The following is a 54,548-nucleotide window of genomic DNA, read 5'->3' on the forward strand; positions in this document are numbered from 1 at the left end:
GCTAGGACAGAAACCACAGAATTACTGTCACTGCAGGAGCAAGGTCAGAAATCTCAACAGGAACGATAAGTGGCTGAGCACCTGTGCCAGTGTGAGCAGAGCTGATGTTGGAACTCTCCATTACAGAGCATTCCCCATGCAGTCTGGGAAGCTGAGAAAATATGCAGGGGTAGCAACGAAAGCATGAAAGAAATAAGAAGAGGTGTCAAGGTCAAGGGCAACACACTACCATTCCGAGGACAAAGATGACTGCTTTTTGACTTAACATTTTAGAATCATACGCCTTCTATTGCAAAGGAAACCATCCTGCATACTCCACACAGGTAAGACCTTCTTAGGCCACAAATTGTCCATTGGTGTCTGTAGAGAAATTCTGCTGTTTTAGCTGTAAACTTTGTCTTAGTCAATTTAATTTTGAGCAAAATTCACCTAAGACCCCATCCTGTGATGTCTGTTCTGATGTCTCTCCTACCAAACAGACTAACCCATATCTGTTATATATTTATTTTTGAAATCCTTTTCAGTTGGGAATCTTCAATTCAGTGTTCTGGAACTTTTCCACTAACATTGTGTTTACATTTGATTGTCTCATAACGTTCTCCTTACATGCTTCAGGTAAGAACTGATTGCCATAAAGTTGTCTCACAATATTTCTTGCTTAATAAAAAAAAAAATCCTACAAAATACATTTTTCTTTGAAACTTTATAACAAGTTAGTTAACAGCAGGTTAGTGACAGAGTGGTCCTTATGCCTTCATGGAGTGGAAAGGTTATTCAAGTTTTTGGCAACACTGGTCAGCAACCTGTTTGCCATATGACTAAACACAAGGCTCCTAGTGTTATGCTACCCCATGCCAGATCTCTGGATGACTCTGGAAGATGCCTTCCAACACCCCTTGGATGATCTGAACATTGATGCCTTGCCTCCATTTACCCTGATCCAAGTTAGCTCCACACCAAGTGTTTGCTTGATCTGCTTGCTTTCTGGTCGAGCCACCCAGAGAGATTCCTCTGTGGCCCTTTCTCCTTTTTTGCCCACTCATGCAAAGGCATTGATCACTTGGTACATACCTTCCAGCTACATGCTTGGAGGTAATCCAACAGCTCCTGCAAGAGAGAGAGAGAGAGGCAGGCAGGTAGGCTTATCTGGTTGGACTGCACAGATTTCAGTATGCCTCTGAAGCAGCTCATGTAACTTACTAGGAAAAGGGCCATCTTTTATGACTGATATTGTAGGAGTCTCCTCTCACCAGTCAGATGTACTGTTCAGCAGATTGCAAACTTCCTTATCTACCTTTGTTGAAACGAGCGCTTCTCAGTTTCTGCTGTGAAAGTATCACTTTACCTTAGACCAGAGACCAGACTTCAGACTGAAAGGCATGGATATCTCCGCTTTGGTGAAGTTACCCAGGTTCATGAGGACTTTTAACAGTATTGTCCTTCTCAGGAGCTTTGGTCTATGGAGTGGGATGTCTCTCTTGTCCCACCCATAGCCTAATTTAGGCACCTTAGGAGGCATTGAATAATATCTAACACTCAAGACTTATCTCCTTGCTAGCCTTAGCCTTGACGAAGCATATTGGCAAATTACATGACCTTTCTTATCTCGTCTGGTACTAGGAGATTTGGATTCTCATTCTCATTCCTTCCTTAGTCTGAAAAAAAAAACCCAGAACCCACTTGGTTCCTCACAAGATAATACAAGCACTTTTGGGTTCCCTGCTGGTGGGTCCTTGTTGTTTGTGATCTAGAAGAGAAGAATTTATCCCCTGTTTGAGTAGTGAGGTACTACAGTACCTCAGGAAGATCTGACCTCTTAGGCCAGTCTTGGTTCCTCTGTTAGTACTGTACTGGCAAGTGCAAGCTGTCCAGAAATACCCCTTCTTTCTGGCTTGGTGCCTTAACTAAACACACTTACAATTCTTCCAGTGAAGTAGACGATCATACAGTTCAGGCAAGAGCTTACAAAAGCTGGCATGGGATGATCCCTTGCAGTTCAGAGTAACTTTCAGTAGCACAGGTAATGAGGGCAGGTTTCTGGAGGTAGACTTGGTTTGAGTGACAGGCTTCTCTTCCTTCCTCCATGATGTCCTTGTAGGGGGAATAGTGTCATCAGTGCACCTCACATGGTGGTGTGTAGGCATTACTTAAGGTTCTTTGCAGCATCCCTTTTGACTGCTGGCTGCAACTCCTTTCATTCCTTTTACTGTACCTCTGTTCATACTCTCTTTCTTTCATCTTACTTTCCACCCTCTCCTAACAATTGTTTCATAGTGCAACTGTGAGATTTTCCTCCTGTTACAGCTTGAAAACCTTTTTACTCTCAATCTTCATTGTGCTATATATGATGTCATAGGCCCCAGTACTTGGCCTTTGGCTTAAATTTTATATTCCATTCATCCCCCTATGATGTAGTAGCTTGGGCTGATCATGTTCTGGTTTGGGCACAGATGCAGGTAAGCTACTAAGTACCCAGTCTTAAGCTTTGACTTGTAACATGTGACTATAACTTTCTTTCAGGTGTGGGGAGGAGGGTTAGAGTTATGCTTTGAACCCATCGGTGTTATTGTCCGGGTTTTGGATACCCTTCAACTTGCATCATCTCTTGTAGGGATCATGCTTGGTTCTCCAAGGTTTTCTGTGAGCAAGATTTCAACTCAGGGTCATGGCTCTGTTATTAAGGATACAGGAGTAAGTGCTTCCGCACTCTTATTGTGAATGGGAATATGACATTTCAGGGTGGAGATTCAAGTTTCCAGTCAGTTGAGAGACTACTTTCCAACTATGGAGGTTTTTCCTACGTAAAAGGTGATAGTTTGTAATCCTGTAGTAACAAATAAAAAAATTTTAATTTGTATTTTTCCCAGGTATACAGACCAGAGCCTTTTGTCATAATCTCGCCAAAACCAACCCACTTAGTCCATAATGCAAAGGCAAAAGTGCTCGGTGATGGCAGGCAACAGGAATTTCCTCTCCCAACACCAGCCAACCATCTTGCCAAAACATTTTTCAACAACCCATTCCAGCTGAAGGTGAAGGTTACAGTACTGTACCTCCAATTAGAGGCTCATTTGTATACTTAGGAAAAATACAAATTACTTAGAAATTTACTTTCTTATACAAATATCTCCAATGCTATCATGTCTTGTATAGTAGAAGGAATTCTCATATTGTATGCTATTAAGGACTTAATATATATTTTCAGTCAAGATTTTTCCTGCAGAATTATTGTTTTGTATTTTCATTTGAATTATCAGTTTACTGAATCACTTTATTACAGGCAATCCCCGCTTAATGGTGGCATTGGTTAACGGTGTTTTGCTGTTTGGGCGCTTGGCCAGCAACATTGTTAATTGGATTTTCGATGCTGATATCCGGTTAACAGTGCTGTTAAGCGGGGTTTGTGGTGCTATTATTGCTGAATTTTGGTTAGCGGTGATTTTTGGTTAGCAGCACTCGGCTCAGGGACAGAACCCCGCCGTTGACCTGGGACTGCCTGTAATACTTTACTTAGCATGTATTATTCACCATGCTACTACTGTATTTTCAATATTTCAGCTAGCCACCATTTTGTATGTACTGTACATTCTTTTGATGGGTCACTAAAACCCCTTACTTTGCACTTTCAGTTTTATGAGTTTTGTATTATAAATGAGTTTTGTATTATAAGTAGTACCAACAGACTGTAAAATCTTGCTTGATGGTTTTGAACACAATTGATGCATTTTGATGTTCCATAATTCCACTATGTTGCTTTGTCACTTAATCCACAGTATGTATATATAGGGTGGTTGTGGTCCATTTTTTTTTCATGTCTGACTTCCAGCATTATTATTATTATTCTATTATAAAGAATTGCAGTATCAGCGGAATTGATTTTATACAAGGTCTTTTAAATTCTCCCATTTTTCTTCAATGTTGATATCTGCTAAGAGCTGGCCAATGTACATAATCTGGATAAGGGGAGAGGCAGGAGTTCTGAATACAGTCGACCCCTGCCTATTCTCGGTTCCGGATTCGCCAACTCACCTACTCACGGATTTCTCCATGGAACATATATACACACTATTCACAGAAAATTCATCTATTCGTGGTATTTTTCACAAATTACTGTATATTCGGGTAAATGCAGGTGGAAGTTTAACATAGCATGATATACCCATAGTTTCAGGTTGTAGGCATACAGTTACCAAATTCTTGACGGGGAATCTGTAGAAGTTTTCTAAGGATGTCAACGTTTCTGCCATCTCGTTGCTATCCTTAGGTTGGGATGGGTTTTTTCTGGTTAGAATGGGTTCATCAGTCAGTATACAAAGGTTCCCCGATCCCTGGTGGGAGGGGAGCTGAATTCTGATTGGTTGATGGGGGATTGGTGGCCCTGAGTGAAGCATTCTTCCAGACATTGATGGTTGCACTTTGTCTTTGCGTGCAGATGGAGACGGTATGAATGATGGTGCTAAGAGGGTCACTGACATCAGATGCCGTTTCTGGTATCCTCGGAGAAGTTGCTCAAGAACCTCTTCACATCTTGCCCAGATTGTGATAAGCTGAGAGAAGTCACATCTAACCAAGCAGCAGGCAAAGTACCTAGACATGCTGACTGGCACAGCAGGAGCAGCAAAGTTTTTCTGTCAGACTCTCATATCGTCAAGCTCAGGATCATCCTCAGTTACCTGTTGTCCTTCAAAAAGCTCTTGCCTCAGGTGCCTTCACCACCACCAGCTTCATTAGCAAGTAATGCAGCATTGTTGAACACAGATGACCCTTCTTCTCACCTTCTGCCCTCGAGCCAAGAGAAGACCTTGTTTGGTGGCTGGATGACAAGAACCTCCTAATGGAAGTTCCTTTGGACTCACTGCCTCCTGATGATCTTTGCTCTGTGTTGACAGGGAATGATTTTCATCAGTACATCAACATTTTTAAATTTGCGCAGCACTACTATCTCTGCAAGCATTTTGAGATGTGATGTGTTACTCCAAAATGTTCGTGCGCAACAACATGACCATAGCGGCATGCCAACAAGCAGGGGCAGATGGTCTCCCTTCAATTGTCAGCTGGTGAAGCAGATGCACGAATAGATGGTTCACCACGATGTCGAGCTGTCAGCCAAGTACATTCCAGGCAGGCTGAATGTTTTGGCAGACCAGCCCAGCTGCCAGAGATACAGTGTGTGGTGAGTGCTTCCTACATAATCATGTGGCAAAAGGCTCTAGTTTTGAGGAACATAACAGTGATTAATATATGTTCATCTCACTGCTAAACAGGAAGCTCCTGGTGTTCTGCTCTCCAATTTCAGACACCTGGGATACTTTGGAGGATGCCCTCAAGTACCCCTGGCACAATTGAAGATGTTTACACCTTTCCTCCAGTTAGTCTTATTTGCTAAAATGATCAGAACGACCCTTACCTCCTCATTGTCTCCATGTTGATTGGTATCCTCATCCTGATTTGCTAGTTCTTTTGGTAGGTATCCAGAGAGATCACCATGCAGCCCTTTCTTTATGAGCCACACAGTCCGAGGTACTACTAGTCAGACCAGGCCTTCCTTCATGGTTGGCAGTTTTCCAGTAGTTCCTGCATGCGAGAGATTTTTCTTGCAGGACTGCAAAGATTTCCAGCTGCCTTCAATGGTCCTTTGCTAATGTAGTCAGGGGAAGTGGGCCATCTCCAACTGACAGTGTAGATGGGGAAAGGGGTCTCCAGTCAAAGCTTCTGTTCAGTGGATAGCATAGTTCATTAACCTTTGTCAACACAAGCTTCCCTTAGTCCTTACAGTGAAAGGCTATACAGCAGTTCTATGCCATGAGCCAGGTATTCCAAAAGAAAAGTGTAGTCTCTCTCCAATGACAGATTTGTCCATCCTCATCATGAAGTTCAAACATTTGCCCACCTTAGAAGCTTTGGCCTTCAGAGTAGGATGTGACTTGTCCTCTGCAGCCTTACTTATGCATCATATGAGCCCTTGGGGGGAACCTCAGATCAAGGTCTCACTCTCAAGACTTGTTTTTCTGCTAGCCCTAGCCTTGGTGAGGCATGCTGTCCAACACTCAGAGCTCTCAATCTCTCTTGTCAGTTGGTTGTTGGTCCAGATGAGATGGTTTTGTACCAGGTGCCATCTAAGGAGAACCTGACCTCATAGGCAAAGTGTTGGCATCTGTTAGATTGTGAAGTGATGAGGCTGATATACAGGTTGTCTTGGGTGAGAATGTCCAGTTCAGGCAATAGCTCACGAAGTCTGGGGTAAGAGGCCCATCCATAGCCTTCATTTTCAAAGAGGATTTCTGGTAAATTTATGGCTTGTGACTTCATCTCAAGTAAACACGACATCATTCTCACACCACTGAATCAGAATACATATACAGATAAAGTTAGCATTGTAAACAAACTGCATAATAACCAAGTATTTCTTTATTGTCAACATAATTAAAATTAACAACCTAGAAGTAAAAATAAATTTTTCCCACAGCAGACGTTTTAGCCTGATATGTACTAAAGATGATATATGACAATGAGCTTTCCTACAGTCTTCTTCAATTGTCAATAAATTTACAATGTTTAATTCCCCAGTCAATGACAAAAGACTAAACCCCCCCCCCAACAATAGAGCAGATTTTACAACAGATATTTATAGATTTATGCATACAGACTAGAATTGTAAAATTTCCCGGGGCAATTTTTTTTTTCTGTTCTGTTACATTCAACAACCTAGGTTTAGGAAAAGGGTATCTCAAAGAGTAACAAAATAAAACTTGATATCTTAGTCATGCATTCAAGTACAGAATTTTGTTGCATACAAAAGTACTTGAGCAGTTTGAGAGATTTCATATTGGTAGTTACCATAATTAGCCAGTTTTATTCTTAAAGTAATATTTGATGTACTTGAAGGTTACATGACTGAGTTAAAAAATTTCTCTAATACAGTACTCACCTTTGTAATATGGCAAAAAGAATACAGTGTCTTTAGTACGATAGAGTATTCCAAATGTACAAGGTAACACAGACTGAAGAACTACCTGGATTGTTTTACATTGCCTTCAGGATTTTATCGTAAATAATATCACTCCTGCCTTCAGGATTTTATCGTACTCATATCACTCCTGTAGATAAGTTAAGTCAGTGGTTACATATAAAGTAATTTAGGAATTTTTGTGCTGTAATCAATAAGTAAAATAATTTGATGAAAGATCCAGATTAAGATCCCATGATAAGTACATCAGTAGGCTGATAATAGAGAATCTGTCATACAATGTATTATTCTTAGGATTACCCCAAACACCCATATTAACTAAGTACCTAAAATTCATGAATACTTCCAATTGAGTGTTAAAATACTATATATATATATATTGTATTTTCACAGCCTGTAATGGTTATCTTACATGCTAAAATAATTGACATTTGTTTATAATTGCAAACATTTTTTTAATTTCTGCTTTTTTTTTAAGTCTTTTAATAAAAACTGCATTTTTGTGCAGGACAAGTACAGTACTTCACTGAACTTACAAGAAAATGCAAGTTCTTTACTCGAGTTGGCCTTATGCCAGCACAGGCTCTTGGTATTGGGCAGCCCATAAAATGCATGTTCAGTTAGCATTTTCCTTTCATGGTACCATACAGACACCCAAGAAGAAAAGCATATTTTAATAACTAAATTTCAGTGGAAGATGTAAATCTAAATTTCACACTGCACCATAATGCAATGTTGACCCTTCAACCCATTCATGGAGTGGAATCTTACGAGGACTATAAATAAGAATAACCAACCAAATACATTACCTCAGTGGCTTGATTAAACTCCTTAATTATTAAGGTTAAACTGACATTGCAAACTAGACAACAAGGAAATAATTTAACTGTAACCATACAATATCTGATCATATACCACACTTAATTTCCATCCACTATCTTGATCCTTCATGGCAATATGATTGAAAAATCTGGTCCAGCCTTTTCTGTTTCCTGTCAACCCAACCTTTGATTCCACACAGTCTTTGCTCTCTACACTACATATATAGTAATGTAGATTTTTGCCAGTTCATTTTCTAAAGAAACACAGCTTTGATAAAAATTTCTCTTGGGCAAATTGTTAATACCCTCAATATAGTATATAACCAGTTGTGACAAAAAGTTTCATCAGGCACTGTACTTACTGTAAACCTGTAATTCAGATAATACAGTAACAAATATATTTTAAAAACATTGATGATGGCACGATAACCTTAGAAAATTCAACATATGTACTTGGATAATGTTATAACCTGTCTTCAATGATCATCAAAACCAGGCATAGGGAACTTCAAGCTAAATTCATTGACAGTTTTTTGTAGGTCTTTGAGCTTTCCACTAATTTCTGGATCATTAACTAAAGTGGCTTTGAAGTCAGCTAGTTTCTTTCCAGACTTTGCAGTAGCCTCTAAAGCAATAGCACAGGCTTTGTCAAGAAGTTCAACAACATACACAAAATCTTGATTCATGAAGTTACGTGATGTCAGAGCTGGAGTACCTGAAATTAATGAGATAGACATAAAATTCAAGTTCAGTGTTAAAACTATCTTGGTACTTTTACAGTACAGTTCCTTTACTTTCTGAATCTCATTCAAATTCCATTTTTCTTAATCTCAATGTCATTCATTTCCATATGATCTAATAAATACATGTATACAAGACATACCTCGGTTAAACAAAAATTAATGTATGGGAAAACCACACCTCCACCCCCAAGTCCAAGATGTCTGGGGATGGACAGTTTTATGGAAACTGAATGGAATACAGAATGTGGCTTTAAGGTCTAAATTCATGTATTGCTCAAAGGGAAATTGAAAGCAGAAAGGTTTGAAAGGTGTAAGAGGAGGAAAACCTCACAGTTGCACTATGAAACAATTGTTAGGAAAGAGTGGATAGCAAGATGGAAGAAAGAGAATAAGAACAGAGGTACAGTAAAAGGAATGAAAGGGGTTGCAACTAAGGACGGAAGGGACCCTGCAAAGAACCTTAAGCAAAGCCTACAGTGCACTGCCCCCTATGGTGATGGAAACTGAAGCATTGTTTTTTCAATGTGACTAAAACTTGAATAATCAGAGTATTTTATCTAGAATGGAGTTCAACAAAAGACTTACCTAATCTCAAGCCCCCAGGATTTAGAGCACTCTTGTCACCAGGAACAGAATTCTTGTTAACTGTGATGTTGCAGGCATTGCAAACTGTTTCAACTCGGGCACCATCCAGTCCTTTGGGTCGTAAATCTACTAACACTAAATGGTTGTCAGTTCCTCCTGAGAATGAGAGCAATCATTTTTTAAAATCCAAAACTGACACAAATTCTTGAGTACTCTCACTGTTATGTAAATGTACAGATTCCCTGCACTGTTGTGAAAATAGTAACCTAGAGAGAGAGCGCAGAAAGTTCCAGCCAAGCCAGTAACTCAAACCAGAAGACAATTTCTGTACTTACAGTGCTTAGTTTTAAAATTATATGTAATATATGAACAAAAGTATGAAACTGGACAATATAGCCTGGCACTGGGACAGGGAAGACCATTCAGTGATGTCATGGCAATTAGAAATGACTGTATGATAAATCTAATAATAAACAAAAACATGCATATTACTGTATTCACACAATCATAAGTTAAAAAGGTAATTTAGAAGTGCATATTACTGTATTCACACAATCATACATTAAAAAGGTCATTTAGAAATAAATTTCAATGTTCTTTAAAATAAATAAATTTCATAAATTTTCAATGTTCTTTAAAATAAATAAATTTCACTGTTCTTAAAAATATGAATGTCTTAAAGCCATAATAAGCACAAGTGAAATTTCTTCTTAAATCTCAGCAACAGATTTATGGCAGAGACTCTCCTGCTGCTTATAAATCCTAAACAGCACACTAGAATGTGATCAACTGATAGTACTCGCTGTCACAGTGAGCACATTGGTTCACTACTGCCATCTAAAGTATCTTTTGTAAGGAGGATACACTGGAAACAACTTCAACCTTTTCGTTGGCACTGAAACTTGTAGGCCAGGGGCTAATCTAATTTAGTTCTTTTTTCTCATCATTAGCAAGGTGAGGGACATCCACCTCTTTTCCCACTTCCTCAAATGACCTAACTGGTCTCTTCGCATCAGAGTGGGGAACACTTTACATTGTCTGCTAATTCATTATCACCGATTCTCACGTGAGAGGGAATCCAGCGAAATGAACAGTTTTGTCCCCAAAAGAAGTGTGAAAGAACCATTCTTGGGCAATTTCAAGTAAAGGTTGGTAAAACTGAGTCAGTATATGACAAAAGCATTTTGTTACCATTTAAAACTAGTTCCAAAGCCTTAACTCATGCTTTCAACTCTGTGGTATATTCATCAGAATAGTCAAATAATTCAGCTCAATTCATCCTTGTGAATTACAGCACATTCACCACCATTCTCTTGACTTTGAACAGTGGAACTGTGTACTTCACAGGGTACTTGTTTTTTTGCCTCTTGTGCTAGTTTTTCTACTTGGTTCTTCTAATGGAAGCAATGATTCTTCAACTGCAAACTCACTACTATTGTAAGAGCTCGTGTTGGAAGTTAGGCTAATTACCTGTCATTTTTTTCTGGAACTGGACTTCTTATGGCTATATCTTCCTTGCGGGGTACGCTCGTTTGATCATCTCACTAGTCAGAGAAATGACAATTTGGACACCGTTTCTCAGCCATCTCAAAGCTGAAAAAGTCGTTAGCATTGGGCTGTAGGTCCAGTCTTTAAGGAGGCAAAATAAGTCATTGGAGTCACAGGACAATAAAAGTGGAATGATCAGTCTCACTGATCAACTTCGAAACGTACTGTAAAATGGCGAAAGGCATAAGCCTCCAGATGTAAAAGGATACTAAAGATGTCTTGCTTGTTCAAGGGTGAGAGAAGTCAGAGCAGAACAGTGCCAAGTCAAGAAAAGAAGGACTATGATCAAACTTCTAAAGAGGTTAAACAAATTTCTGGAAGTCAAGGTGCCAAGATCAATTGTCCTTATCTCCTGACTTTATCGATTAAACTGTTTGTAGTTACATCCTTCTTTCTTGGGATGTGTCTGGTTGGCCACTGTACTGAGTGTTCTACTGTCTACTAGTGTACCTGCACTGCAACAGAGTAGATGAAAGGACACTAGGCCCTTTGTTGACCATGGCACTGCCGTGGTGTCATAGCTATCACCCTGAGGAGTGTCTATCTTTGGATCTTGAGACTATTGAAAGCCTAAAAAGAACTGTCTTCAAGTATCAAGAAAGAAAGTGTAGGAGACTGCCACCCTGGTCATTGCTTTGAAGAATGAAAAACCTCAGGAAGAGGATAGTGTAACCATGGCACAACCTTGGAGTGCCTATTCAGACCCTGAGACTCCTGAAACTGTCTTAAGATCCTCATAACATTCTCTCCCTCTTGGGTTGTGAATCAACTGGTAATTGCAGCAGCAGCAGCAGCAGCAGCTACTGCTTACATCTCCCACCTCTTCCACCCCTCACAGAGGTAGTGTGACTACACGGCGCTCCTAGACACCATTTCTTGGCTGAGTCGGAACGAAAAACAAGGTTATTTTATTATTAAAGAATTCATAATCGAAAACTATTTTTCTTTGCAATGTTTTATCTTTTATATAAACCCATCAATCTTACTCCTTTTCCCTCTCTCTTCAGGTGAAATTTGGTATATGGTCATAAACACTAGCAGGGTATCTGCCAGCATCTTGGAGCTCGCTAAGCCTGTGCACATTGTTTTCTTTGAAATGTTTTGCTTTTTGCACCTGGATGTATTCCACACAAAAAGGATATTTCACGACTACTGTAATACGTTTGTATAAAAACTAGTTTTATTGTAAAAAAAATTTTTTTTAATTACATGTATTTGGAACTTTCTTCATAAGATAGCATTTAATAATATGATACTCATTGTCTATCTATATCTAGAATGGATTAAATTCAGAAATGAAATAGAAATTGGATTAAAAAACAGGCAAAAAAAATAGCATTCAAACACTTCACTCTGTGGCAAATGCTCTGCACAAGCAGCCATTATTTCATCTGGCTTCAGGATTTATTATATATAGCCTGGAGCAACGTCCACAAAACGTGGACCAACCACTGTGACGTAGTAGTTGAAAGGCATGGTAGAATTATGTCTGTCATAAGTTAAAATCACAGCCATTTACTGAATGAAAAAGAGAACACATGAGAGCTTAGTTTCTTTAATGCAAGACCATTTTAATCACCAATGTTACACCTTACGAAATGTAACTTCAACAAAGTGTTAAGCATTTATGTGGGAACATATCAACAAAGGTCACATAGAAATTATGTTTGATGTGAAAATAACGTGAAACACGAGTCACAGAGATGTTTGAGATATACTTGGTGACAAATAATGAAGGGTAAGCCAGCTCAAGTGGGTTGCAGGGATAGCCCCTAGACTGGGTGCTTAGTAACACCCCATCCATTTGAGACTCCTAGCGGAAAGAATTTTTCAATTACATTTAACTAACTGGACTTTGTAAACATTTAAGTAAGTAATCAACCCTTCATGTGTTCCAAATAAAATATATCAAAATTAAAGTAAAACCAATTTATTCTGATCTTACCTGAAACCAGCACAAAGTCACGTTTTAGAAGTTCTTCTGCCATAGTTTTACAGTTACTCATAACCTTCTCTTGATACGCCCGAAATTCTGGGGTTTGAGCCTGCAATAAGAAAGAAATCTTAGCAGGGGGAAGAGGTAAACAGTGATGATGATAACTGAGGGATATCACAAATATTATCTAGTATGTGAACAATTTAATCCTCTAGTGTTCTCTATAAAATATTTGACACTTTTTTTTTATTCAGTGAAGTGAACTCATGACCTCAACAATGCAAATTGCCTGTAGTCTTGAGTACAGCAGCAAGTCCTGATCTTTAATGGGAAGGAAATTCCCGATATTATTACAGACAATACTCTCTAGAAAATAAAGGCAACAATTCTATAAAAGGTATTCCCTGGAATCATGGAAGATATTTCTTCTCTGCCCAAACTTTTTTAAGTCATGATCTTTAATGGGAAGTAATTCTAAGGTATTCTCTTACCTGTCTCAGAGCAACAGCAACAGAAGCAATAGCATGATTATGGGGTCCACCCTGGAGTCCAGGGAAGAGAGCTTGGTTTATGCGTTGTTCTAGGTCATATTTTATTTCTTTTCCAGTCTTCTTGTTGATGGATTTAACTCCTCGTCGGAAAAATATTAAACCAGACCTGTAATAAATCAACTTACATTCAGTGCATTTATAGTTCTGAAGCATTTTAATAATCATTAATGTCTAATATTCAAGACTGACTGTACACACAGAAGCTAACAACTTTTACTTAACATCATTAAGAGTGTGCTGTAGCTGGAAATTAATTCTGATGATGCTAGTACATTACTGATAATTTTTAAGCAAGTAAACACATTTCAACGCTATTAATTTAAGTAACATCATCATTCCAACTCTCTTTCAGTAACATCATCATTGCAACTCTCTTTCTCTATGTTGATGATATGGTTACCTTGGGCCCCTCAGTGTCTTGTGGGTGGTGGTGGTGACAACATGGCAGTAGTCAAACGGTGAAGGAATCAAATCTGCTGCAACCAGACCTGAGATATGAGCCATGTCTGCCAGAAGTACTGCATTAACTTCATCTGATATCTGGACAAAACAGAAACTAAACTTCTAAAAGTTAATTCAAAATATAGGACCACCTTTCTTCACTAACTACTTTCAATTAACAGTATCCACTCCTCAATGGTTTTGCATTTACATGAAATCATTACTCTGGCAAAACCATTCCCTTTAATACTCCTTGACACACAGAGACCTAAAAAGAGTAAGTCTTTCTCTCTTCTACTCCAAAGCAGCGTCATTATTCTGACAGGCTCTCGAGTAGAAGAGAGAAAGAATTAACTATGACTGACCAAAGCCAACCAATGCAAGGTTAATACAAAATCCAGCTGCTCTATTGTGATATTTTTCAATTCTTTGCTAAAGGTTAGGGGTATTGGTTTAAATGTTAGTGTTTTAAAGGAACAAAAGTTATCAGCGTATTATGTGAGCATCTTTTAATTAGATGCTCAAATCCTTTTTTGTACACGAAGAAAAAGGACACTGAGAACAGTAAAATATAAAACAGATTCAGTTTTCAATTATCTTGAAAGCACTTCTGTAAAATTTCTTGAAAGCACTGATGTGAAATTTCATGTCTAAAAAATCACTTACCTCTCTCATTCTCTTGTAATCTATGAGTCTGGCATATGCACTAGCACCAGCAATTATCATGCGTGGTCTAAACAGGCGAGCATGTTCATACAATTTGTCATAATCTATCTGTCCAGTCTTTGGATTTAGTCTATACGGCATCGATTCAAAATATATTGAAGTTGCTGATATTCTCTTGGTGTCTGTCATGAAGCCATGAGTTAAACTGAAATAGATTTCAAGAAATTTAGGGAACCGGAACCAACTCATACTTAAGAAATTACAATACTATAAGAATCTAAATCACAGTTTTACTAAACAATAAAAACATGACAATCAAATCATAGATTTATATACATCCAAAATTAGAATCATCACATTAAGGCACATTACATAAATTAAGAGCTTCACTGCTATGCTAGTTACATCAACCTAATTGCTCTTGCCATCTTTTTCTTGAAAATTTACGATCATAACCTTAGAACTAGCCAGACGCTTTGGAATGAAAGTATTGCCAGGACCCACGGCAGGCAAAATGAGGACAAATTTATTAATATAAGAGTAAACCCATAACTTAACAAGGCCATTTTGTTGGCCATGAAATGTTCCAAAGACAAACCTTCTCTCAGAAAGAAAGGCACCTAAGCATTCTTCTTCCACACAACCAAATTTTCATATTCTTGTAACATCTGACCTGACCTGGTGTGCTCTAGTGTTCGCTGAAAGCACTGTTGTACTCTGGTTGTAGCACTGGAGGACAGAGGAATTTATGGACTATATATTTTTTGTAGGATTTTATAATCAGGTTGTGTTGTGGTTTTCAATATTTATGTGTATTTTTCAAAATGCAAATTTTCTTTGCGATAAATGATTCACAAAATATGTAGGCTAGTCACCTTAATGATTGTTTGTGCAATAATTTTTCATTAGCCTTAGTTCATCAATTCTGTTCCCAAGTTAGGGTGTTTCTGTCACTTATATTTCATATTTTGTACTTAGCTTTCTTTTCAGTGGTGATACTTACACACTGATACTGAATTTACGGTGAAAAGCTTGAAATAATTTATTAATAATCTTAATACTTTGATAATATAAAGGGTAAACCTTGCAATGCTCGTACGACAACTATTACCAGACTCTAGCCTAACCTTCCCTATTCTTTACTGGTGGAATGGTCCAAGCATTATGTTAGAAGTAAAGATACAGAGGACATTATATGGGAAATCCCACTTCTGCTCTGTGTTATCTTGTTATCACAACTCTCTCTCTCTCTAATAGGTGAGTAACTGCTGCTTTACTAGCAAACATACCAGTTGGCAGCCCTCCTATAATCAAAACATAGAAAAGGTTCTATAGCCTCAACAGACACTTGTAAAGAGAAGGTCACCCCACTATTAAAGCAGCAGTCCTCAGGAAAAAGCTAGGATAAGCCAGTGATCGCATGGCTTTGTTTGTAGACATGTTTTTGGATGAACAAATAGTAAGATAAAAATACAAAAAAGTTGGGTGTGAAGCTGTGTTGCTTGAAAGTGCACACGAAAGGTGGTGAGTTTCACTGAAGAGTACAGTTGTGACAGGAAGGGTAATCCCATGATTGCAGCAAAAAAGTAAAATTAATAAGATAAATTTAACAGGGCTCTTTATCTTATCCTTATGGCAGCTACCTCATAAATCAGAATAGGGGCTTTGGAACCTCTATAACTCCTTTTAGCACCTATGGGTTTCAAGAGACTCGGAAGATGATGAAACACAATCTTATAAGAACACCATAGGTGAAGGTAAAAGATGCATGGAAAAATACAGGAAAAAACTAAATCTTGCAAAAAAAAAAAACAAGGATGAATAGACTAGCTATAGTGGGAGAATAGTAATACATATGACAGGTGAGATTTCAGAAAAGAGAAGTGGTGAAAACAGTGCATAGTGCATTGTCTCTATGGTCTTTGTGGGCTGAGCAGATGAGAAAGCTGGGTCTTCAGATGCAGAAAGTAAACAATGAAGAGTCATTATTATCTATATTGCTCTATGTAACTCTCATTCCTGCAACCCACAGAGTGCAGGTAGGTACACAGTTTAATTAAGGTCATATGACAATCCAAAATGAGACTGCATCTACAGCAAAAGGAGAGTCCAAAAGCATTTTTTAATATGCCAACCAATTAAGAGTGCAAGTACACCATATCTCTAACACAGATAGTGTGTACACTGAGGAATGCCTTAAAAACTCCTTCCTAGTCTTCCAATAATATACCAAGAAAATGAGTCGTCACAAAAACACTAACAAATACAAACACAAGAGAAGAAAATGCATAAAAAAACTGAAACAATCAAAGGTCAAAATTCCACTACCCGAGCAGCAGTGGAGACATCCTGACTCCTTAATTAATAAGTGAAATTGTATAGCCAGATGAACCACCGTGATACCAGGAATACTCAGCATACAAGTTTATTTCCTTCATTGAAACAAAATTTTTTTAAGACAAATACTGTGTATATACAGTGAAGATATATACCACTAACTAAAATATAAAAAATGATCTTATGGAAAATAATATACACTTATGAATACAATATTTCAAATAGGTTGTACAATGTACAGTACAGGTACACATAAAATTATGAAAGTAAAATGTTAAAATATATAATTTTCTTACTGTCCTCCTTCAGGAAGATCCAGCCCCATGATTCTATCATGAGGGTTCAACAGTCCTGTGTAAACGGCAAAATTGGCGGGTGAACCTGAATAAGGCTGCACATTGGCTCCCCAGTCTTCTGGCTTAAGGCGGAATGCATCTAGTGCCCGCTTACGACAGAGTTCCTCAACCTGAAAGCCACACAGTTACAGGTGTGCTTAGCACCTCAGTCTGAAAGCTACAAGACTACCCTACAAGTGGTACAGTACAGTACTTTGAATCCCAATCCAGTAGATTTATAACTCAAAATCTAAGTTCAGCCTCACGCAGAAAAACAATTACTGCAGAGCCAAATGAAAATTTAAAGGCTAATTTATTTCAAAACTCAATATCATATTGGTAGAACTAATATATGTCTGCCTGAATGTCTTGCCTGATCAGGACCAAGAGATTGGTGACTAATCTCTTCCCTTGAAATTCCACCGTGAACTACTCAACCTGGTTTGATCCACTTTCTTTTGTTGTATACATGAAGGCTTCAACAGCTAGGAGCCGATGAACAGAACTGGCATATTGGATTAAAGAAATATGAATGAATTCCTAAGACTGGAATAACGAAAGCAATTACAATTTGCCTGGTATAATCATGTAAAATTAAGAAAACTAGAGATACAAACATTGCAGACAATGTGAATGCTGAACCACGAGAAATCAGGGACAACCAGATGAAGTAATTCATAGTGGCAACTCTTAGACGGTGCACTGTACAAATATCTTCAAGATGCTACAGTAGGTATTCATAGTTTTAGATATGTGGCACTATCAAGTAATAAAAAATTAACTTCCTAGTAAGTACACATATCTAAATCCTTTCCAATGAAGGTTACTTGACTAACTGTAGCAAAGTTACTTGGTTGAGTTAACAGAACTGTGCGCCAGTCCATTAGCATAATTGCAGAATCTCTTAACTTAACTGGTATTTGAAATTTGCAAATGTGTGTACAACTGTATACGCTCATTTCATAATAATTGTGCAATACGCTCATTTCATAATAATTGTGCAATACAGTAATTTAAGAATTCTGGATCACTAATTACTTCAAACCACTGTACACACAGAAATTTTTAAGATATAAAATTCACTTTTACATCAGTTTACATTAGCCGTATCACATATAGTAGCTACCTTCTCACACACACACACACACACACACATCAAAGAACTTTCTCACCCCTGTGACATCCAGGTTGCTGATGTGGTATTACAAAAAAGAATATTGTTTTTTTTAAATAATATTCTTTTTAAAATAATTATGTATGTTGATATGTGAGCAAATATGGCAAGGTGTTGATTTCCTGCCAGACACACAAGGAGGGAAGATTCTTCATTGGAGTCTGTCTGAGAGAGCTGCTGACTGCATGATCTGCTAATGCAAACTGATGGGATTGTGTTATGAACGAAAACCGTACCTTGTCAATGATATCCGTACCACCATAGTATCTCTGACCTGGATAGCCCTCAGAATATTTGTTGTTAAGACAGGAACCTAAGGCTTCTAAGCCTGCTTTGGTACAGAAGTTCTGAAAAGGTTAATAAATTAGGGTTAAGCACATATTTAACGAATTTCATTACACAAATTGCTGTGCCTCATTAATCATTAGTTAATTAATACACTGTAACTGATCCTCTAATGGCCGATAGAGGCCATCTAACAGAAAACTGAAAGGGTGCAATTTTGGCTTGTTATCTTACGCGTCACCCACTTCGAGGTGCTAGTACTAAATACCGTATGGTAAGTGTAAAGTAGACGGCTGCACGAAGATATCGTTTATTAATATAATAATTTGTCGACCACACAATATAGAAATGAGTGTATATAATACTTTGATCCCCGAGGGGCTAGTACTAAACACAGCGTCCCAAGGAGTTTCCGCCATGTCTAATACTAGTACCTCGGAGTAGGTGACGCCTAGATAGCAACCCAAAGTAGTACCACTGAGAGTACTTTATTTTAAACCCTGCAATATTTGGCAGTAATGAACTTAATGCCAATTGCCTTGGCTTCAGTCCTAAATACCAAGTAACCCTCTACTCTTTCTTTCAATATTCACCCTGTCAACCAAAAACAGCCAACACCACATTGGTTACTAATCTCAGTACAATAGATGTTCTTTAGACCTGATCAGGTCTCGAGAACTACATACAGTACTTGGCATCAAAAATTTCCCCTTGAATTTAAATTCAAAACCCACAAAGCCACTGTCCTGGCAGAGCTTTCTTACTTTGCTCTTTTTCCGGTCACCATATGACAGGTTTCATTACAATGGTTTTCTGTCCTCTCTTTTTCCCTTCCACGCTTCCTTCTTCAAACCATTTATAAGAACTATTTCTTTAACCTGCTGTTAAGGTCAGCCCAACAGCAGATAGAAGCTCCTACCTAAGAGCTTTCCTTTCTGTACTTCTATAATAGCTACTGCCATTATTATAAATAGTATAGGGACTCGGCTAATCATTTACAAATACCATAAGACATATTCTGCTGATTTGCCATCCGCACCTCCTTTCCTATCTAGCAGCTTCTCTTTATTTTAATAAAAAAAAAAACACACAGCCTCTTTCTTTACTCACTTCCACTGCAGTTATTTCATTCTAAAGATACTTCTGTTGTCCAATTCCAAGTCATTGGAAGGTGTCAGCTCATTCACTAAAGACTGTTTCCCAAGGCAAAGATTGTAAGGATATACCCGGCAGAAAAAAAACTCACCTCCGAGGCAATAAGTTCAAGCCCTTTCAGCTGCCTTTTCTTCTCCTCTTTAATAAGCTCCCAGACCTCTGGGTCATCCTCTGATAATGATTCATTCCCCGTGAGAGTTGAAGCCAGTCGAGAATTAACAAGAACTGCTCGTAGACTACTGTTGTTACCCTGAAGAAAGAGAGATGAGAGAAAAGTGATACATCCTCATATTTGTATAACTGAATCACGAAAATATGCAACGTGATGAATGTATAATTAATGACAATGCCACGCAAGAAAGCGTCGTTTCGCTTTCCTTCGTGGCATTGCCTTTGTTTATAATCGTGTTTATACAGAAAACATATCTGCGAAATAAGGATTGTGGCAGGATCAGAAACTGCAGGTGACTTGGTGGTCCCGTGATGAACAGGGTTCAAAATCCCATTCTGCATTTGTTATCGGCAGCTTCCACCTCTGTCACTGTCTAATGGACAGTTCTACCTAAACGCAGTCGTAAAATTATGATAACTTATTAAAAGTAGATTTCCAGTGTCCCCTGTATGTTCACATTTAGAGACTGGCTAAGATACTGAATTCCAGAATCTTCGCTTTGTACGTTTACTAAAAGAAAATTAATAGTTGTGCTTCACTCCAATTTATAGAATAGAATATAGAGCTTAGGCCACAAGTCCAAGCGCTGGGATTTATGCTCCGTTGATCTTTCTGAGACTGATACCAACCTGTTTCATCACAAATGTTTCATGTGCTTTATAAAACGTGCCATCATTTTTTTTATTTAAACATACATAAACAATCAAGCTACCAACGGTTTTAAGATGATGATAGATAAATGAGTTGCCTAACTGAAGGAATTCTGTGGATTTTCTGACGTTTTCAAGCTAAGGGAACTTTATTGTGTTGAAATCTGTTCGTGGCGTCCCAAGAGTGTACTCTGGGACCTATACAACATTTTCTTTTCATTTTCCTACACCTATACAAACTTGAGCTGACTGTAACCATGGGCCTGTATGAACACTGACCTTGACTGTTAACACAACAAAATACCAGTCCAAATGTCTACTTGGCATCTGCCCCTAAACTGACCAATCAGTGGCATGCCGGTGAAGGCGTGTTTCACCAAAGCTTTATGATTGGTGGGCCTCTCATGCCACGCAGGGTATAAGCTGCTGCTCTGTGCAACAACAAATGATTAAGAAACACATTTCATGAGCTTAAGCGTATTGTTACAGACAGCTGAAACTGAACCTCTTTTTGCAGAAGTGTTTATAACCGAAGAATCTGTTTTTGCTAATGCCCTTCGCTCCTTGTAGTCAAGGTATTATTTGGAGCACAACTACTGAAAACAAACTGAACTGAAAAAACTGACATTTTTAGGTTTTAAATTTTCCACTTTAATATGAATGAAAAAAATATGGGCGAGACTTGTCTAATGACCTTGAACCAAAGAAAAGCCAGCTCGTTCATCCCTAAGGGATCAACACCTTGCCTAGCTATAGTAAAACCAAAATGACTACGAACATGCAAGTTTTCGGCGTGCCGCTTTTCCAAGATTTCATCCATAAACCTTATTTGACCTACTGTAGGTCTACATATCCAGTACGTTGTAGTAGTAGTTCGATTGTAAAACCATGTTTCTTTAAAGTAACTGTTACTGGTAGGTTCCAATTTGTCAACTGCAAAAGTTTACGGGGGTTCTCTACTTTCTACAAACCCACTACCTTTTGATTCCATGTAAGAAAGGCCTTACAACCTGCAGTTAATTTAGCATTTTACAAGATATGAATGTCTTAACAATGGAGAATTAACGGAGAAACTGCCCAAACAATATAGACCACAGATGGTGGAGAAGAATATCTTTATATATTCATTGCGATGAACCTCAGCCATTATACTATTAAAAAATGTCTTGTGAAAAATGTACATATATTGCCAAATCATTATTATAACAGTTGATATTATGGTTAAAATAAGAAAAATTGTAACTTTATTTAAATAGAGTTATACTATTAACAAATAAAATTTAAAATACATAATCTGTACGATTCACTATGTTAATATAGTGCAAAATCATTTTTGTAATTTGTTAATATTAATTGTACCTTTATCTAAATAAAATTGTGGCTGAACCACACTTTACATTACGCTTACTAAGACTCAACTTTCTGAACTATTCCCTACCGTGGTTAGCTAGCTAACTGCCCTCATTCTCTTTCACCCATTCTTACCTATCAGCATAATAATAATAATAATAATAATAATAATAATAATAATAATAATAATAATAATAATAATGTCTTCAATAAACGCGCCGCCTCTACGGAGACGAAAGGAAGAAAGTTCCAACGTCTTCTCTCTGTAAAAGTCTTAGTCCTAACTGATGCTAAGTCATGTTACACAGCAACCAAAGGAATGCACTGTCTACTTTTTACGACAGTTTAATGAACTCTCAAATGCTAAGGTGCTGAATTCGTCCCCTTTACTTTCCTCGGCGTCAGTAACTGTCAATTTTTTTGTTGAGGGGGGGGGGAGGATAAACATCCAAACGCCCTCTCTCCCCCACTTTCTGTTCTTTAAAGAAAAACTTTCCCATTAATTAGGCCTGCTCTATATGAGTAGGGTTCATACTCTGAATAATAATAATCATCATCATCACGGAAGCTAATTATAATCACGTAACGACAGATCCTGAATTTTTTTAACTTGAGAGAGAGAGAGAGAGAGAGAGAGAGAGAGAGAGAGAGAGAGAGAGAGAGAGAGAGAGAGAAGAAACGCTTAAAAATTCGAAACGAAAGGAAGTCACGGAAGGAAGCGTCTAGGCTAACCCAGTCTTCTTTTAGACCAGACAACGGAACTTGGCATTGGACCCTAAAGTATTTAGGAACGACACAAAAAATAAATAAATACAATAGAAAAAATGCACATTTGCCGTTATCCAATTAATTAAAATTAAATATTCGATGGCAAGGTGAGAGAGAGAGAGAGAGAGAGAAATTGGTAATGGATGATTTAAAAAAATAAGGGTAAAGATCGGTCTCTCGTATGTGTGTGTATATATATATATATATATATATATATATATATATATATATATATATATATATATATATATATATTTAACTTTATCACATACACAATTGTTCTGTGCATTAGTAGAATTACTGAAAGGATCTCATTCAAACTGGATTGTATCTAATGGAGTATTTATTCAGAAAATGTTACAAGCTATCTTGGACAAACAGTCCACATTATCAAGTATCCGGACTGTTTGCCGAAGATAGCTTGTAACTTTTTCTGAATAAATACTCCATTAGATACCATCCAGTTTGAATGAGGTCCTTTCAGTAATATATACAGTATATATGTATGTATGTATGTATGTATTATTGAAAGTTTCGAGCGTGGTTTTCAAAATCAAATCAGTAGCATTTCCGCTTGGTTTATTCACCCCAGAACGCAATGCTATAATTTCTGCAAGAGTTCACTGACACCGTACTCTCAAAACTTGGCCCAGTTACAAAAAACATTCTCTCTCTCTCTCTCTCTCTGCTACTTGAGTAGCACTGTAAATATAACCCACAAGCAAACGATCAATAAGCAATAACAAGACGCTTGGCATACCGGGGATTAAACTCACGAAGCAAATGACATAAGCGTTGTTAATTTGCTTTAACTGACGAATGCCTGGCATTCGATCTCATTTGTGATAAGCCGCGCATGCGCTGATAGCGGTGCTTCCCGCGTACCTGGCGGTTGTAAATTATTGTACTCTACCGATTCGCCAACGACCCCATTCAAAATATAATTCAAAGTTTTCACTCGGAAGAGTCTGACATCAGAGACAATGCAAGACAGACCTGTCTGGTAGTCACCAAAGCGTAAAGTTTATGAGACAAAATAGTCCTAGTTTACGTAAAGTTGTTCGTTCCTTTTTATTTTAGCAATGAAAACATTCCACCGATATCTGACGTTCAATGAGAGAGAGAGCATATAATGATAATACAAAGGGGTAGGCAGAACGAATTAAAGCAGGACAATACACAAGGGGTAGGCAGAACGAATTAAAGCAGAATGAAAAGTGAACAACACGACAGCAGAGAAATGCGTCGGGAAAATAAGACGGAGAACCATGGGTGTTCCAACAACCCAAGCAGAATCTCGCCAAGGATTTGCAGAAAAAAAAGTGGAAATAAAGTCGTAAGCGCAAAGCTAACTAGGCACAGGGAAGTAAGAGGGAGTATAGTACATCGGAAAATGAACTGGTCGTTACTATAATCATTTGCAGCTAAAATTCATATATACGCTTGTAAAAATCAGCTCTAGCTCTTTAACCTGCTGTTTATTTTTACAGAACACAGTTAACCGCATCCTCAACTTGATAAAAAAAACAAATTACATCGCCATAACGTCAAGGCGAAAAAGCTAGTTGCATCTTGATTTTAGTAAGCCAAAATTCCGAAGTACCTCCAAATTGTAATTTTACTTTCTCAAGCAGAAATGCAGTAGTATATATATCCCCTAACGCTCCAATTTACTTTGACAGTTAAGTTTCAACCCTAAATATGGAACTGAAGCTGAAAACTGACAAATAACTGTCAAAAGCTTGACGTCCAACACGACTTTTATAAGAATCGGGGTCACTGTGTTTGTGATGACTCTGAAACAAACAGTCTGGCACGTGGGTAAAATTCTGTTGGCGTACCCGTGCAGGCATCGCCGCATTTTCCACCGTCCTCCCCCAAGACAATAACCCTGTCACACCTCCAAATTCTGCGTCACCCTGGCTAGCAGATAGCAACGGCTGACTGCAATAAACACTCGAAATATACCAAAAAATATGTTCTTGTAACAACATTTCAGTCGGGGCTAAAAGTTTCTTTGAGAGAGAAATGGCAACTTTATTACTCCAACAGTCACTAAAACAAACATACTCCACTGTAAAAAGCAAGTACACTGTATTCAGCCTCGATCATATTGTTTTCAAACTAACTGTACTAGGAACTGCGAGTTTGAAGTTCGGGAGCCATATTCTAATTGACACTTCCTGAGAATAGATTAGCACCTTAGTCCTAACGTAGCTAGGAGTCTTGGAACCTTATGCGATTCTTACATTATGAAAGGCATACATTGTTGCTGGATATAGATAAATAAAAATCTAAAGATCAAAAACAAAACAAAACAAAAATAGAGAAATTAGCACTAAACCTGTAAAAGAAGGGACCCACTTTTCAGAATCTGTTGCTTACAAAATAAAAATTCTGCAGATTTAATCTATAGTCTTTTTAAAGGTGGAAACTGCTGAGATGGGCTGCTTGCGTATAGTCTAAAGAAACTGATAAGGGGAGAAATGTGGAAATACGGTCTACGAAACACAATTCAAGCATCATCATCTTCTAGAGCTTTATTTTTTTTTTTTGGGGGGGGGGAGAGGGAGTGTTAGACTACTCTCTCCATCCGCCACCACCTTTTCAAATTTTCTTCGGATCTGTTTCATTAGGGCATTACGATACCCACAGTCTCCTGGCCTTTACTTGCGTGCATTTCAATAACAATAGCACGGAAGTCCCCATTAGGTTAGCCCCGTAGAGTCCCTTTCTTGTATTCCATTTGTTTATCTTATCTACCAAACATCAGTTTGTGTCGAGTTACAACTTGTGATCGGTAATGCCTGTTGACAGTCATGAGAAATTTAGATTCTGACTGGCCTCATGAAAATTTCTACAGGTCAAAGATCCCGACTTCAATATCCGCTAAACTTCTAGCATACTGAAATATGCAACAACTTAATTTTGCCATTATATTCGTGATTAGAGACCAAATATACTCCTTTATACTTGGCCAGAAGCACCAAACGCGCAGGCGCACACAACCCAAAATGCATATGTCCCTACCATTCTGAAATGCAGTTCCTGAAATCGGAAGCAAGTCAACTCGATGCATAGCCTGGACGCCGCAACACGAGGCGTGCATTCTGAAAAATTATCAAGGCCAAAGCGCTTATCAATGACGAGCCTTGAGGAGATATATTTAAGTTCGTACTTTTGACAGTATATCGGTCTGCTTTCAGCTCAAAGTTTGTAAGATACGTTGGTTTTGTGGGACCAATACTCACGACTGCATGTCACTTATTTTCTAGTAAATTTACTTTCTCTCCGTATTGAGGTGAAACAGAAATGTAAACTTCCAACTAAGAGAAAACTAAGATATTCGCGAACAATCTTAAATAACTATCTGGCAACTATTCTATCAGGAATTCTTAAAAATGAGAAATGGCCCATCTAGTAGTGAAGTAGTGATAATTATTCTTGCTGTTCATATCGAAGGCGTCTTCCGTTAATTCAGATTGGTTTCGATGTCTATCAAGCGTTAACGAACAACATGGGCCATAATGGAATAGCCAATCTTCACTATGAAATTGTAAGCTACTTGGCTACCTTTACTTTACCGAGAGCGATGAACGCAATCTTCGTAGATCTGTAGCATATATCAGTGTAAAAAATAAGTGAGAAACAAGAAGAAAATTTCACGCATTTCTTAGCATTCATTTCAGAAGAAATCTTAAAAATAGGCGGAAATAAAAAAGACAACGAAATTCGCTTCAAAATGAACTAGCAAAATATAATAAGATACTTCCGTAGAGCACTTAGGGTTCTCTATTTCCTGGCCTAGACAACCTTTGTCCATGTTACGGAGCACCCTATCACCTTGAAAAAGTAGACGACGCTGATAGAGCCTATTGAAATTGCTTCGAACATGAGGGGTAAATAATTCCACAGGAATCTGCGCAAAAACCTTGCTTCCCCTAGCCTGATAAATATAGCAAAAACTTAAGCCTGCGGTGAAAATGAATTTTGCATCAAGTCTAAAGAAGAACCGGTGAAAGATATCCACGACAATGAAAGGGACATATTAAAGTTGGGAGAGTCTTGAAAACATAAGTCTAATGTAATGCAACACAGAAACATGCCACACTATGCTCTACTTAGAAGTGTGCAAATGGTCTTATATCATTAAGGATAAGCATAATTCTACGGTAAAAATATTAAAGGCAATTAAGCTTTCTAAATGTTCTTCGTTTGTGGTACAATGAGAGAGAGAGAGAGAGAGAGAGAGAGAGAGAGAGAGAGAGAGAGAGAGAGAGAGAGAGAGAGAGAGAGAGAGAGAGAATTGCGGATTAACTCTTGAAAACGGCAACTAACTAAAACTGGTTTTTGAGGGTAGTCGACCGGTCTACCGAACTGTTGCCCTGACCAGAATGCACAAAGACTTCCAAAAATTAAATAAAATATGATCATTCAGATTCTCACAATTAAGATTATACAAAAACAAGCGCCATTTTTTTTATTTTGATGACATACAAGTTATTAGCTAAGTAAAGGACTCTTTGAAGTGGTGAATTGTATTTACATGCATGCAGTTTCCTAGTTTAGTAATGCACTGAGCAAGAGGTTAAAGAGGAGGAAGCAGGCAGGATGCCGAATACTAGATGAGAGAGAGAGAGAGAGAGAGAGAGAGAGAGAGAGAGAGAGAGAGAGAGAGAGAGAGAGAGAGAGAGAGAGAGAGAATGTCAGTTATCCTAAATTAAAAAAATATGAAAATTCATGACAATTAGTACCATAGTATGTATATGTTGCCAAAAAAAGTTTCCAAATATATACCGCACCACAAAACTACCTGTTAACATAAAATAAACTTTTACCTTACATTAACACTCATTTTGCGTTACCTTATGGTTAATACCAAGCATAGATAAAAAAAACATTAATCCAGTGATAAGATATCGACCTCCTCTGAATGAACACAAACATCAGACCAATCATTATCCGGGTCTCACTGGATATTACCTAAAGTGGAAAAGTTATCTAAGAGGAGATATTATCTCTCGAGTGCTGAAAGGGTTGTTATGTATCATCTTGGGTGCAGAACAAACCATAGAGCTGTTATTTACGAAATCTTCTCTAGGTGTGTTAGGTAAAAGTATTACATTTACGTAAAGTTGGTTATCTCTCTCACAGTGACATTTGTTATGTCTGTTCAGTTCAAGAAGGAACACCTGCAGATATACTTGTCGTGTTGCAAGTTTCCTTCGTCATGAACTGCAAAAAGATTGAAGTCTCTCTCTCTCTCTCTCTCTCTCTCTCTCTCTCTCTCTCTCTCTCTCTCTCTCTCTCTCTCTCTCGCTAAGATAATTGTCGTCCTGTGCCGTTCCTATTAGTTTGCATATTGCCGTCATATCAACAGAGAAAGGATTATATATATATATATATATATATATATATATATATATATATATATATATATATATATATATATATATATATATATATACTCTATTGATATGACTGTAATATGCAAATTAATATGTTAAAACCTCACAGAACGACAATTATCTTAGCGAGAGAGAGAGAGAGAGAGAGACTACAATCTTTTTTCTTTCTGCAGTTCAAGACGAAGGAAAAGTTGCAACACGACAAATGTACCATTCGAGGTGTTCCCCGAGAACTCGGGTCTGGAGTCACTTTCTAAACTGTCGAAACACTTCATTCTTTGGTGAGAGGAGAAAACTTGAGTATTGTAAAGTCATTCAAGAATTTGGACAGCTAAATGAAATACCGGTTGGAGCGGATGATAAATGACGGAAAGCAACTAAACTGGGTCTAGGAGGGAACGCTGCAAAACTCGTGTTGTACGTGTAGTACTACCTACAGTACTTTGCACACTGCAAAAAAAAAAAAAGGTCTTTTACAGGAAAGCACAACCTAAGGTCGGCGAAGTTAGTTTAAGACACAGAATTATAAGCAAAAGGTTACGTTTGCTTTATTACGAACTGCTGTTAAAAACCCCATCCATGCAGACTGCAAGATCTCGTTATACGTTCAATACCTCTGCAGTCTTCTATACTAAACTTCAAGATTTTTATTTTTATTACAGCAGACACTGAATCAAGCACTGTTACGAGACAAATAACACGTAAACTGGCAAAACTAATAAAATTATATCGACAGAAATGCATTCAACTACTACATTTGCTCAAACCACATTTTAAGTGTTGAGAATGTTACTGAACACAGCTAATTAAAAAAAATACCCTTTAACTACAATAAATGACCTATTTCTTCCTGATACTGTTAACCGTGCTGGTTGCGTCATACATATTCAACTTAGGCCTATATACCCTCTCAAATTTTCATATAGAGATCTATATGATAAGGCCTATATACTCATTTAAATTTTCATATGGACTCTATATGGTAAATGCAGTTTACACAGTCATCACGTATATGTATTCACATACATATCCTACTTCCTCTTAATCATAGTAAAACCAACAAGTACTACTGCCTATTTCTGAGCAGGTTGCAAGAAGCTCTATCCAAAATTAAAATTTATTTATTTTATTTACTTGGTAAAATAAGCTATGTTATCTGGTTTTCTCTCTTATATTTCGTTTCTAATTCATTTTTTGGATCTCGACAACTGTCTCTATTGTGGCATTCTGCTTTTCTAACTAGGTTTACAACTTTGCTTGTAACACATAATTTGTCCTAGGCCTGCATGAGAAACAAGAGCCCGTGCTGGTATAGCAAGCTGTGTACAGGCACACGCACATTATACATACGGGAAGTCAAACGTTACACAATGACACTTAATGCCCTATGTGCACTGATTATACAACCGTGTGGAAGGCGGGGGGATGACGGCTAAAGTAGATAAATAATCTTCAAAACGTACTTTGTTCCTAAATAATCTTTCAAAATGGTTTGCGACAAATTTTTTGTCACTCTTTTAATAATATTCTTTTCTTCTTCTTTTAACGTTCCTGACAGGGGTAAGCACGATGCCTTCTTTGAATACTGTTCCAAGAGTGTTTGCTTGGTAAAGTAATGGTCAAATTTTACATGTAATTGTGTCCTCTTTTAATAATAATAATAATAATAATAATAATAATAATAATAATAATAATAATAATAATAATAATATTAAGGGAATAGACCCTCTTTTAAACAGGTCTTATTACAAAGGATGGCTGTATTATGCATAATCCAGCCATCCTTTTTAATAATAATAATAATAATAATAATAATAATAATAATATTAATAGGCCTTAATCACTTTTTTAAGTTCGTACATAAAAGTAACAAGAAGTAACTGGTCAATATTCTCAAACCAACTCAAGTAACAAGAAGTAACTGGTCAATATTCTCAAACCAACTCAACTGTCAGTGTTCAAAAAAAAAAAAAAAAAACTCTATACAAAGTGAAAATCAACTTCTGAACTGCGATTTCCGTAAAAAAAAAAAATGCTTGAAATAAAATAGCACGGCAGACCGAATCGGGGTCAAGAACCTTCTTCACACGTTCGAGTTCGACTGCCAAGACTGGTACTTGACTACTTGTGTCATGATCCAACACATAAATACTTAAGCCACGCTGAGAAATACCGAGTACTGTATTTTGCTGGCGAGGTCGTTCACTTGAATGAAAGAGGGTGGCTTCTTAAACTTCGTATTTTTCTCTACCAATTACAGTAAATGTTTAAACTTTTGTATTTTTTATAAGTTGCTCTCTTCCAATTTTCAGTAAATAAAAAAATTAGTTTACTCTAAGAAAATACCCCCCTCCATAGCTAATACGGCAAATTGTAACCAGAACACCCGTTGGTGAAGTTATATTGGGCTTTTTTATTATTTTTTTTTTTAACTAAATACAACTGTATATCTTACTTTAATACCACGACAAGCCACATGGGAATGAATGCTAAATCATACAACAAAAAACAGTAAATATCTCAATAACAATAAATATGCGATAGATTTGAATAATCTGATTTTCATATTCAGCATATCAAAGTCTTGAGAACTGCATAAAAACTCCAACATTGAGCTGTGGTATTAAATTATGCACAAATAACATTACGGAAGATGATCACACTCACACGAATTCGCTTGCATCTGTGATTAGATAAAAAACTGGACTTCCTGTAACTTAATATTCCATTAAAAAAAAGGCTACAAAATAATAATGATAAAAAGACATTGCGATTCATCAAACGCTCTGCTATCGACCAATCACTTTCCAACCGCAAGATTGCGAATCATTCTTGCGTGAAGCAATGCAGTAAATCACTAGATTGTCCCCAAGCTTTCAAATTTTTCTCAACCTTAAAAACAGTGCATGAGGCCACACTCGTGGTGGTGACAGCTTACCTGCTTTGGATTACAAACCTACTGTATCTCGACGAACGACAACATTTTGAAGAGAAATGTATTAATAAATCATCTGAATTATGATATTCGCTGGGTACTTACATTCAACAGCTGACGAAATAGCCGGGAGGAGAGCATTTTTCGATCTCGTTTTGGGGCTGACGCAACACAACCGATCGAATGACAGCGACGAGTGTCTCCACCTATATCTCAACTAAGACTGAAGGAGTATTTAGTTTTAGCTGGCCCGACCAGTCGCTACTACTCTAGCAGACAACACACCTTTAAGGCAACTTTTGAAATGATCGTCTCTTTACTTGAAAACTGTCGTATTTTACGTAACGGCGTACCGTACCGTACTGGACTGTACTGTACTGTACCTTCGGTGGCAGATATAAAGTGTTTATCATTCATAAATGTATATCATGTAAGTATGATCATAAAATAGGGACCGGTGATGGCATAAAGAAACTAGTGGATTTTAGCTCCAATTTAAATGCAAGGGCGAGAACTGTAATTGAGCAAACGCCAACTAAATGAAAGAAGAAATGGAGAGCTTCTTAAAATGCCTCAACATTGAATAAGATGTAATTACGAAAATAAGGTCTTTAATGCAACTAATATGATAATGACAACGGCCTTATACAATCTGTTCATCTTTGGTTATTATCGTACACAATGAAGTGATGATTTCATAAGTGCAACAGTTGCCACTTGGCTTTTATATAACATTTCTTTACCAAATACCTTTATGAAATTCAATACGATAATATTTTAAAGGTAAATAAATAAGGCCATAATTAACTTGAAATACTTACATAATTATGTAAGCAAGTACTCATTTTATTGACGTCTCATTCATGAAGGTTCTAATCACTAAACGTTACCAATGTCGAATATTTTCAAGGTGTTAAAGTTTCGACAAAAAATGTTTCCATGCTAAATGATAATAAAAAATTATGGTAAATTACATTTACTAGTGTTTATGTAATATTACCATGACTGATCTCCATCAGTGAACTGTTTGAGTGGTATCCTAAAAAAGGTATGGGCCTAGTGATAGACATATTGAAAAGAGACACTCTTGATTGCATTTGTCCAATACCTTTTGTATTTTAAAATCCTGTGCCCCAAAGAGATGGTTGTATTTGTTCTTAACATACCAGATAAAAACAAAAAAACTACTTCAGTGTTACTGATTGCTATCTGCCTATTATAACAACAAATGCAAATATGCTATTTCAAAGACTATGGCAACTTATGAAGTAGCTTTTCATGTTTCATTGCCCACTCAAAAGCAGTCAGCCAGGCCATTAGAAAATGACAGTGTTAAATATAGACTAATAATTCACATATACTTTCTAGTTCTTTTAATGTTTAGGATCTTACTTTAATAACGGAGTCTTGCACACAAACTAACCAGCTCTTTGATGACTTATGAAAATTAGGCTATAAAGCCAAGCACTAGGTACATTCAGCCATGGAGTGTTTAAGACAGTGAAAAAAGAGGTAGTTGGAGTAGTTGTACAGCATTCTGTGGGAAAGGAGATCCAGCAGATCTTTCTTTAACATTTCTGCCTTATAAAAGTTTTTTCACCTAATTATCATCCATTCTGTCTCAAACCCTTGATTTATCTGTCCACCTACACTAACTCCTTTTACCATTCTTTCTATGCATATCCACATTTATCACCTTTCACCATCTGCCTTGTCTCTTCCATTCACACCTGCACTTCACTTCCATAAAGGGAGAGTTGACTTAGATATCCCTTGACTTACTCAAGTGATTGTTTCCAGTGACACTCCAACTTTTTCACTATCTTTTGCATGCACCCTACTACCTTCCTTCACTTGTTCTGTGGCCCACCTCTTCTCTCATCCAACCAGAGACCTCATTATCTCCCAAAATGCCTATACAAATCTATTGTTTTCATTCTTCCACTATCCATTTTAAGATTCATTGTCTATGTTTCTGGTTCCCATTTACATTCTTGACCCTACTTTTGCTTGCATTTACTTTGAACTTTCTTCTTTTGCAAACTCATTCACCAGTCTTTGCAGTTTTTCTTCATTACACAAAGTCATTATTGTACCATCTGCAGGCATCAGCCATTCCATATTCCATTCATGTCCCATCTTCATATCATAAATATTTTCCTCTTTATCTACTGTCATTTTTCTGACTTCAAGCATCACTTCTTCCATACATATAAAAAATTTACCCTCTATACCACATCATGAACAGGCTCCACAGAGCCTCTCTATCAATTCTGTCATAAAGCTTTCTCTAGGCCCATTACGCCACATAGGCCTAAGGCTTCTTCCCTTTTCTTGAAAACTTCTCACATTACTGTCATTTGTCTTAACTTCTAGTTAAAATCCTACAATACATTTTCCTGGGTTTACTAAGGAAAATGTCTTTGTAATTTTTACAACTCTTTCTACCACCTTTACCCTAATACAAAGGAACATTATTCCTCTCACCATACAGATGTATGTTACATACCCTGATCAGCCACTCACAAATCCCGTTTTCATCACAGTACTGTATCATTTTCAATTCCTGATGTCTTGCCATTTTGCAGTCTCTTCATTGCCCTCATATCCTCCACAGTGACATCCAAAATCTTTGGACAAAACGTCCATGGGGTCCTCACTTCTGTATATCTTGTCTTCTTGTGAAGTGTTTGAAGCCAAACCACAGGTATTAATCTCTTTCTGCTTTTTACTTGAACTCACAGATATCCAGCGGTAGAAGCATCAGTCATGTGGATAGAAAACATCTCTGCAGCCATCTACCACATATTGTATCTGCTCTGAATGCCTCTCAGATTTAGTACAGGAGCCAGGCCAGTGCACAAAAGTTTCTTGAGATGTCAAAAAGCCATCTGGGTACCTGTCAGTCTCCTCAAAGTTGCATTTCACCTATGTGCTTTCTATTCCTTACCTGCTTACCTTCAAATCAGGAGACCTTGATGTGACACCCTAACAACAAACGCCCTTCCCAAATCACTTTTACCTTGACTATGTTTTATAGCACTAATCTTCTCTAATATAGTACATGATTAAGACCTGTTGTCTCTTAATTAATCCTCCTATACCTTGAATTAATGACAACAGATTTAAATGGAGTGGTTAAACAGCAAGATAAGACACCCAGCAAATAAATGGGATGAAGTACAAGGATCTGAATATGGGACTGGGTGAAAATCCCACAGTTCTACCAAGAAGTAATGGTTGGAGAGTTTGGACAGCAAGACAGAAAAATGGAAGTTGAAATGGAGGTAAAGTAAAAGGCTAAAAATGGGTGCAATTAGAAGCCAAGGAGAAGCTACAAACATTCTTTAGTAATACCTTCAGTACGCGAACTGATAGCACTAACCCCCTACGTCAGTGCTTAAGGTTCTTTTCTAGTTGTCTTCGGTCTTCAGCTGCACTGGTTTCCCTCTTATATTTCATTTGTCGCCACCTGTATCTTCCCAGCTCTCTTAGTTATACCTTACTCCAGATTTATTAAGAACCTGTAATGAGTGTTTTATCCTACAAAACATCTGATATGGAAAATTATGCCCTTCTCTGTTTACTACCATTTAATGTAGTCATAATTGTGGTTATAAAAACTATAAAAATCTGAGATGTTTTAATAAAAGTCTTTGGTTATAATCATCAGTTCCACACTTAAAATTCCTTCTGAATTTTACTTCTAACGACACACAGTTCTGTACAAGGGTTAATGGTTAAATTGTCTTAATATCAAAATAGTTGTTTTCTCTTATAAGGCACTATCTTTGTACAAAATAATACAAAATTTTAAATAATCCTAATATTCAATAAATACAAGCCTTTCCACTGATGCCTTAAACCCAATAGGAACATATCAACCAACTGCCACATATCATCTTGAACTAGTGAAGCAATTAGCACTCGATGATATTTTACTACACCAAAGGAGGGCCTTGTCTTGCTTCATGCATCATTTGCTTTCAGCCTCTATTAACTGAGGCCTTCACAATACAAAGGTTTCTATGGCAATTTTTCTTAAAATCCAAATAACGACAAAAATAACGTTTGAAAATTTGCAATTTTCAAACAGCGATATCTCAGTCATTTTTTTAAGATATCTTCGTGATTTTGCTTTCACTATGAAGCAAAATCTATCTACTTTGTGGAGCTATGCATTTTTTATGGAAAAAATAAAACAAAATATGATATTACAAGTTAACTGAAAATTACTTTTTTCCAATAATGACATTATTTACAACATTTTTTCTTAGCTATTTTTCCAAGATGAAAAGTGTCGTTATTATTAAAAAAAATTAGTGATTCTGAAAGATGATGAAAAGTTCTTCATGATTATACCTTTGACATTAAAATTGAACGTACATATTTTGAAGTCACAAACGGCAATTGCTGTTGTTTTTGTTTTTTTAACTTTTTTTTTGTATCTTGTATCTTTTATTTTCTTGTATTTCTTGAACCAATACAGATTTATCAAAAATGTTTTTTGCATTGTTTGTTGTTTGGAAATGTTTTAGCTTTCCAAAAATATGTTTTTGAGCATTGTATCTTTAAAAATAATTGTGCTGAGAATATTTCTGTATGGTAATGGAGCACGTGTAAGTGTACCTGTAGCATGTTAATTTCAGTGTATAATTTTTTGTGTGTTTATATTTATTTTTAATCCATATAATAATAAATAACAGAAAATATAGGAATATTAACACCCCATAACACCTGATATGCAATAATAATGAACAAAAACCTGCATTTACCTTATTGATGTAAACATTCGCTGATTGGCTGACACATACTCTCGTTCTGTGCTTTGTTCTTGGCAGTTCACAAGGCAAAAAAAAAGTGCATGTTACTAGATGCGATTTTCGACCATGTTAGCATTCGAATTTTCATTTTCTGCTTACACAGGCTTAAAATTGAATAAATTCTAGAGCTTTTGGAGAGTTTTCAAAAAATGACCCTCCAGACCGACAGACCCTTCGTATTGTGAAAGCTTCATTTTGGAAGACTACAAATGGCATCTCACAGTCTTGAGCCAGATGCTTCCTCTTATAAATAAGTCCAACAACACACTAGAGTACGTATAGGAATACACTCATTACTTCCAGTGTCAAGAAAGATACTCCTGGCTCTATAAATGAAAATGAACAATGCAGCAGATTTTGTCCTGCAAGAATTACGGATTTTCTAGCCCACAAGGGTAGCAGCATTCAGTTGACCTATTTCTGTTGGTTGTTATGGCCTGAATAAATGAGGTTCCTCTGTTGCATGTACTGTACACAATAATGATACCATTTATGCGAGTAAATATCAACCCTAACTAAAGCTTTTTGCCCAGAATTCCAACAAAGGGACATCCCATTCGGTACACCCTATAGCTGCCAATAACTGATGGCGCTCATCTTGATGTGCTGCTTCAGGTGGACTTCCACTTACTCCCACAGTTCTGAGAGTTGTCGGACTTGGAATCTGTAAGACTGGGACTGACGTACTTCTGAATATCACACTGGGATGAAGGACCTGATAGGGTGATTTTTCAGGGCTGGCTTGATGGGGTCTCTTTCTATACTGAACATGAACCCAAACCTTCACCTGTAAAAAGCATTATTCAATTTTTACTATAATATCAAATAAAACAACTGTAAGATACACATTACCCGTAAAACGTGCAGTATATCAGACAGAACTTCAAAGCAGTGTTTTCAAAAGCAAAACTCGTTTTTTCAAACAAACCTATCAATCATATCATGCCCACACTAGTGGTCTTGAATTTCCCCCAAACACATATAAAATGTAGATTGGCACTGTGTACCTGAATTTGAAAATCATCTGAATCCAGCAAAACAGAAGCAGAGAGAGAGAGAGAGAGAGAGAGAGAGAGAGAATACTTGCTACTGAAAAACATTAATTTTATTACAAATAAATATAAGAGTTGACAAAATAGTACAACACTGGTTACCCATTATCATTTACAGCCATGCAGAGAACAAAAGAAAAGTCATATGGAATAACAAGAACATGATGACTGAAACCAAAAATTGGATAAAAAAAAGTTAACAGGTGAGGATAAAATACAAATAAATCCAACACAGATCTGGGGCTACTGTGTGCATCCTCAAACAAGTCCTTGTGCAAACTAAAAGAAATAGTGAGCCACATAAAATACATAAAAATTAAGGAACCTTGGTAAACAGTAACCAACTTGTTAAGTTGAGATCTACAGTACACTCTATTGAGGCATGGAGATTTTTGTTTCTTCCTTGGAGTTTACTATTCAAGTGCCAAAAATGAGTTATTAGATATGAGTATTAGAGTTTAAATGCTACTTCCTTTGAAATACAGACACTACCCTACTTACAAACATTCAAGTTACGTAAAAATGTGATCGTAAATTAAAATTGTTTGGTAAGAAACAACTGAATTATCATCACAATTTATTTAGATTTTATGTTCTGTACTCTATAAAATACAATAGTACTGTAGGTAGAGTACTGTGTTGTGTACTAGGATGAAAAAACTTATAGTACTGTATTGACTTTATATCAAACTATTTAAATAGGCGTGAAGACCACCTTACGAACAATTCAAGATACGAATGGCCTTTCAGAATGCAACTCATTCGTATGTAGGGTAGTGTCTGTAGTCAATGTCATCAAAAATATAAAAAAAGTGTTTCTAACCTAACTTTAAAGCATAACATAACCTAAAATAAACCTTTATACCTTACCTTATTAATCCATTCGTAGATAATTGTAGATATATAAAGGCCTAAAGCTGCCCTTGTTAATGTTAAGTTACCAACTGCTGCTTCAATGCGGGCCAAAATTTGTGGAGGACGGGATGGTAGGGTACTCTCCCTTGTAATCTTTGAAAAAAAATTAAAATTTTACTAAGATATAAAACAGCAGATAAGTCTGTTCTACATCTTAAATCCAAATTCTTAATGAACAACTGAAATGAAACTGGTAAACTTGTCTTGCAATTTATCTTTATATCAGGGTCACAATGCATGAAAAGACTATAAAAGAAAATTATTGATAAAATGAATAACCTCACAATAATATTTTTGAGTGGATAAATACATTTTATTTTAGTATTTTAATGGTGAGACAATTCATACCTTAAAGGAACAATTACTGAAGATATTTGCAAAGTTTACTGGTAAGACTTCACTCAAGTCATCACCACTGGATTTTTCATGCTGCAGCTGTTCCTCTGAGTAGAAAACATTTTCCTGCACCAGCTGTGCAGACGCCCAGCTATTCCCATCATTCGGAGTGATGTCCACAACACACACATTTACATTTCCACATGCCCCATTTGGAATCTTGGCTGATGTGGGGAGACCTAAGGCATTGCAAGTGCCCTGTTCTATGTAATGCTCTGAGAAGCTAACAGCTTTAAAGCACTGCTTTGGTAGTAAAGGCTGAAATGTGGGAAATATGGAAGAAACAGAATAATGTAAACTTAGTCGTCACCAAGTTCCGCCTGAATGTTTATACATACAGCTATTTCAGTTTAATAAGATACCACAATTACGCAGTTTACTTCAAGTTTGGCATGATTAAATACTAGAGATCAAATTTATCATTCTGATCATAACTTTCTCTCTTAGTGTAAGAACAGAAAAATTTCTGACCTTCAGTGACTGAACCATTCTTGATACGACATTCTGATCAGTTCCTCGGATAACAACTTGATGACCAACCAACAGGTGGTGGGCAATCCGATGGAAAACTGGCCCACTCATTACGTTCGACAGTTCTCTGATGCTTATACCTAAAGGTGAAGTATTATACTAATTACTAACATACAAAACCAGGAATCACACACTTGCACTGACAAAATCGGACATATAACCATCATATAAGCATAAGTATGGATGTCAGATCGATACAACTATTGTTCTCCTACCTAAAATAACCATAGTTATGTAATTTCTTTTAACCAAAAACATTCCAAGGAGGCTTAGTGAAAGGAACAATCTCTTTCTGCTCATGGCAAAGAAAGTAGTCTTCCCAATAAAGAAAAGTTAATGTCACTGGAAAGGTAAAAATCAAGCCTTGACTTTTTTTAAAGCAGTTTTTGCTAGTCTCCTCATTATATTTTGAACACATACTTGTATGATGTAAAAAAAATTATGAACAGATCTTGGACAGAATTGATGTAATATCCATGAGTATGATGATCAAATTCACTATAAGACTAAAATTTGAGTTATTCCAGTTTTGATTTTAAATACATAGTTCTAACTTGATATCCTGCACACCACTGCATATATTCTGACATCTGCTTGACTTAAATATTAAAAAAAGTTATAAAGCATCATGAAAAAATTAATAGTTTTCGTGAACATCATGAAAAAATTAATAGTGTTTGCATTATGGAGCTTGTAAAATGTACCTAACTGGCATGGAATTCCATATCGGGGTATAGACGCTTATTTATTACAAGGTACTTCAACCAGACCCCAAAATTAGAAACCTGAAATTTTGCTGGAATACCAAAGGAAAGGCCAAAGTACTTATGTTTCAAGTCCTCTATAGTAGTAATGGTTCTTTTTCAAAAGAATGAGCCTGGATAACAAGTGCAACCCTTCAAACTTCAGTCAACTTACAGTATGGCACTTACAAGACCATTATGGAACAAGGAAAAAATTCTGGTACTTTTACAACAACATGAAAATTAAAACCAGCACTTTCAATTACCTTCATCACCTGGAGTCTCTGCTATTAAAGCACTCACTTGAGGCCCCTCTACAAGCCTCTCTTGTAACCTCAGGCCACCTGCTTTCAGCAACCATGTTGAAGATGAATGAAGGTATTCCCAGATCTTCTCATCACCTACAAGTTCTGGTAAAGATCTGGGCTGTCCAGCAGTTGACTGTCCTGGAATATGTACGGCAAGACATTCACAAATGTTTGACAGTAAAGTATAAAACTTTTACCTAATGCAAATCATTCCATCATCCAGTCTTTATCTCCAATGCAAGTCAGAACAATTATTTCATGAAGCAGAGCATTAAAGTGATGAATATATGTTAACTTCATAATCTAGTATCAACAGTTGACATATGTTTTACACATGCGAGAATACTCTCAAAATATACTGTCCTCTCTCCCACTCTTATCTGACTTTAAATCAAAAAAGGGTTCATTCATCGTGAAACACAAAATGAACCATCTCTGTTTTACTTTGTACTAAACTTGCATTGTCTATCATGACTAGATTAGGTTGAATGATTTCAAGACAGAAATTCAATAAATGATTATACATCTTTGCATATAATCAAATATTTAAAGGCACATTTTAAATTGCAATTCCCAACTATTATGAACAAGCAGCTTGTGATGAAATGTAAATGGCATGTTGAAGATAGCGCAGAAACACTTTTGCTTAACTACTTAAAAGTTCTGAACTGTGCACATACTGAATTTACTTTACATTCTAAATTAAACTACAATGTAATATTAGGAACAAAATAAACATATTTTCTTTTATACATGTGATAAAATTTTTCATGACTATTGTCCCTCCAACTCCAAACTTCACCAAGTCAACATGATTCATCATACTTTCCCTCACCCCAACTACACAGGCATCTTTCAGCCAGTCAATACATAGCCTACATATTCAGCCAAAAAGCAAATGACATTCAGCTCCACAAATAAGGCCCTTGGTCTGCCTTGCTGAGTAGTGGTTATTAATGTTTGCTCTCACTCTAGAATGATGACTGAATTTAGAGTTACTTTTGGTATTAAAGGGGGCATCCCTTCTGCACTTTAAAGAGTACAGAATGGTTAAAGGCATATTGCAGACAAAGCAAAGTGGATAAGTAATGTTAGTGCAATTAAATACACTTAACCAGACCTACCTCGTTGCTTACGAACACCCTCCATCATAGAAGCTGCTGATCTTAAAGCTCGATGGCTCACCTTTGATTCTTCATTTGAGTATATCTAAAAATAAGAACAAAAATCCCGTATTATTTTCTAATATCCATACTGTACCCTAGTTTTACATATGTCCAATTAATAATGTAAAGGAAAAAGGTGACATCAAAGAACAGCAAATAAAAACTAACTAGTTATATGACTAGCTCCTCACAAGTAGTGTGAACCCATCAGGGGTACCGCTTAAAGAGTGCCCTGTGCAGTATCAGGTGGGCAGTAAGGTTCTTCACAGTATCCTTTTAATTTTAGCCACATTTCTTTGCCTTGAACTTAACATCTATTCCAACTGGTCTCTAAACACTAACTGATAGCTATGAAGCTTCATAAGATTTGCCTTGTATGAATTTTTATCCACTCGGTTAACTGAAAGTAAATCTTAAATTTTATCCATATTTCAACACACTTTGAACAGTAATCATGCCAAATACAGTGGAAGGTCATCAATAACTTGCTGTAACTGCAAGAAGGAGTAACAATAAGCAGCGTCAGAAAAACAGCATGCCATGGTAAAACTATGCTTTGCATACAATATATTTTATTTTCACAGTTCAACGGTCAATGGGATGGACAACCCAAAGCCCTTTCCTAGTGCAAGCCTGAAGAAATCTGGAAAAGAAAAAGGGAGAAGGATAGGGGCTTCACCAAGAAGGTAGCGATACACCAGCCTCTTGAAGGACATAAGGGTTTAAGAGTCAAGAAAAATGGCACAAAGAAAGGTTATAGGTATTGAGGTTCCAAGTTGCTCATTTGGGTACTAATTGACAAGAAGCATGATGCATGGCAAACCAAGCATGAACTAGTTATTAATTCAGATAAGAAAGCCTGTAGTGCATCTCAGGTTACGCATCATATGGGACTACCTTAGCTCCTAAAAGTCTGTTGGTCATTAATCTTTATCAGCCTGTCATACAAAATTTATCTTACCTTGCTTGCTTTTTCTTGTAAATGATTGATAGTTTCCCTCAAATTTCGCACCAAAAATGGCCATGAGTTCAGAAGCAGCATTTTGTCTTTCATAAGAATTAAAATACTGTACCTGCAATAAAACACAAATATACAAAGTACACTGCTTGTCATAAACAAGATTATGGCATCAAACTATGTTAAATGTAAATTCCCCTTTGTAAAAATACAATGTTTAAAACAATTTTAGTTCAATACATGTAAATAATATCAATGACAGAATGCTGATTCTCTACAAAAGTCAAATATCAAAGACGTAAAATCCTTCAACAAATCTCCTCTGAAGCCCATATTTTAATTGATGCTGGTCCTGGATTAACTAGAAGGGAACACCCAAAGAATAAATCTGCTTGAGAATGGATTGTTTTCTGAGGTCTGTATCTCTGATTCAAAGGTAAAGGATATCAGGCACTCCCTAGCCTTAGTTTCTTTTCTTTTCCTATCGGAGTACATCCCCTCAAATCTCTCATACTTCCCCACGAACCAATCAGAAACTTTTGTACCCTCCCTAGTCCTGTAAGTTTGTGACTATGTTGAAGATGGCTGAATGGTTTCATTAAGCATTACTGCCCATGATGCACGTGATCCACAGGCTTCAGAGCGATTGTTGATGGTAATAACAATCAATTCTACTAAGGTGACCAAGAACTATTTTAGCAATCTTTAAGGTGTTATGTAAAATGTATTCTTCCATCACCTGAAGTTACCCAGTCACTTATAAATTACATTTTAAAGAGGCATTACTGCGTCCGTCAAACCGAACATGAAATCTTGGGAAAATCATACCATCTTTGGAAACCTCTGGCCTGAACATCACGTAAGAAAAAGGTGTATGATAACACATGGCCACGGGCCTCATCTCCAAAATAGATGGGACCTTCCTTTCCTGGACAGACCTGAAATATCAATACTGTACAGTGATAATACAAATAAATATTCAGAAAAATAATAGAAAATAACACTTGCATCAGACAAACTAATATGAACACTTCTTGCTTAAGCTAGCACTCAACAAAAAAGTTAAATTATCAAAAATGTTTGTGGTGCACCAAGAAGCATAGCAAAACTATCATAAAACGAGAAACAATCAATACAACAGAGAACCAGTCCTCACCTCACAACTTAGAGAGCGAATGCAACCTTGACGAACTAAAACGTATAATTCTGACTGCAGCGGAAACTGTGAGCTCACGTAACTTACTCTAGCAGCATCATCATTACTTATATAACCAGGCTGTGGACAAAACAAAACCAAAAGTTTACAATACCAGCAATCATACACTGTACAATATTAGAAATTCTGAACATGGATACACAAAATTAAAAAACACTTACTTTATTGTGTGAGAAAGAGCAGCAAGCAATACAGTTATCACTTCCACTTGCTTTTGTATTGGCTATACCATCTGGATCTATTCTTCCATATCGCCATGCATCAGACTCATCAGCCTGTAAAATAATGGAATGTTTAAATACTCAGATGTGTCTTTCAGTGCTTGATACCTCTACAGTATTACCCATTATGGGAGGTTAAGTTTTTGTCAAGGACAAAAAACAAACACTTCAGAAAAAATCATGCACTACTTAATGATACATAACCATGAAATAAAACTGGGATATCATTAAAACATTCTTTAGTTTGTAGGCACTAAGGCAGCACCTTCTCTCAAATAAAAACCCTAAGTAACACACAAAAAAATGGTTTGTGTGATCAACTTCTAGTTCTGAAGTTATAGAAAAAAAAAAGCTATAAGTAAACATATCAACCATACCCCAAAACAAGGCCCATCTCTTAGGACTACTAAATGTGCACAACTAGAACAAAATAAGGTCACCTGAAAGTATGTTTTAAAGTAATAAGAATATGGAAATTTTTCTGATTCTTAGGATAACACTGAAATGGTGATGTCTTTGTTGCTGGGAAATCATGTTGTAATTGTTTATACACATGAAAAAATATGTCCAAATACTTTGACTCTTATCATAAGAATTGTCATGGATGACAAAGAAGTCCAGACTGGTTATTAACCAAGTGGCCAGAATACACTGATTTCAAGGTAATGTATCAACTCTTGGAAAGTAAAGGACAGACTGACAATCCTCTATACAGTCTTGATGCAATCTGTGCTATAGCTTTCAATGATTAATTTTCCTGGTACACCAGTCTTGACATACTGAAATACTCTGAGAGAAACTGCTTGAATTTTCTGAAGAATAACTCTTATTTTCCAAACATCTGTAGTAATCACAAAACTATAAAGAGATCTGCTGTATTCTATTCTACTTTTGCACTCATATGTATAAGAATCATTAGAGACAAATGCCTAACAAGTCTTCCAAAAATCTGTCAAATCTGAGTACTGCGTATAACAGAGTCTGCATCCTTGAGATTAATGCATTAGCAACCACAGAACTTCTACTGTACTTTTTATGATAACCTGATATGCATCAGGATAGGACCAGGTAATTCCTGAGATTGCTATATCTAGTGCAAATTCTTACATGACTACTGTACCAAGATTTTTGTAGAGTTGACATTATTGTTTTCCATTAAAGTTTATCATAACCAGTTCCTATGTATATGTGCTAACCAGTTAATAGCATATTTAATTTGGAATAATTCTCAACTACTTTACCTTGTGACACTGACCCTGAATCTTGGCAAATGAACACCAACCTTGCTTCAGCAGATGATAATTTATGTCTAAACCCCTTGTATCTGTATTTCACACAGAAACTGTTAAACCTTTCTTTCTTAAGATTAAAATACTGCCAGTCTACAATTCATAAAATTTTCAGATAAATGTTAGTAATCACCTGTTCCAAACAGTTAAAATGAAATGAGGATAAAAAATGAGAGGCTACGTATATGATTAAAAAGCATACCTTCCGCTGTTCTTGGTTCCCGATACACTGGTAGTGCAAAATATCACTAGCATCCAAATTATTTAGGGCATCAAAATCTGGAAGATCTCGAAAGGCCTGCGTACAGAACACAACGTTGGGGCCATGAAGTTCACAGAAGTGGCAAAAGGATACTATAGCATTCATAGTTTGTTTGCTTGGTGTTAGCTGAAAAAATCAAATCAGTATGAATAATATGAACAATACAAGATATTCACTTAAATTTTCTAATTACTGTTCATCTGTTCATAATGTGACATTTTTAATATTCAATATCACATACTCTGTGCAGGTATGAGCCCATCCATAGCTTGGATTAGGTTTGAGGAAGTTAGGTTGGGATGCAACCCAGTCACTGTCCTCCCTACATTCACATCTACTGATGACTATCACTAATGAAATGCATAAATGATGTATTTACTCTTCACTGATAAAGTTTTGGTTATACATTTCTTACTATTCAGACTGGTGCATTTCCATTGGGGTCCCACATAATTGTTAAGGAACAGGATGAGAAAATACAAAAACGAGTATGTAGTTTGAATTCACAATAGGCTAATAGTTAGAAATTGATAAAGCACAGAGAAATCAATTGGAGAAATTTAAGGTTTGCTGAACTGGCTTGCAAGAAAGTTATAATAGTATTAGCCATATCTGTTCTCTTATTCAATAACCATTGATTCCAATGGAGTCCCATTTTTGTTATGCACGTATGCTCTAATGGGTTAACCAAGAATTTCTGGAGGAAACTGAATATCAGATTTATCAGAGACACATCAACTGCTAGCCTTACAGAAGAAGCATATTTCAATAGGCTAAAACTGTTCACTTAACCTGGCAAAATTAAAAAGGTTTAGGCTACTAGGCTAAGCGCTACAACCTACAAAATAAGCTAGACTATATAGAATATCCTACATCAGAAACATTCAAAGCAAACATTAAAAAAATGGGAAAATATATTTTCAAGCCCTTAATGCAATGCAGAGTAAGGGCTCATACATTAGTTGGGGGGGGGAGGGAAGAAGCAACCCCTCTTGCCAGGTTAGGACATGGGGTTCGAGGTTAGGTTAGGTAACTCTTGTTAGATCATATTCAGGGTTGCATAGTTGGCATTTCAAAGGGAATATGACCTAACCATACTTACCTTTACCTAACTTAACCTCGGATGTCGTGTCCTAACCTGGCCGGGGAGGGGGGGGACCTCTCCTCCCCTGGACCCCCAAAATTCTACCCCTTAGGGTAAAAGAACACACAAAACCTACCTTTTCAGTTCATGGAGCCTAGCAGAAGAAGCCGACGATCTTTTTCACTTTATCTGCCAAGCCAAGTCCAACATCCTGTCACGGGACCAAGTGGCAATGAATGACGTCATTCGTAAAAAAAATTTGCATTAGTAACTGTATGTAACCTGCGTCAATTCCACTCTGACATTTTTTGTCCTTACTGATGCTTAATTATTCGTTTTTTCCATCCAATTATAGACTATCTGTACTGTGCTGACGAAGATATTTAAAATATACAAATGATTTTTACAGTTAACAAAGTCTATTTCCGTCACCGAGATGGCAATCAGCTGACATGGTCGTAGTTTGTTTACCTTAGTGGGCATAGTAGTAGTACAGATGGGGAGTTGTCTTTGTAACAGCTCCCTCCTTTGTTGTAGTTCGCGCGTGTAGTGCTTTGTTTTCTCCAAAGTAACATGTACTTGGATGTGTACTGTACTAATGTGGCTGCTGCATGAAACTAGATTTGTTCCTAATATTTGTAAGTGTGAAAATAAAGTAAAAGAAGGTCCATATTTTCATTTGCTTCATAATGTAGATATTTGATTTTCCCACTGTAATTTTTTTATCATTAAGCTTTGGCATAATCAGTGCTCTGCTAATCAGCATGGTTATTTGGGTATTATTATATTATGAATCTTTTTATTGTTTTCTTCAATTTCTTATAAATATTGATTGACCTGTCATTAATTTGTTTTCCATCTTTTGGTGCAAAATTTTTTTGTTTTTCTTTAACCTGCTCAATTAAAAAATAATGAATCACTCCTTTAGAAACTTTTGAGTTCTTATTATCCAAAGTGGTGTATCATTTCTGAACTGGTCAAAGTTAATATTGTAGAGGATATTATTCCTATTATTGTTTAGTGAATCTTGAGATAACGTAAACTTGATCATATCTTTCAAGTGGCTGGATAAGTCCCTATTTCAGTTCTTAATGCCCAGCAATCTATATACCTTGGTGCTTCAAGTATTGAACTACAAACTTGGTTATCTAATTTCTGCAACTCATTTATTCATATTTTGATAAGCCATTATTTCTACAGCATTCATAAAGTTGGCATTGCAAAGCCATTCCAACATGCCTTCCTCTTATCACCTTGCAAAAATGTTTACTTTAGACACCATCTTAAGTTTAGGTTCACTAATGGGAGGGGTTGAAAGAAATATATAGATGAATTAGTTGCAAGGGAGGTACTGACAATGAAAGCTAGATTAAATATGCTAGAACTAGAATGTTACTATAAAAAGAAAATAACGACAAAGCTGTATGATGTGGGGATAATAAGGAAAATGTAACACATATCTAAATGCAAAAAAGCCTCCGGGCCTCAAAATTTAATTATGGCATTTAGGTGTTGAAGACCAAGTGCAGGAACCCATCAGGATTATTCAGCGGCATATTGAAGGTGAAATATATAAATTACTGCAAACCACATGAAGACATTTCTGTGGTTACTAATACTTTCCCATCTACTCACAAAATCTTGGAGACCTTTAAAAAGTACATCACAATCATAATCTACCCTTTCCCATATTTCACAAACGAAAGTTTTGGAATTAAAAGACAAGAATAAAATCCTCAATTTATATTACAATATACATTTAAAAATAGTTCTATGAGAAGTCATTTTACATTTTAGAAAGATATCAATACATGAATATCAGTGTTTGGTTCTTAGAGACAAAGGGATCCACAGATGGTCTGCAGATGAAAAATTAAAATAACTGCTAAAAATATCATCTCAATTATACATAGATAGCTTTTCATACCTCACTGTGAACCACTGCTTTTCAAAGCTAAACTCTTAAGTTCTGAATCAAATTTCTAAGTATTGATTTTTGGACATATTGCTAGCATCAAGCACATCTTCAACACAGGTGTTCACAAGAAGTTCTAGCTCTTAAGTTATCATGAAGAAACATACTTACATTTTTGTAATTGTTTACTTGTTGATTTTCTAGAGAATATTGTAGCTATTTTTACTTTTGTAAAATGCTTAATGTTTATTGTTTCTGTGATGTAAATACAAAGCTACCATTTGAGTTTCTCACTGAATAATTGTTGTTAGCTACATATCAGCTAGACATTTACATTGTGTATGTTACTGCATGTCATTGTAAAAAAAAAAAAAGTCTTCTCTGCTTATGTGACTCAACAATTAAGAATGTTATCGAAGTAAGAAAGACCAGAGGTTCTAATTCTTTTACCCTAAACTGAAAACCTAGTTGTATTACACGAAATTTACTCTAACATCGTAATCTACACCTGAAATCTAGTCCCAAGAACTCATGAACAAACATGACAGTGAGCTACATAAAGTAAAAATAAAAAATAATTTTCTCTCACGACATAATAGTACCTGATATCTTATAGGTATAAATATTTCACATGGGGGTACAGTTAAAGCATTAAGATTCTGTCTGACCTAATCACAAGGACTTTGCAGAACATATCTTCTCTGCAGGATCATCATGAATCATCTGAAGAGTACTAACAGCATCAGCAAGATTGTTGAGGCGCTGGATACAAGGCTGGAGATGTTGCAAGCTTTCAGAGAGAACACTTCGTGAATTCTTGAATGAAACATCAGCAACTGCGTAGTTGGGTTCTTCAACTTCCAAAGGTGTCCTGAGAGGACGCTCTACCTTCATTATTTGCTGATGAAAAAATATGAAGATTACTATCAAGTAGTTTCTTAAACAGTTTCAGTATTAAGTAAAATAAACAATAATTTTGCAAATGCTTTAGCAGCTGACACTGACTTAAAAATAGATCATCTATACAGTACTGCAACTAGAATTTACTATACTGCACCACTAAACTCTTCCAGGTTGGCCCAAAGAGGTTCTTCACAACAACAAAAAATTTATCTTAGTCATCAACCTAAAACTCTGTAAACACCTGGTTATAGAAATCAAAATACTGAATGTTATGACAAATGGACGTTCATATCAAACATGGCTAAGTTTGCAAGCTGAACTGCCTTCAAAAAGTAATACAATATTACATCTCCCAGCTGAGTATTTCAACACACTGCTCATTGTTCATTTACCTTTCACCATCCTGCTAGAGTCCATATCGTTATCTATCCCAGGTTACCTTGGCAAATGAAGTTCTTCCAATGCATTTATCTCTTTTACAATCAATACCCAAGTATATATGACATGGGTTCCAGGGTTTCCATTAAAATCCACGGTAAATATGGTTCATATTTAGCAAAAATAACAAAATGGCAGCAGTTACAATATTGTAGAAGAGAAATGCAAGCCAAGGAGCCTGTGACCAATCAACATAAACTCCCAGGAGATACAAAAACAAGAATAAAATTGCCTAACAAACTATAGTTCTTAATAACATAGCAAACCAAGGAAGATTACTTCAAATTACACTCCACAGGGTAATGAGATAACAGAGGGCAACTGCAGTGTACATGGAGCACTGGCATTGTACTAAATTTTGCACAGCCTCACTCTTGCACTTAAATAATGCTAAAGCAGTGACACAAAATTTTCTATCGCTCTACTATCCGGAGGGAAATGGGAAACATTGTACCACCTGTAAACCCAATACAGTAGTGATGAGGAAACAGAACAGAAAATACAAGCACAAGAACTATGTGTTGTTAATAGCACACTTAATTTATTAATGGCAAACCCTTTATAGTGGAGTACTCAACTCGGTCTTTCAACTAATCATCCTGCAGCAAGTGATATACCACCCAAATAAGGGGTGTATTAATGCAAGAGCATATGCATGTCTTGATGATATAGTAGGCAGAAATGAAGAGCTCATGGATCCCGTAGAAAGAATGGTAAAGTAAATACAGTATATATAATACATATTCCCATAGGACAACCAAATACTCTACTTACTATAGCATTTTTCTGAAGCCTTCGTTTTTTCCCAAGATAGTTAGCAATACGGGAGGGATATTCCTTGCGTTTTTTTGTAACTACAATGAGTGTTGCTTCATGACGGATTTCCAGGTCCTCAATACTTTCTGTAAAAACATGAAATTATAAATATATCAATATAATACTATCTTTGAATTTCTCATAACATTATGGCTTGTTTTTGGAAATAAGATATATATAAAAATACACTAGCCATAATACGGAGTACCTAAATTAAAGTATGCAATAATGCTGTTAGCCATTTATAATTGAGCCTGCAAGGTTGCATTCTCGTTTGCATACAAATTAGTATTATTTCTTCCTTGGCAAAAAAAAAAAAAGAATCACAAGTATCTGAGAGGGTGCACTAATAAATGTCTGGGTTTTTGTCTGTAATGATCTCCAGCACTCAAGCTTTGTTGCAGTGTGGCCTAGTACGAATGGGTATTGTAAATTATTGTAAATATTATTAAACACTGAAGGGGACAGTGTTAACTCTCAGGTTAAAGTGTACATTTAGAATAGCTAAGCCTACCCTTGTGTATATGCTATCATTATCCTCCTCCATTCTCCCTTGTAGTTCCTTCAGTATCCTCCAAACTTCATATCAAACGTTTGTCACCCGCATTACAGAACATGAACATACCAAACTACTCCAATGAATATTTCACACTTTATAATAATAGCACCAAGCATCTTCAATAGGCTTCAAATTACAGTATCAGTAATATTTGGTACAGGTGTGACACAGCAAAAATGAAGAAAAGATACAGTGGGTAGTAGGCTAGAAAACCAAGAAAGATGTGTTCCATAAGAATGCATAACTTCAAGTAGCGTGATGTGGATAGTGTAAGGATAGAGTAAGTTTTTGTTCAATACCATATAAATAGCAATATTGCTGGGCTTAAGATATCAGTATCAGATATGAACACTAACACAGAGATAAAAACAAAAGACTGTAAGCTAAACCTGGGTTACTCACAGATTTAGGCACAGGTTGTAGCTAAAATATGGAAAAATGCATAATATTGGAGGGCCAATATTATGCATTTTTACTGTGCCTGCAAGCAGTCTACATGTTTAACTACCATTCCTTACTAAGATATAAGTATACAGTGTAACACTGGCTTTCTCTTACATTTGAACATAACCTTCAATTAAGAATCATTCAAAATAGCCACAATGAGAACCTACCTTCCGTTTCATTCTTCACCTCTTCTGTTTTATTTTCTTGCTCAGCTTCCTTGGCATTCTGGCCAGTCTCAACCTTATCAAAGAGCAGAATGCTTTCTCTCCAAACATCAGCAAAAACCTAAAAGAGATCTAACACATTAATATCCAAAAATGTTGCACACTACATCAGTACTGTATTTTACTTCAAATATGTATGAGGTACAACAAGAAAAGAAGCACATAATTCAATCTATACACGCTAATTTTCCAAATATCATAAAAATATCTTTAATCTCTTCAACATTTCTGTAAGCATTATATGTTGCCATACTTGAATTCCTGTATAACTAACTACAGGACACTAGATAAATATGTAAGGAGTCGTGTTATCCAGCTCATAATCTGGATACTTGCTACAATAAAGTAAGGAAGAAATTTTATTATAAAAGCCACAGGATGACAGAAGTATCATCTAATATAAGCTTAGCAAGAAGTTAGCCTAGGATAATAGCCTAATGCTGATGAATGAGTGCGTCAGTGGCAGCTAGCCTATAGCCTACCATCAAGTGAGGTCCTGTTGTAGGTTATCACCACCAACTGTTCCTATTCTAAACAAACATAAAAATCACATAGCAAGGAGAGTAGGGAGACACAGCAGGCATTGGTAATTTTGTCCACTAGCAATAACGGCAATAGAATGAAAATCACTCTACTTGGCTTCGCCCTAGGCTAGTCCACCGAAAAGTAACTTACCTAATTAATTTCCATCAATTTGCTGATCAACAATTTTCTCCACGAAAATTAGTCATTTCAGAGGAAATATAACCTAAACAGACTTACCCCAGGGGTACGGGTAGGCTAGGTGTGAGGATCGGATCGTGAAAACGAGCCAAACGTAACCTTTCTTAGAATCCCATGTCCTGACCTAACCAGACCTCACCTTCCAAACCTGGCTTGGGGCACTGTGCCCTGACCTGGCCGGTGAGGGGCTTCGCCCCACCCCCGCCCCCGGGTCCCCCAAAAGTACTAATACTTAACATCGTACACTAGGTACGTAGCCTTGAAAAATGTTACTTTTCGTGGAAAAAATTAACCAAATAAATTACTTTTCAGGTGGTTTAGAGAATGTAAAATAACCTTTATTCTATGGCCATATTCACATTCACGTTAGACTTAGAGGCTACCCTTGGCCAGGCCACCGCCTCGGGCCCACCAAATTCAGTTGTTACCACACCTTCATATAATGCTCGTGTATTTTACGCCTGTCGCTGTCACTTTCACAGTTCCATATCTGCGACAACTGCTGGGAAACGTCGTTGAAGACGAGAGAAGTGGTCATCGTGCCTAAATGCTGTGGTACGAAGGTTTTACCAATCGAAAGATTCAAACTTTTGAAAAATATATCTTTAGTAGTAGTAGTAGTAGTAGCGAAGGAATGGTTATGTAACGGCTCTTGCCCCCTAGTTTACCGGTGCTTGTAATTTCACTTCCTACTCACTGTTTCTTCCATATACTGATTGGTGAACAGTAAAATACTAGCATTTATCTGTATCTTCCTTTCTTTTAAAACTATTTTATTGCATGCTGAGTGTTGGTGTAAAAAAATGCTCTAAATTTGCGTTGTCTGCTTTGCGTCGTAAACATTTGGTTCGTTCACCTTTCGAGTTTTTCATGTCATTCACCCCTATAGTATTTAGGATAGAATAGAATTTAGGCCACAGGCCAGGCGCTGGGACCTATGAGGTCATTCAGCACTGAAACGCGAATTGACGGTAAAAAGGTCTAACAGGAGGAAAACCTTGTAGTTGCACTGTGTAGCAATTGTTAGGAGAGGGTTGAAAATAAGATGAAAGAGAGTATGAAGAAGATACAGTAAAAGGAATGAAAGAAGCTGCAGTTAGGGGCCAAAGAGACTCTGCAAAGAACCTCAAGTAAAGCCTACAGTGCACTGACAAGACTACTCCCTACAGTAAAGGAGGTTTTTAAAAGTGTAACAGGAGGAAAACCTTACAGTTGCACCTGAAACCATTGTTGGGAGAGGATGGAAAGTAAGATGGAATATAGTATGAACGAAAGTACAGTAAAAGTATGGAAAAGGTTGCAGCCAAGACCCAAAGGGATGCTGCAAAGAACCGTAATACCTACAGTGCACCATGTGAGGTGCACTGATGGTACTAACCCCATACAGAGACCATGTCATTACCCAGCTATACTTTTGATTCATGACAGAATTTGCCATGGGCTCTTGTAAAGTTTGTAAATTAATTTCTCTGTCTTTCTTTAGCTAGTGAAGGTAATGGTTTAACTTTGGTTGGGAGGAGTACCACTTACTAGAGCTACTCTTTTAATTTTTCTTGATATTATGCATATCAACTTCTAAGTCGAGTTCTTGACTGTATTCTGTTGCCCTTCATATTTTCAGTGTTTACTTCTTTAAATAAAAGTTTTCCTTTAAGAACAGCATTTTGCTGGATCGGGTAGTGCTCGAACTTTTATTTTCAGTTTTCTTTTGCAAACATATCAGTTTTACTCATTAGTACTTTCAGTTCTATTTCATCAATGTAACAGTGTTCAAGACTACAGTTTATGGAAGTTGGCTTGTTGCTACTCCAGTCTATGGAATGATATTCTGTTTCCTTAAACAGAACATCATTTGTTTACTGTGGCACTTTTTCATCTGGATGGATTTATTGCATTTACATTCATGGGTTGTAGAATTATGGTCTTGCTTATCTATTTCGCTGGAGTATTTTCAAGAGGCAGATTTTTCCAGTGAATTTTATTTTGGAAACTTTCAACATGCCTTCTGCCTTTTCACTTTCAACTTCGTACAGCTCAATGTCACGAATACTGATTATAAAAGTAAAATCTAATCTGATGGTTTTCCATCTTCCTGGATTTGATTAAGAATAATAGTTCCTTATATGGTATTCATTGTATCAAGTTTTGATACTTTTACACTGATTCCAGAGATTTCTTTAGCATTTGGGGAAACTTCCTATCGATTTTTTGTGGCCATTTCAATCAACTACTCATTTGTTATGAAAAAAAGGTGCCGAGCCATTTTGGGGGGTGATTCAAATGGGAGATTAGCTGCTTCTGGGCAAATACATGACAAGCACAAAGGAGACAAGTGAGCTGGAGACCTAAAGCAGGTACCCAGGAGGACACCTCATGTCACAAAGAAGTTTGTGGGGCATTGGTTTTCTTCCAGAACCTTCAAATGGCCATGTTATAGGGAGTGTTGCAGAGGTAGTTTTTGCTATGATTCTGTCAGTCCTGTCACACTGTATCTAAGATTCTGGATAGATTCAGAAATGGGTTAGTAAATGTGGACTTGTTTTGAGCTGCTCACAGGAATCAGAACCAAGTCATTGCACTGAACACATATTGAATTAAAGCATTCCACAAGACTGTCAGAAATGATGTATGCATGTAAGGCTTTAGCAGAAGGAACTGGGAAACAGAAGATTAGAAAACAAGCTGAGAAAGCTTCAGCTACAAGAAATCCATTAAATCTAAAAAAAGGGAAA

At 36.7% G+C, this 54,548-nt stretch overlaps 3 protein-coding genes across 3 annotated transcripts; all 3 read right to left on the minus strand.

Annotated features, from left to right (window-relative positions):
* Positions 1–6,393: 6,393 nt before the first annotated feature.
* LOC136835609 (serine hydroxymethyltransferase, mitochondrial-like) lies at positions 6,394–31,110 on the minus strand. The gene is made up of 10 exons (XM_067099351.1): positions 30,933–31,110; positions 19,636–19,794; positions 18,341–18,451; positions 16,892–17,061; positions 14,259–14,463; positions 13,552–13,691; positions 13,092–13,257; positions 12,610–12,709; positions 9,117–9,272; positions 6,394–8,503 (listed from the first exon to the last, which is right to left on the minus strand). The coding sequence occupies exons 1-10, from the start codon at positions 30,966–30,968 to the stop codon at positions 8,265–8,267; spliced, it is 1,482 nt and encodes a 493-aa protein (XP_066955452.1). The 5' UTR covers positions 30,969–31,110; the 3' UTR covers positions 6,394–8,264.
* A 3,347-nt stretch (positions 31,111–34,457) lies between these two features.
* BHD (Birt-Hogg-Dube) lies at positions 34,458–46,285 on the minus strand. The gene is made up of 12 exons (XM_067099352.1): positions 45,928–46,285; positions 44,648–44,833; positions 43,097–43,210; positions 42,876–42,995; positions 42,548–42,657; positions 41,723–41,834; positions 40,720–40,804; positions 39,554–39,733; positions 38,485–38,624; positions 37,966–38,271; positions 37,573–37,710; positions 34,458–36,437 (listed from the first exon to the last, which is right to left on the minus strand). The coding sequence occupies exons 2-12, from the start codon at positions 44,810–44,812 to the stop codon at positions 36,162–36,164; spliced, it is 1,746 nt and encodes a 581-aa protein (XP_066955453.1). The 5' UTR covers positions 44,813–44,833; positions 45,928–46,285; the 3' UTR covers positions 34,458–36,161.
* A 1,234-nt stretch (positions 46,286–47,519) lies between these two features.
* LOC136835611 (uncharacterized) lies at positions 47,520–52,436 on the minus strand. The gene is made up of 4 exons (XM_067099353.1): positions 52,250–52,436; positions 51,037–51,154; positions 49,822–49,949; positions 47,520–48,606 (listed from the first exon to the last, which is right to left on the minus strand). Exons 1-4 carry the CDS (start codon positions 52,352–52,354, stop codon positions 48,379–48,381), a joined length of 579 nt encoding a protein of 192 aa, XP_066955454.1. The 5' UTR covers positions 52,355–52,436; the 3' UTR covers positions 47,520–48,378.
* Between the last annotated feature and the right edge of the window lie 2,112 nt (positions 52,437–54,548).

The sequence above is a fragment of the Macrobrachium rosenbergii genome, chromosome 55 (assembly GCF_040412425.1).
Source record: "Macrobrachium rosenbergii isolate ZJJX-2024 chromosome 55, ASM4041242v1, whole genome shotgun sequence".
NCBI lineage: Eukaryota > Metazoa > Arthropoda > Malacostraca > Decapoda > Palaemonidae > Macrobrachium > Macrobrachium rosenbergii.

Coding starts and splice junctions, on each gene's coding strand:
- LOC136835609 (XM_067099351.1), bottom strand. CDS start 30,968: ATGCTCTCCTCCCGGCTATTTCGTCAGCTGTTGAAT. Junction 19,795..30,932: donor TATTTCGTCAGCTGTTGAAT/GTAAGTACCCAG, acceptor CTCTTTCTTCAG/GGTAACAACAGTAGTCTACG. Junction 17,062..18,340: donor GTACGGATATCATTGACAAG/GTACGGTTTTCG, acceptor TGTGGCTTTCAG/GTTGAGGAACTCTGTCGTAA.
- BHD (XM_067099352.1), bottom strand. CDS start 44,812: ATGAATGCTATAGTATCCTTTTGCCACTTCTGTGAACTTCATGGCCCC. Junction 43,211..44,647: donor GGAACCAAGAACAGCGGAAG/GTATGCTTTTTA, acceptor ATTATTTTACAG/GCTGATGAGTCTGATGCATG. Junction 40,805..41,722: donor TACAAGAAAAAGCAAGCAAG/GTAAGATAAATT, acceptor TCTTATTTTTAG/ATATACTCAAATGAAGAATC.
- LOC136835611 (XM_067099353.1), bottom strand. CDS start 52,354: ATGACCACTTCTCTCGTCTTCAACGACGTTTCCCAGCAGTTGTCGCAG. Junction 51,155..52,249: donor TACACGAGCATTATATGAAG/GTGTGGTAACAA, acceptor GATCTCTTTTAG/GTTTTTGCTGATGTTTGGAG. Junction 49,950..51,036: donor GGTGAAGAATGAAACGGAAG/GTAGGTTCTCAT, acceptor ATGTTTTTACAG/AAAGTATTGAGGACCTGGAA.